The sequence below is a fragment of the Corvus moneduloides genome, chromosome 3 (genome assembly GCF_009650955.1).
Source record: "Corvus moneduloides isolate bCorMon1 chromosome 3, bCorMon1.pri, whole genome shotgun sequence".
Taxonomy (NCBI): domain Eukaryota; kingdom Metazoa; phylum Chordata; class Aves; order Passeriformes; family Corvidae; genus Corvus; species Corvus moneduloides.
The window spans coordinates 98,934,521-99,006,271 of NC_045478.1; the positions used below are offsets into that span (position 1 = coordinate 98,934,521).

Sequence of the window (71,751 nt, forward strand, 5' to 3'; positions counted from 1 at the left end):
GCAAGAGATCAGCCAGGAATCTAGAAATGACACTTTCTGGCATGCCTGAGCACATGTTCACAGGAATGTGAGCAGCAAGTACTTCCGAGAGTAACTGGCTACACCATCCTCCACCATCTGAGGAGAAGCCAGGTCACATTACAGAGCCTAAGCACCACAAACTATTGTCTTAACGCTGAACTGCCCATATTACCAGCACCTCCAGTCATCTTCATTCAATCATCTCTCCTCCTGCTCAGCCCAACAATTTATCCCAGCTAGATGAAAGCGTATCTCAGTGATTAGGAACAGATCATGACGTAGCTGTCTGCATAAGCCCTTCTGTTGTTTGAATTCTTAGCAGCTGTCTCAGGACCAATGTCTAGCCACTGAATATTTTCTTTCTTCTGCCAGTAAGTGAAACAGATCTGAATTGTCTTCCATTATCAGTGTGCAGCTATGCATAGTAATCAAGTTACTGCTTTGTTTACTGAGAAGCACTAAGGAGATTTAAGTTGGGTCCGTATGTCAGAAGTGCTTTCCAAATTCTTTGTTGCACATCTTCAAGTACAGGCACCAGAAACAGAACGCAGGAATCAAGCAAGAATAACCTCCCTGCTTCCACTAATAGTCAAGGATCACATTCACTGCTGATAGCTCCAACAGCAGCTTTCTGCATATTGCTTTAACCCTTCCTCACTTCTCTTTAGGTATTTTGAGCAATTGTCTGCCATGGAACATGTGGTTTCTGTTGAATTGACAAGTGTATTTCCCAGTGTATTAGGAATAAAAATACACCATGTTAGAAAACAAACAAAACACACCCCCAAGAATAACCTCACTACAAATCTAACAAAACATAAAACACTGTGCTTACATAAAAGGACAATTTACTAAAGGTCCAGGGCCTTTCCTGATCAGCACACACATATAATTAACCTGCAAATGAGCCAGCATGAGAAATCCTTCAGAGTTTTTTAGAAATACAGGTATTTGCACAGCAATCCAACTTCCTATACGAGCTAATTTCCAACAAGTAGTAATTGCAATTTTCCTCCCCCTGCAATCTCCCATACATAACATCCACATTCTCAGGCTTCAATTATTATTTGCTTGGCTTTAAAACTGATACAAGTTCTTGGAGTTCTAGAGGCCTCTCAGATCAGGTGAGCAGACTTGTTTAAAGAAGGAACACTTTTTTCAGCTGTACTAGGGTTAATCTTACCAGCTCACAGACAGTTAAGCTTCAGGCCAGAGCAGGGCTTTCCCTGGATGAGTCTGGGCTTGTTTCTGCTAGGCTTCTCATAAGTTTATCTATGCACTGGGAACATCACATGACTTACGAGAAAAGTTTGTTCCCCAGTGTAGAACAGTGTCTTGTAATTTCTGAGTTGTTTTGGAATGGCACCATCAAAGATTTCCACCAACATATTGGTCAATAACAGAGAAAGAAACACACATTCATTATGCAGGATAAAAGGAACTGTTTGACCTCTTAGTCCTCCTTTTTTTTTTTTTTTGCATTAAAATACAGAGGGTTTTGTGGTAAAGACACTGATCTATGGCTTTAATGAAAAAACCCAGCTGACCACAAGGAGTTCAGATCTTCAATCTGACAGAGAACATACATAACACCAGGTCAATCACCTCTTTCTGGACCATTTAACTAGATGTAGCTACAGGTACATATATGCATGTGTGCACACAGCTGTATGTATAAACACACACACAAAGCTGTAGGCATGGAACCACAAAAGTGGGACAGAAACCACCAATTTCCTCAGTCAGCTTGGAAGGCAGTGGCACTTTGTGTCTCCTGTTCAAAAGCAAAATCATTTAAGGAGTATGCTGCTCAACTTCTCCCCACTTTTGTGTCTTCTGTTTCAACCTTTCATCCCAATTATCTTTTCTAGTTAGGATTACAGCCTGACTAAGATATTATGACATCTAGCATCATCACTTCAATTTTTATTTTTTTTAGAGAGTCTCAAGCCAAAAGGAACTACTATGAGTAACACAGAAAAAAATTCTTCATCCTGCTATGCAAAGGAAGCCTCGGCTTACAGCAATTCATTATCATATTCTCTGCACTTGAAGCAAGCAAAATCTGTAAGCTCCAGTCGGCTCCACAGTGAAATCACCTTGAAGAAATGACAGTATCATGGGAATTTGCTGAGAAAATAACAATAAAAATTTTTGCTCCAGCGAGAGGGATTAAGCCATTTACAAGCTGAAGTCTGTAAGAGCCATCCTTCCTCCTCCTCACTCAAGTGGGTCCTACTTTCCTGCAGAGTGATAAGCAGAGACTTTTTATGAAGAGAAGGTGAAGGTCATGTTATGTGATCTACTGCCTGAAAGTCTGGACACAGAGTTCAGCCTTTTATATCACAAAGGAAGCATGAAAATTATGTATGAAGCAGTGTATTTCCAAAATTATTCTGGATCGATTTCTAGTATTGGCAAAATTCTATTTCAAGTTATCTTGTAAAATTAACAATTAAGATTAGAAAGCTGGTCAAAGACTACACAACATTACAAAGCCTTTGGTATAGAAGACTCCTTTTAAGGAACAAAGCTGTTAACTTGCAAGTTGTCATTCATTTAAATTTCCCTCTTAAAAGAGCAAATAAAAAAACCCCCAACAAAATGAAAGGCTTCAGAAATACAGATGCATGAAAATTTAAAAACAACATGGTAATATTTTCTGTATCATCTGAGAGACAGTGATTATTCCCACCTGTAAAACTCTGCCTCTTGCAAGACTCCCCAGACAGCAGCCCCTCAAGCAGTCTCCTCCCTCTGCAGGACTGGGTATCACAAGTGAGCTGCAGTTTTTTTCCTTTCAGCTGCATGCATTAAGTAGTGCTGATGAATTGTAACAACACACATACACCAGCCAAATACTGGAACTTGCTATTAAAATGTCAGAAAAAAAATCTATGGATATTCCTGCCCATTCCTTCACATTAAAAGATACACACTTGGTATTACACTCATTGCTGTATAACCAGCCGAAGTGAAGTGTTTCCCAACATCCTGTACGCCTAACATTAGAACCTATGTGCTTCAAAAAGCAACAGCATGGAAAGTACCAGTCAGCAAGCTCTTAGTGTCCCCTGCTATCATAGTTTATGAAGTCTGCTGGAACAGGTTTGTAAACAAAGTTAGAGATCAGGTAGAAGTTTATAGTAAGAGCACAACTCCAAATTTGAACAGCTGCCTCGGCTGAATCAAGTTCAAATTTACCCCGGATAATTTAAAAAGCAACAAATTGGCATCTGAGACTTTCTAGGAGAAGGTTATAATAAAAAGTCTTCCAAAAAAATTTAAAAAAAAAAATGTCCAAGAAAAACTGCAATACCAATTGAGCAGGACGGAGTCACTTCTGGGAATCAAAACCGTGAGTAGGCGGTTCTCTGCTGCTGGGATGGAGGCTGTCCTTGCTGCTGCTGGAGACGAACCTGCTGTGAGTATGGGTCCTCAAGAGACTTAACAAAAATAGTTGTTTTAGGCCCAGTTTTCCAGACAATACCATTTGAATCTATCACAGAGGACTCCACAGTGATGTTGTGGGTGCCAAGGATCACAAAGTTTAACAGAAACTGAGTGCTGAAGTAGTCGTTGTGCGGTTCCACCCTCTGCTCCATTTCATTGGTCATGTTGTCGATAGGAATCTGAGAACACAGATGGAAGGTTAAAACACCATTTTATATAAGCCTGCCAAAAATAAGTTTTCAGCTCTCCACTTGAAGGAGAGAGGAGAAAAAAGGAAAAATCTGTCCTCAATTTTTCTAAACCAATACATATGCATGCTTGAGACAGCTTGACAAGCTAACAAGTCATCTTCTACCCGAGGTTCTACTTTTCCACAAAGTAATGTGAGTCAAAGATTACACACTTCCCAGTCCTGTTCTTTCACAAGCCATTGACTTTCTCCTATTCCCCCTCAAAAAAAACACCAAACAACAACAACACAAACAAAAACCCAACCCCCAAACCCACCAAAACAGCCCTTTCACTAAGCATCACATTAGCAGAACCTAAATCTCAGTCATGCAATCTTTGATAAAACTGTTGACTTTAATATGTGCCTCCTCAGATGCTATTTCATGTGGACAGTCTGTCCTAACAATTTCCACAAACAAAAGAACCTTAAAATGACTATAAAAAATTTCAAGAGACTATATGGTAGAGAATAATCTACTCCTGGTTTGTTTTTTTTTCCCTGTGGAGTTCTGTATGATATATAACTAGGCCGAGTTTTCCTCATCTCAAACTGATTCCTAATGACTTGTTCTGAACATCACAAAGCCTCTTTGCTTGGAAGAAGAGCTGTTACAAAAAGGTATTGACATATTGCAGCCTTAAAAATCCCAGATCCCCCTCCACACGTTATGCTTGGCTCTGGCCAGCGCTTGAATGGCAACTGTCAGGAGTGAAAGGATTACAGAACCACACATTCATCTCAACCTGGAAAACCTGAAAATTCTGCTGCCCAGAGTCAAACAAAAGAAAAGAAAAACACAGCAAAAAAACTTAAGACTCCTCCTGGCTCTATTCCATCCATACCTTATAGTCTTGTCCAGATTTGCTCTGCAGCACTGAAGAGACATTTAGACAGACAGACTGGATTTTACGGAAAAGGCCTGGTTTAGATCCGTGCTGAACCACTCCTTCCACCTTGAGGGCCAATTGCTGGTTGTTTTGTACTGCTATAGGTTCTGCTGGGTTCCTTGGAGACGGGGATAGAGCAAGCTGGAACACAAGTAAACAGAGCAAAATGTCATTATAAGCCTCCAGAAAAGCAAACAAAATTCAAGGATGAAACAGGACACCTTCTTATAGAAAAATTTCCAAGGAGAGGGTGGGTAGGAAAAGCAGCAAATGGAAACACAGACATTATCAGAGACTCATTACTATTTTATTTAATAAACATCATCAGCAATAGCAGATAATATCTTTGTATCAGTTTCATTCACTACACTTCTTCAAAAGATGTGGAAAAAGATCTTCCACAGAATAGCCACAGGTATATTAAGCTGAACAAAGAAGCAAAATGCAGTAAGATTGAATATTAAAAAACTTAAGGCTTTCACTTTTCCCAGAAAAAAGAAGCACTTGACTAAAACAAAAAAAACCCATGACCATAGTCATATATAGTTATTCTCAGTCAGTGTGCTGATATATATGACAATTTTCTTCCAAGGCAGTAAATATTGCTTTTTAAAGGAAAAGAAAAAAAAAACGATACAAATCTATAAAAGCTGCCTTCCTAGGACCAGAATTATTTCGCTTTGCAGACTCAGAATCAACAAAAATTCCAGCTACATTTTATCTTTAAGGCTTTGCAATCAAACAACTGAATCCCACTTGCCTACGTCACAGCCTAGTGGCTCTGAACAACCATCCATACATGTTATTCAAGTTATTCCTAACAGATTAACCCAAATGCTATTTGCAGTTATGTATCTTGATTAAAAATACTGAAGCTTTGTGCCTTCAGTAGGGCTTCTCATGAAGTAAAGACTCTGTAAAGAGAAATTTGAGGCCATATTTGAGCGGTACATACCTTAATACTTGTAGACTGCAGCTTTTGGAAAAAGTACCTTTGAAATGAAAGGGGCACCTTCAACAAGGCAATGACAGCATTGCACAGACAAGCTGTATGCTGCAAGAAACAGAGCCAAAACAATTGAGAAAAATTATCATTCATGACACAGGAAAAAGACATGTGTTTGAGGTACTGAAACAGCAGGAATTTCCATTATAAGTCCAAAAATATATTAATACAGTCATAGAATTACAGCCACTAAGATGACAGTGACTACATTCAGCCTCTCTGTTTATGTTCTGCCCCTTATTGAAGGAGGTATTCTGCTCTGGAAAGAACAAGGTGGCCAAGCAGAAGAAAAATACAAATCTTTCCAGTCCTAGTGTTAGAGTCGGCAGAGCAGGATCTGCTTAAAACACTCATACACAAAACCAGCACACACAAACCCTCAAATAAACAACTCCCCTCCAAGCAAACAACACTGGCATCTATCATGACTTAATGCAATGCAGTAATTAAGTTTTAAGCCTTGTCTACTCTTCTTTTCCCTGCTGCACCATGCCTCTGGCTCAGATGAACACAAGCAGTGCCACTGAAGTCCCCAAGCTGCCCTGGTGTGGAGCCAGTCACAACTACGTTTACAAGGTTTACCTTTGCTGTGGTTTACATGACTCATTCCTCTATTCTATTTGGAACTGGTAAAGACTGTTGAATTTAGAAACCAGGCAAATAAATGCCAGCCATGACAAACAAACTATCTTGTTCCCACTAACATGCACTTCAGCTTTATGATGTTCACTAGCAGGAAGAGACAAACCCACCAGCCCTGTAAAGGAGAGCGTTATCAGCTCACTGCTTGCACCTGGCACACTCCACTTCGTGCTCTCCGATGATCTGCTTTGATAAGAGAAATGCTACGCTCACAAAGCACAGTTCACCACCACCAGCTCAGGGACTAAAGCTAGGCTGCTGTGTGGGAGGGGGAGAATCCCTTCACAGCAAGAACGTGAACGAAGACAACGTGCTCCAGTGTTTGACAGTGAGTGTGGTGAGGGGGTCTGGCAGAGACCTGACAGTACCTGTAGTTACCTTATCAGCATCTGCTGTGCTGTTAGCATGGAAATTTTTAAAAGATTACTTTTAATCAGACCAGTAAGGTTACAGATGTTTTAGCAAAACTGTTTTTGAAGTGTTTTTAAACAAGTGTGTCTCTGTAGAGACTGTTTGTGTCAGTAATGTTAAATAACTGAGAATGCTTCCCAGTTTCTTGCCAAGCACAGATAGATGGAGTTGATGGGGTTTTGCCCCCTTTCTCTATACAATATACATTTAAAACTGTTACTTGCCAAGTAAGACACAGGAGCATATTTCCTGTTGAGGGATTCCACTTCCTCTAGTACATGATTAAATACAGACATCATTCTTCTTTCATATTCACTTTCAACATGAGCTGTTCCATTTGAGCTATATTCCTGGAAACTGAAAAAAAAATAACAACAAAAAAACCCAACCTTTTCATTGTGTCTAACTTACTTTTCTCATCATAACCTGGAAGGCACACTACCAGACAGACCCAAAAAGACATTACAACCTGAAATCGATTAAGAAATGTCTTTCAAATTGTTTACTCAAAGTTTTTTACTATTTTTCCACTATAACACTTGCCCTTTATATTTAAATCTTTCTTAACTACCACTCACCCACCACTTTCTGTCCCCACCCTCTCACTTGAAGCAGTGACAGTTCTAACAGACTCAGCATACTTACTTCCCCTGGCTTTTATTTAACCCTGCAGTGTTTATAACAGTTACGAGAAACTCACCACACAAAGCAAGAATGCCAGTCAGAATTGAGACTAAATCTGGAAGTTTATCATCTCCTGCTTTGAAGACAATTCCATCTCCTAGACACCCAGCTTCATACAAATTTGACTAATACACCTTTAAGCAATGCTTAATTCATAACGAGTACTACAGACACTTAGGATGTTCACCTTTATCACCAGCTATAAAATCACAAAAAGATTTTATCCACAGTATTTTCCATTTAATCTCCATTTAAACTCTGGGTGTTTTAAACAGTGATTCAGTTCATCAGTACTTCAAGGTTGTTTTCTAGTGGATTGAAGTCCACTGTTAGAAAAAGAGCCAGAGGTGATGGCTTCACATTAAAAATTTGAACTAGTTTAGTGCATGTACTTTCACAACTTTGAAGGAAGCTAAGATGCACTTACAAGTGCAAGCAACAGGTATGGGATCTAACACACAATGACACAAATTAAAATAAGTGGCTAAAGGAGAGATTAAAAGTTCAAGTCTATATTTAAGACAAGTCTATTATAGTGCTGTCAAGAGCAAAATCAGTATAAAATACAGAACTCAAAAGAGAGTCCCCAGCCTGCCAGGTACAGCACAGCAGCAACAGATCCTCAAGCCTGCCCAGAATATAATTAGAAGGGTCTACTGAGAAACTTTCTAAGCATTCCTTGAATTCCTAGGTTTAAAGCTCCAAGGATTCATTAATACGCAGAAAAGGAGTATGCAGTTAACCATCAAACCTACCTTGCAGATTCTGGATCCAAAATCAGAGCTTCTATTGCATGTGAAATCAACAGGCAGCTCTGCTGTTGTCTGATGTCAACACTAAGGAGTTAAAAGACTTTCAAAGTTGGCACCTAAAGCAAGAAATGTAGTGTATTTAGTGGCACTCTTCCTTGCATCTGAGAAGTAATCCTACAGTCATTACTAATTTAGTAAACAAAGAGCAAGAACTGTGAAAATACCAAGTTATATGCTGCTCCAATTTTTGTGTGTTGTTTATGAAGTAATTCCAAACAATAGTACGGTAATGATTATTTACAAATAGGTTTGAAGCAAATGACAGCTAATTTTTATGTTATTAACTTTCAAAATGACTTTATGGCAGTCTTCACAGAAAAGAGGATTTTTACAAGAAGGAAAGTGGACAAATTGTAAGATTTTTAAAAGGATACAGTTCTACATTCCTTAGAGTTGCTGAGTCTGCATCAAAAGATGACTGATACAGATCTCCGTACCGTGTAGCCAAGTTTCGGAATTCCTCCATGGAGTGTTTCATCTGCAGAGACAATGTTACTAGGCAAAAACACAAAGCAAAGCAAAACAAACAAAACCCCACATATCCAGAAAACCACTACACTGTAGCATACAACACTGAAGGAATAAGGTGGCATATTTGAGAAAAATTCATTAAGTTCTTGCTTCTTCACTCGGATAAAGATTACCAAAGTGACAGACTCTCATCCATGCATTAAACAGCTACTTTTCCTACACCAACAAAACCTCCTTGGGTTAAAAACAAAGCAAACAAAAAAAACTCCATCAACAACCTCCTCCATCAATAAATAAAAATAAAAAATAAATAAAAATAAAAATAACTGATAAAGCAAACTGCTATGTCTTTCAAGGACTACCCACTGGTTGCTTCTGGCAGACCATGTGCATTTAGAAGCAAACCTTCTTGGTGTTCCATACAGTACCAAGGCAGTTGCCAACACTCAGCAAAAGGAGTTGCAGAATGATCCTCAGGTATATGCATGTATTCTTCCTTGGTGTACTCAGAGTGTCTGAGGTGTTTCAAATCAAGGTGTGAAAAGCCTTGCTGCAAGTTTGAGTGAACCAAGTGACTTGCCACATGCATTTCCTTGGAAGCTGTGTGCGTCACTGGAGGAGAAAACACACGTGCACACTCAGCTTCAAAACACAGCCTGCTACAGGCAGGTGTTTTCAGAGCTACAGGTGAAAACCAAGGTCCACTATTCAAAAAAACCCACTTCACAACTACTTTTCATTTCTTTTGTCAAACAAGTTTGCTGAGAAGCAGAATTCATACCAGAGTCACAAACATAACTGCACAAGAGCGGAACGGGAGCACATGCCTGGTTAGAGATGCGTCCACACCTTTGGAGATCATTTCCCGATGTCATAGCAATCGTTGTGGCAATAGCTGGTGGTGGACTTGTTTTTAGGCTGTTGCAGGTACAAATAAGTTGAGAAAAAGCTTGCAGAAGGTCAATCCTGAGTTTCACAAACCCACACTGAAAGCTCAGAGGATTAAGTGGTGTACTAGCAGCCTGAAATACAATAATAGGGATGTTGGCAAACTAGGTCAAAAGCAAAAATGATAAAATTACACTGCAGTGTCGCTGAACAGTCTCATTAGACAACTGAATTCTTAAGTTCAATTCCAAAAGCTGGTATTTTAAAACGACATTTAACAGGTTGCTCAATTTCAATCACACTAAATATAAATGACAGAAGTTACACAATTACTAAGTCATATTCCAAGCATATCACCCTTGTACCAAATGCAACTTAAGCAGTGAAAATGCTATTAGGGCACCTATTTCCTTTTTCCTAGGCCAAGCCATTGGGCTTCAAATGACATTAGCCCAGATAGTCTTTACCGTAAGAAAGTGTACACTGAATTGGATGGGAAACAGAAACACGAGGACTGAAAAAGTGATTCTCTGCATCAGCCAGAAGAGAAAAAATTGGCTGAAGTAACCCACAGCAAGAGGAAGGGGTGATTTTTTTGGAACTGTGACCTGGATGGGAACATTGTGAAAGCACGGAACCTTGCATTTGATGAAGAGACACAGTCTAGTGGTAACTAAGAACAGTAAATAACAGAACTCCAGGAGGGTAGACAAGCTGCTATTGTTCAGAAAATACAGTTCTGTGAAGCTTTGCTCCCTAAGAGCTTATCTGACTGGTAGAAGCATCTGTGACAGCTTAGGACACCCAGGAGGGGGTAAGCTGCAGTACCCAAGGTTTGATACTAGTTAAGCCAAAAATACACTATTTATTTTTCCTAAACTGATGGATTTTGAGAAGAACAAGCCCTCTGCAAAACAAAGCACTGGGACTATCTCTCAGACTCATGCCTATCTTCCCCCGTGCTCCTTATTCCCCACCAGGTCATTTCCCAAAGCAGGAAGTTATAACCTACCCCAAAACCTTACTAAGAACCATTTCTTTCCTGGCAGAAGACCAGAGAACTAGTTTCTCACAGAACATCCCATCATCTGAGAAGTGGCCCACTACTGACTAAAGTGAGGAAACATCAGCCCACTGCAACCAGTTTAAACTACTGAATTAGATTTCAACTGAAAAAATAAGACCATTTCATATTCGAGCCATTAAGCCTCTCTTATCTATCACTTTGCTTTTCCTTCTCCAAGGGCACAAAAAAATCTCTTTTGAATTGGAATTGTTCAGTTTATTCTGCAAGGATGGTTTCAGAAAACCTTCTGTGGAAGAGGGCTACACTGCACTGTAATTGCTCCAGAGAGACTACATGCTTTTAAAGAGTAAAGTACTTATATCAAAAAATCCAGACATTTTTAGTAGCACAAATTGGACTTGATTCTTGTAAATGGAAATACAAGCTCATCTCATTAATACTGCAATTTACCTGATCTGCTGTGGGCAATAAATGAATTATAATTCTTTTTTGAAAGTGACAGAAATATTTCTTTGGCTCAGCCAAGTTCTTCAAATACCACCACTTGCTATCGAGATATTTGGAATTAGTACTACTTAACCAATGGCTGTATTAGTGCTTTGTTCAAGTTCTGTATCTTCTTTAGATTACCAGCAGTGAAAAATAAACCCAGTGCTTCCACTGAGACACATGATCTGTGCCAGAAGGAGCAGGACCCATTCAAAACCTTTGCTAACCCTACAACGAAGTACACAGCAAGACCGATGGGGACTGTGGTCAATACGCTCCCTGACAAGTAAGTCCCTGTTCTCCCACAGGGTAAGGGAGAACCTCTTATCCATAAAGCAGTGGGACTTCTTTCCCTCAAGTGCACTAATTCCAATGAAAGAACACTCTGCAGTGCAAGATAGAGTTTTATGTGTATCAAGGAGGAATTGAGAAATTTTCCGACAAGATCAGGCACTGTCTGAATATTTCATCATTGCTTAATGGGGCTGACTGAATATCTGCAAGACATTTACTGACACTGTGTTTTCCAGCTACAAAGTGGAACAGCTACACAAGGTTCATCACATGCACCACTGCTCTGTGGTACCAGCAGTGCTGAGTCATGCTCTGCACTGTAACAGCAGCAACAGGAAAGCTCGAGTAAGAGAGAAGAGACAGCAAAAGCCTTCAGCAGGAAGGCTGTCACGTGCATTTTATGGCACTTTGCTCCCCTTGGAGAGGCTGAGTTCTATAGACAAGCAGTGAGCGGCTCCTTTTACAGCTGATACACTCAAGCATGGTTGGGAAATTGTTCAGAGTGAGGCAACAAGTCAGCAACAACCAGCAGTAAAACCTGATTTCTTCCTCTCTCACCTACAAAACCTCTACTTACTCCTCTGGCCCTCAATCATCCACAAGGAGGGCACTGCACCCAGAAAAGCACTATGTGCAACATGCAGGAACTGATGTCATCAGAAGAGATGAAGACAGGAATCCTTCAACATAAAAAAAGCCCTGAACTCCAGGGAAAGGGTAATTAAATTACTGGATCACAGAATGACCTATTTAAGCAAGTTATTTTCCTGCCTGTATTAAATATTAACATCTAATTAGATGAGGTCCTCTTCTCAATGTCTTCTCTATGTTAGAGAAATCTTGAAGTGTTGAATTAAAAGTCTTATTCACTCAGCCAACAGTTAAAGACAAACACTTCAGGGCTGATGAGTCTTTCTCACTGAGGACAAAAGTAGCAATTTATGTCATTTCAGCTTATTCTGGAACGTTTTATTAATAAATAATAATATCTGAACTTTATTAAAAACGAATGTCTGAATTGTCATGACCCTAACAGTCCAGTAACTAAAACAACAAAGCAGCTTCACTGAAGAGGCATACAGAAAACTGTATGTAAAGATTTCTTCATGGAAACTAAAATATGAAAGAAAGCATTGTGTGAAGCTGGATCATCTTTTGTTAAGAAGCAACTTTACAGTAGGAACTGAAGGTCCCTATTCATTAATGCCTTTTTTTTTTTCCTTTGTTTACATTCACAGACATCATACAGCTTCTTGCTATTTTTACCACTTTGGAGAAGCAGAAAGCATTTGCATAAAAAGCAGGTACCAGTTGGATTTGATGAAACTGAATTGTCTTTCCTCCTCTTACTAACTTGCTGTTAGGATTCTATGAGATCACAATGTCAAATACAAGGCAACATGAACTCAGAAGGAGGGAGGAAGACAATTGAATCCTTCTCTGTATTTCAAGAAGACAGCAGCCAATTTAGGCCAATTCCCAGGCTTGGCTATTACAATAGTTTTTACTCAGCCAAAGCAAGGAGTGGAAAATTATAAAATGATAACTTTAATTAAACAAGATCTGTCACATTTCCTATGATCTAATCAAGGCAGGAAATGAGGGGTGGAAGGAGAAGAAAAAGCAAAGAGAAATCTAGCTAATCACACTTGGCTGAGCTACAGGATCTTTTCTCTCAAGATGCAGTGTGTTACAACTGAGATGCCTGCAGAGAAGAACCAGAGAGTCTGGCAGATGCCAGACATATTTAAGAACTTTTCAGAGAGTTAAGAGCAGAAACCAAAGAGCCATGATGCAGTACACAGAAACATCACCACGAAAGATGTGTGCTGACCGTCAGTGACGCTATTCCTTTGTGGTAGGATTTTAAGGCTTCGGCAATGCAGGAGAGCGCGGAGCTGTAGTTGTCCTCCTGCAGGCCTGTCAGGCACTGCTCTGCATGGGAGAACTCCTTCAGACTGTTCAGCCAGAAGTAGAAGTGTTCTGAAGCCACCTGAGTCAGCAGGCTTTGATACAGTTCTCTGGCCATGTCGTGGTTGCCCTGTAACGACAAGAATGTTTCTGAAACAGGACACGAAGCAAGGCTGGGATTTTCTACAAAACTTACACAAATAAGAAAACAAGAACATCTCCAGGACTACTCCCAGCTTCAAAAAAGAAACAATGAAACTTTTACCAATCATCTGATCATGGCAATCTTAACAATACATAAAAGCACAAATGCTTATTTTATGGAAATGCCAGCCTGTATAAAGCGCAGTATTTATTTACACAAGCCAATTCAATAAGATGAGAAACAAACATGGAAGTTTACCTCATCATCTCATATTAGGGTTTCTGTGTAATTCTAACCCCAAATGTGAAGCTACTGAAGGGAAAAGGGCAACAGTATCTTTTTCTTCCTTTCTTCACATTGAAGAAAGAGAAGCATACATCAGGATGACCTGTATCACATTCTGAAGAACAGTCAGACAATACAGATTAGGTGTGTGTTCAAGAAAGTGCCAGCACATCACTTACTTCCTTCTCAAATACTTCAAAAACACAAATGAAAAAACATTTTGATGGGATGAGTGTCCTAAATGATACATATCTGAATGAGCATTCCAGGGAATTAAGAGGGAAAGTGATTTTTATTTTTTTCCCCATTCACTTCCTCCTCCCAAGTCCTACGATCTTCCTTATTCCCTTACCCAATTCAAAGAAATCCCTAACATCCCTTCAATCACAGCAAACCATTTTTCTCCAGGTATTTTCACTTACCATCCTGGAAGCCTGCCTGGCTATCCTGTAGGCTGTCCATCCATTGGAGGCATTCTCAAGCTGCTGTTTAATAACAGTTTTGATTTCTGTGGACAAAGCTTTCTGACTGGAAACAAATATCACTGTGGCAAGAGAAACCTAGTAGAGAGTGGAGGAGTGAGGAAGAAAGTTATATTTCAGTAACTAAAGAAAAGAAAAAAAACCCAAGCCAATTCTGTTTTATTTTGGACTCAAAACTACATAGAAAATTACATATTTATGTTTTAACTGCAAAACTTCTCAGTCATATCTTTTAAGTAGTTACAGCAATCCAAGTACTTCTTGCAGATAAAAGTAATTTTCATTCAAAGAATCTCTACTCTGCCTTTTAGCTGAGATATTTCAAATGCTCCAAATAAATTAAGAGAAAGCTTGTAATTTCTTTTTAAAATTCAAATTCTTCTCCAAATAGATGTGATGAAAGCATTTTTCTCTTACAGTATATTAAGTCATTTGCTTCAGAGCACCCTATATAAATAGAGCTAGCTGCCATTTGGCCTTCAACCACTACTTTAGAGATACCCCAATAATTTCAATAGCCAGGCTTGCCTAAGCAGTGCCATCTGCTGGAAAATCTAATGGAATACACTGCATAGTTCAGGCTCCATCTAGGAGCTATCTCTATACTGAACACTGACATATGGAGGTCTAAAGTTAAAACAAAACTGACAATAGTGGCTACAGACAGGCACATCAACCTGGACATAACAAATGCCTTAGCTGCCTTTCAAAATACAATCCATCCACAGCTTTTCATACAGACTTTATCCATCAAGGGAGGTCTTACCAAGAGTTCCTGTTTTTTATCTGTGGCAGATTGTCCAATTAATTTATAGAGGTCCATTAGGTCTCCTAGGATCCCATCTGCCAAGACAGGCAGCTGCATGGCAATGGCTGCTAAGCAGTGGCACATGAGGATCCTGGCATCGTCCTGGGCACTGTGCAGCTGTGTCAGCAGGGATTCCACCACGGACTGGCTCAGGTGAGGGCGGCACTTCACCAGCTTCACCATGCAAGTCAGCGTGATCTGCAACTCACACAGTCAACAGGTACAATCAATACCATGTCTTCAAAACCAAAAAAGCCAGGCACACTTACTTATCTGCAAGTATGACTGCAGAAATACAGATCTGCTATTTCCACAGCCATGTTCTCTACAAAAAGGTGAGATTTTTCTAAGAGCCCAAGCCTTTATCCCCGAGCTCCCTGAACAAAGACACACCACAAATTCAAGAAACAACAGTAGTCTCTCACATCACCAGCCTTTACAGGTAAATAACTAGAAAAATTACTGGTAGTTTCTGAAGTAAGAAAATAAGAATAATTATTTATAGAAGTGTTGTGACCATGTACACTGCATCTCCATCTCCAAAAAGCAAGTTCTCTCCAAGATTCTCTTTGTCCTCCAGAGATACTGCCATCCAATGTTAATGTTTTATTACAGCTGTTCCTCTGAGAGGAATGCTCCCTGCCCCCCACAACAATTCACTTACTCTAGAGCTGAGAGGAGTTGTACTATAGCTATGCTCAGTTTCTCTACTGCTCTGAACTCTGGTTATGGACAAACTAGAAAAATCTTCTTTTCCCTCCAGTCTGTTATGCTTCCACCAAAAAGGATGTGGTGCACACCAGCCTCTCTGTTGTACAAGCTGTTGTTATAACTTCCAGCTGTGAAGGGGAAGACAACAGTAATGTCACCTTTAAGGTAGCCTGGGCTCCTGGGCTGTCATCTTGACTACAAAGAACAAGAAGAGCTTCTAAGCCAAAAACTGCATCTTGCTCCAAAGGCAGAAGATCTACAAAAAGAGTTAAAAAGAGTTTAAAAGGGTTAGTTTGTTCTCTGACCATAGCTGGTGTAATGCTTGCACTGCTGTTGCAGCCATGTCAATTAAGAATCTTCCTAACGTGTCTGCTTTACCTTACTTTGATGAGAAACAATTCTGCCATTCCATGTCTTGGGTAACTATTCAGCAGTCACAGTGACGTGTAAAGCATGCATAAATCTTGGGACTAAAGACTTCTAAATGGCCTGTTATTATTTTGCAACAGACTCTGTGCAAAGGGCTTTCAAGGATTGACCAACACTTCAGCAGTCTTACAGCAGAGGTAAAACAAGCATTTATTTAGCACCACTTCTACCCTACCCAGTAATTTTCTCTAAATTAGACAAAGATGGAATCTTCCCAAACATTCATAAAATCAGACAGAGTATTTCCTACTAGATTATAGTCCCCACTCTCCCTAACCAGCATGAGGGATCAGACAGATTTACAGACAGGTTCACAGTCAGGACGAGTTAATACATGTTAAGTGCATAAGCCTGACTGTAAACAGAGCCTCTTCATTGCCCTTGCTTTCCCTTACCTTTCTCCTGGCAAGAGGCTGATATATTGGTCAGGATTCTCACTCCATGAGCTGCAATGCCACGGTTATTGTGGTAACAGCACTCCTGTGCTAGTTTTACCAAATCAAATCTTGCAGTTGTAGCTGCTGCTCCTAAATAAAAGCAAGGCAAATGGAACATAAAACTGCACGGTTCATAAATATACCACAGATCTTTAAGTACCTTTCTGCAAAACAATTATATTGATTTAGGGTTCTTTCTTCTGTTTAAACAATAGGATGAAAATAGCTTTCTCTCCTCAGGCAAAACCAGACTCTCATTCTTGAACACTACACAAGTTAGACACATGAGAAAGAACATTTGGATCTAAAGGTTGATGTTTCAGGTTGATTTCTCAGAGAAATATTGCCTTAAGAAATATTATGTCTGAATAAAAAAAGCTGGTGAGTGTATTAATTATTAAGCCATGCCAGAATGACTGAAGAGGATGTACTATTTTTTTCCCCCATTTCTGCAGCCCATGTATTTGAGCTCATAATACTCATTAGGGCAGTCTGGCTTTCAAGAAGAAAAAAGAAAACAGTGTGATCATAATTTTGAGAACAAGATACCTTGAATCACTTTTAAAGTCTACTCTTCTTCTCCAATTTCTCCAGTACATTGTCACAAAGCAGAAAGGTTCATCTGGTACTGCTGCAGGTCATGCTCACAAGGGTGGCAGGGTAACATGCCAGCCCACTCTCACACCATGAAGCCTCCCTGCTACTCAAAACTTATGCAAAACCATGGTTTTAAAACACCTTAAGCAGAATGCAGGTCAGCCATTTGAGAGGCAATACATTTCTTCACAAAATGAAGAAAACTTAAAGACCCAAAGGCAAAAACCATTTTCATATACCACAGTACCCACAAAACAAAACCTGAGACCATGATTATCCATGACTATACAGTGTCCCATTTGAAGTTTACATATGATGAACACAGTGTGACTCTCGGTGTTCTGAAGTTCAAAAATACTTCTAGAAAATCCTACAAAGTGTTTAGATGAAACTGATCATCAGTAGAAAACCAACCTATTAAAATGCCAAAGGTAACCATCTAAGCCAGTTTTCTTACCTGGAGTACTGCTGAAGTACTGTTTAATGGCAATGGTCCCTGATAATGTGGAAAGAACAGATAACATGCCCATTTTCAAGCTGTCATAAGGAGTGTTAAGAGCAGATTCACAGAGTGCCTAAAAATCAGCAGGAAAAAAGGTACAGAGGTAAGAAGTCCCATGAGCTATCTGTATGAAAAATTTAGCTGCACTTCTCTGAAAAGTTTTGAGAGTCAAGGTTTTCCCACAGAAAATACTGTACTAAAATCAAAAGTCAAGTCCTGAAGCAGCTGGTTTAGAGGACTGAACATGCAGCTTGCAGAAAAGTGACAGTGGGTCTTATACACTAGAAAACATCAATTACAAGTCATTTGTTGATTAAACATCAGTGGCAAAAGTATTATCAGGTCTCATTGATCCAATACTATAAAAGACTTTACGACAGTTTGAGGCCTACTGATTATTTTTCCTTGTAACAATCTGCAAGGTTTTATAAAAATATACACCTTAGAAGAGCTAAGTTTCAAGTGTCATTTCCTGTAGAAGTATTGGTGTCCAACAGGACTTTTAAGGTTCTTGATAAATACATTAAGGTGTATTTTATATTTTAACTCATTTGTAGTAGAGCTCCTGCCATACTTTTGTGCCTTTTGCCAGAACCCATCACAGGCCTTATGACATCTAGGTTTGAATAAGTCTTAAAATGCACATTGTTCTCAATTCCTTATGCCAACACTGCAAACAATTTAGTCATTCACTGATTCTGGATGCTTTTTTAGCCAACAGGAGGGATGGCAATATGAGACACAAATAGAAAATATAAGTATATTCTGCTTTAGAGTGTGCCAAAACTGAGTGACAAAGACCCTGAATAAAGAAAAACAACACAATTAGTTCCATAGAACATAAAAAACCCCCATGGTGTTCTTATCAGGCATACATATTGTGTAAGGGTTAAATTCTAAATACATCTGTGGTTTGTACCAATTAGTATTTTGCTAATCCACTGAATAGTGTGGCATCAACAGACAGAGAAAGATCCAATGACTGGGGTAGAAATTGAGTCTTGATGTCTCCCAAGACACTGATGCTTTACTCAGTGCTATTAGATCAGCTCTCAGGGCATATCTGAAACAGTAACTGTGAAGACTGCCAGGAGCACAGAGGAATTAGCAGGATGGACTGCTAATTCCATTGCACAGGCAGCAACAGCTTCTGAAGCTGATGTCTAGAAATCAGTGAAGCCTCCACAATGCAAAGACCAAACTTCCCAACTGACCTACACAGGACAGACTTAAAATGCTGAAGAAACGAACCAATGTTTGTTGGTAAAAAGGTACAAGAGGCACATCTTGCCATGGGAAAGGCAGAGTCTGTTCCAGTCCCTGCTGTATAAACATTACTATGGAGAACAATTTCCCAATTCAAAAGGATGACTTTTTATTTCAGAAGTCAGAAAAACTCTTATTATTTCTGCATGCCATTCAGAAAGCAGTAACGACCTTCCGACAATTAGTTTTGTATTAATCTAGTCACTGGTTTAGTTCTGACATCAGTAGAACTTTTTCCTATGCATTTCAACCATCAGGACACCCACTTTACCTCAAGACACTACCTGATGGTGAAAGCCATGTTATCAATGTCTCTCACTCGTATTGAGATAACTACTAACCAGATATAATGGGATAGAGTAGCATTTTCTCTGCAAAAAATCCATAGAGCAATCCATAAAGCAATCCCTTAAAATTCCTAAAAGGAAATACATTTCTGGAGTTAACCCATTATGAAGAATAAAGCACTTCACTAACACAAAAACCTCTGCACACTCCAAATCATCATCTCCAAGAACTGGGGACAAAGCAGAACATGCTTTACTTCTCAGATGATTGTTAACCAAACCCAGCATAGTTTTTCCTCCCAGCTGCCTTATGCTCCAACAGCATAGAACAAAAGTAGCTTCCAAGAGTAACAAAAGCAAAGAAAAAATGACCCAGGAAAAAGTAGAGCTGTAACCCTGTGCCATTAAGTTCTTGAAATATTTACTTTCTCATTAATCTAAACTGAAGTTATTTTCCATAGTCATTTCTACTGGAAAAAGAGAAAGGAGAAAAAAAAAAGTTCATCTGCAACTGTGACTGAAAGAAGGCAGCAGTAATACCTACACTATAACACTAGTTTCCCCAAATAGCACAGGCGCACTATAAACACTCTCTTCTTCATACAACAGCAGCCACAAAGCTACTATTGAAGATAAGCCATGAATTCTAAGAAATGAAATCAAAATTCCATTTGACCTTTCAAGTACACCTCGCTGGATGATATGTTTTGACAAATCCTAGAGGCTCTGTTTTGCTCCAGAGCTTTGGTTTGTCCTCAGTGTGGTAAGATCAGTGTAAACATTCATGCCTGTTATCTGAGATGAGTTTGTCAGATGGAAAAGCTACTTCCTCACTGTACAAAGGCCTACTACATGGCACATGCCTTCCCTCAGTCATAATAATTCAACTTTAACCCTTGAGTGTCAACTTATCCACTTGAAGACATTCTATGAATTGCTCATTAATACTTGGCAACTCTGCTTGGCAGAGTAACCTAACTTAAGGATATGGGGATGAATGTTATTCCTTTCTTTATCTCCCAAATAATTCTTCTGGAAAGAATTCTACAATTCACTGGGAAGTTTCATAATAAACTTTAGCTTAAAAAACATATAGACCTGAATATTTTCTCTGCTCCATGTATGTGGTGTCTTGTTGGCCAATAACTTCAAATCCTGGATTGCAAGCCTCTTCACAGCCTTCCTGGGGTCATTTTTCAAGTACTGCAACAGAAGTTGGATCTGCAACAAAATAAATTCATTGTTTAAGAGAGATGCTGCTAGAAAGAAGTCTCTTCAAAAGCACTCGGGAAGAAATGCTGAGCACACTGAGCCAAAACTAACTTGAAAAAGCATGAACACACCAGCCCTGGTTTTAGTCTCCACTCCCACCCTGGTTACATCAGTTTTAAGCAGTATTGGCTGTTGTGCTGCAGAAGTAGAGCCTAAATCTCCATGCTTACTGCCATTAAAAAAAAATGAAAGCAGCATATTAAGTGTTCTCATGTTGTTTCAGTAGTCTTAGATTCAGTACCATCAAAAGCATCATCCGAAATACAGAAGTGAGCCACAGCAGAGAGTTTCAGACAGATCAATGCTATTATCTAACAGTCACAGACACCAGCCTTCCACAGCTGTACAGGGCTGAAAGAAAGCAAATTGATTTTCGTGACTCCTTTACAAGAATTAGTTGGATGAGTCTCAAGTATCACTGTGCTCAGACCTGCTCTATAAATCACATCCACAAAGCTCATTATCAGAGCATAGAAGCATTGTATTTTTCTATCACTGCTTTCTCATTACTTGGTTTATAGTCCTGAATTTAAGCAACCAATTGAAATTCCTCAATGTTCCCCAAAAAATACATTTTAAATGCATTCCGTGCTATTGAAATATTCATTTACTTGCATGAAAGAAAGGCAAAAGGCACACCCACAACCCAAGACAATATACAGAAGTGCAAAGTGAAGCCTGGCTTCTACAGGCAAGTTGAAGTGTTTTCAGAAAAAGTCAGGGTGTTTATTTTCCTGCATGCGATCTATCCTAATTGATTTGAATCCCAGCTGATTTAGAGAAAGATAAGTTATGATCTGTAAAAAAGGCTTAGTGGGTTTGATGGGGTCACCTGAAAATGGAACCAGAAAAGGCAAAAACTATGAAAGCAGCAGCAATTTTCAAGGTACTCTTCCTCAATGGTTGGGAGCAACCAATCCAGCACAGCCATCACATTTCTTTTTATCAGCAGCCAGAATCTGAGTGTTTCTTAAATGAACTTTGTACTTCAAGTGGAAGGCATGCCTGAGGAAGAATTACCTGCTTGGGAATGTCAACCAAAGAAGAAGCAGCAAGCAGAGTAAAGGTGTGCAGGGTGACAATGACCATCTTGGTGGAGGGGTAGGATGTCACCAGCTGCTGCAGCAGCTGCCGGGAGCTGGAGGCCAAGCTTGCGTCGTGGTGCATGTGCTGCAGAATAGGGATCAACTTCAGCTTCAAGTCCACAGGTGTGGCCAAACCTACAACAAGGAAAGAAACACAGGCAGAGTTAGTCCTTGGGCTGGCTTTTTTTGGCAGTTCTGAGGCACAGAGTATGTCTGGATTGCTACTGCTGCTGAAAGCAGATGGTGCAAACACCTGCAGTAGCTTCCAGTAACCCATTTACTAGCTAGGTGTGAAATGACAGCACTACCAAGCACTTTCATGGCTGGTTGAGAAAGCTGCTCCTTGCTTCACTGCAGGTAACACACAAATTAACTCATCTGAAGCAACCTGTGAGAGTCTATGCAAGTTTATTCATCACACTAGAGATGGGCTTTTATTCTGTACCAAACAGGTGCTTCGAAAACTTAATTTTTAAGAGGATTTAAGATAACCAGAGAGATTATTGATCAGCTAATTTAAAAACTGGAATCATCTGAGGGCAACAGCATTCTGATATCTAATATGTAAATATGAATAATAAAGAATTTTCAGAGAAATTAAAGCTTTTCCTCTTTATCATTCAACATACACATGTACCTTGAATCATCTCGCTGATTTTATTACATATTCCAACAGCAAAATCCCTGTGGAGAAAAGAAAGTACCAGGTGAAATGAAAAACAAAAAATTAAGTAATTAAAAATTTAAGAAAAAATTCAACTGACCTACCAAACACTGTGTTTTAATGATTAAAAGTTACACAAAAGAGTGCCTGCCAAAACCTGTCCTTTTCAGAACCCCTGCACACAGGCATGATCAAATGATAAAATGAAAGCTTTCAAAAACTGACAAGCTGCACTACATTTTGCTCCCCAATATGCCATCCATAAAATAATTCATAATAAAAGCTGCTATTCCATTTTTCATTCTCATATTTATGAGCTTTCCATTTTAGAAAAAAAAAATCTGCTGAACTTGTATTCAGATTTCCTTACAATATTGTTACTGCACATAATGAAGTGTTTTGCTATAAAGGACAGCACAACAGAAGACAGTAAGGTTTGTGAATGGCAGTGTTAATGGAGTTTCCATTTTCTGTAATAAGAAAAAGTGAAAAAAAATAGATCTTACTTAGATTGTGCAGAAAAGTTGGCAGCAGCAAATATAGCAGCTTCAACTTCCACATTATCATGGGAATCCAAACTCTGACGAATACTGTGATGTGCATTCTTCCTTTCTGGAATGATAGATGCCATGCTGCCCAACATCCTACAGAAATCAATCCCAGGAAAGTCAGGAAGAAAAATGATCATGAAGAAATGATGGAACCAGATAAAAATGTAAAAAAACTGGTTAAAGTATTTATATTTTATCTAAGTATGTGCTCTTTCATGTTGGCTACAGAAATACACAAATGCTAAAAGTAAGCATATAATTAAATGTAACAGATTTCATCATGTGGGTTGTATCAGTGGTTTGATAAAAATTACATTTTGATAGCTTTTAGCTTGAAATTGACACAGTGAGAAACTTACCAAACACTCTTTTAAAATTAAGAGTGCACTATGGAATGATTTGTTTCCAACATCTTTCCCTGATGTAACATAAGGTTACTAGTTAAAATAGTGCAACACCTTTTGTGTAACTGCTAAAAAAGTAGCAGATCAACTTTGCCAAAAATATCTCCAAGATACCTTTCAGGCATATTTAGCATAATCCAATTAAAAGAAGAATGAATGCAGGATTTATACTGATGGTAATTTTAGCAAGAGTTCTGTGCAAATATTTACACACGGTTATCTACCGATAAAATTCCACAGACAAAATTTTGTTTTACCAGATTGTAGGAACCCAGAGTGCCGAGAATATTTCTCTGCCTGTTTTTAAGGTTTCTTACCCCCCTGAACAACACTGTTTTAACCTCCAACCTTGGAAAAAATTACCAATGATCAGACAAGAACTAGAAAATACAGTGGTGTGAATTAGGTGATAGACTACTATGCAAGATTGTCACAGGGTGAAAAATTTAGAGGTTTTGGGCTTCTCTTTGTAGTAAATAGATAAGAGTAAAAAATATCAAAATGGAGGATTGTTGTTGTTCTCTAAACCTTCTTCTCCTTCTTCTACTACTCCATGTTCTGCAGTAAAAGTAGTTTGGAATGACTGGACAGAGAATTCCGCAGTTCCTAGTCATGTTACTGAATAATTGGTAGGAAAGTGAAAATAGTATTCATTTTTAGTAACCATTACTTAAATTATCTTCAAAAGGCTGTGTAAGTATTGATAATTAGAAAATTCACTCCTGCTTTCTGTGCTCTATGCTGTACCTGGGTCACGCTAGTGGCTCTGTTCCTCTGATAAGACTTAATAAACAACTGTCCAGCAGCACTGAAACTCCAGGAAAAGTCTCGGTTTATCTTTGAAACTCCTTGCAAGGACTTTTAGAAAATTCTCTCCCATCAGGAGGGATTTGATTTATGGCATGGTTCAGTGTCACCAGATCTTTCTTTCAACATGTTCTTCTTTATTGACACTATTCAAGAAGGACAAAACCAAATCAACAGAAGATTTTACACTAAAATTGCTGAACCAACAGCTATTTTAAGATTTTATTTGATGTATCCTGTGAATTTATTAGTAATTTAAGTATTTTTGCAAACTGAGAGGATTCCTGGGACTTAAGCAGATAACCCTCAATTGCACAACTGCAATCTGAAGTGGAACTACAAGAAAACATGCAGACATATTGTATTTACAGATTTCTGAGATACCAGGGCATGAAAGTATAATCTCAAATGAAATGTCAAAAGAAAAAAGAAATGGACATATGAGCTAATCAATCAAATGCCTGTTAATGCCTCCCATTTCCCAAGAGTGAAATCAGTAACAGTTCTAGATGGAGATAAGAAAAGAATATAAAGGGAGAAAGGAAAGTGCTCTCTTCACATTTGATTTCACCTGCACAGGGTCTGGAAGATGCAGTTAAGAGGATCATGTTGGATAGCGTTAAAGACACACCAGAGACAAACCAGCAGGACAGGGATGTTAAAGACAGATTAATTTTATTTGTTTTCCCACTTGATTCCCAGAAGTTCAAAGCAATCAGTAATATAACAGCACTTCCTTAGAAGTTACTGATCAGAGTCCAACAAGCAGTAAACTTCTAGGACAATACTGAATGAAAAAGTAACAAGGTTTGTGTAAATTTTGGTTACAAGTTAACAAAAACTACTTTGCCACAAAAGGAAGCACTTTCACTTAGTCTAAACACATCATAGGCAACATGTGATATATTGCATATAGCTACTGTGTGGATTATGCATGCAACAGATTCAGTGTTCTTCTCTTGAGCACACAAAATTTCAACACCGCAAATTCTGTTTTGCCGGATCCATCCACAAAATTCTCACCATCATAAAAGGTTAATACCCTTATTCTTGTTAGCACTGATCCTTATCATTCACCCCTTTTAAAGACATTGTTTTGCTTTTAACTCTATGAGCAATGTATAAAAAGCCTCCTTTATTTCATAGAGTCATAGAATGGCCTGGGTTGGAAAAGACCTTAAAGACCATGCAGTTGCAACCCCTCTGCCATGGGCAGGGACACCCTCCACTAGATCAGGTTGCTCAGAGCCCCATCCAACCTGGCTTTGAACACTTTCATGGATGAGGCCTCCATAACTTCTCTGAGTTATCTGTTCCAGTGCTTCATCATACTCATAATAAAGAATTTCTTCCCAATATCTAATCTAAACCTACTCTCCTTCAGTTTGAAGCCATTCCCCCTTGTCCTGTCACTGCATGCTCTTGTAATAAGTCCCTCTCTATCATTCTTGTAGGGTCCCTTCGGGTACTGGAAGGCTGAAGGTCACCCCAAAGCCTTCTCTTCTCCAGGCTGAACAATCCCCATTCTCTCAGCCTTTCCTCATAGGAGAGGTGCTCCATCCCTCTAACCATCTTTGTGGCCTCCTCTGGACTCCTTCCAACAGCCCCATGTACTTCCTGTGCTGAGAACCCCAGAGCTGGACACAGCACTGCAGGAGGGCTCTCACCAGAGAAGGCAGAATCCCCTTCCTTGGCCTAGAGCATCCTTTTGATGTAGCCCAGAACCCGTTTGGCTTTCTGGGCTGCCAGTGCACATTGCTGGGTCATGTCCAGCTTTACATCTACCAGCACCCCCAAGTCCTCAGCAGGGCTGCTTTTGATCTGTTCATCCTCCAGCCTGGATTGATACCAGGGGTTGCCCTGGCCCATATTGTACTTGTCTTTTTATTTCAGAGGAGCACTTTGATAGTTACCAACAGATCTGAAGGAAATCAGGATGGCTCATGCCATACATACCGGAGTGTAATAGCCCGAGCAACCGGATCATTGCTATGGATTACTGAGAAAACTCTCTTGACAAATTCATCCACATTTAGGATCTTCTCTAAGTGTTTCTCACTCTGCTGGGTAACTTTCAGTACACACAGCCTCAGGAAGTTGTTACTGTTAGAAAATACACACATTTCTTTGTCAGGCTATTCTGTAATGAAAATTCAAGCACTTCAAATACTAAATTAGTTAAATATAACTTTTGAGGGCAAATTAAAACAAGGAAATATCTATGCTTTAGAAACATTTGAGTACACTGATACAGTAAAAAAGACACTGTTAATATACTATTGCTTTATTTTCTAGTTCAGGTAGTGTCAAACTAAAGCCCAGTTCCAGGGAAATGAACCTGTTGACACCAGTGAGGAGGAGTGTAAGCAAATGCCTGTTTTGTGCACACACAGGGATCCAAATCTACTAGAAAAACACATCCAAGACCAAGACAGAGAAGTCTAATTATCACTGTCAAGTGTTGAGCAAATTTATTTTCCTTCCTGAAGACAACGGTGAAGATTCCACTACATCAACAAAAACTTTTGTAAGCTTTTACAAAGCAGCTTTGATTCCACTATATACATCACTTAGACAGTAGGCACTTGGAAAGCTCTACTTCGAGCTTTGTTAGAGATTAAATTTGCACGTATGATCATTCATCCATTTATGAATTATGATTTGAACGTGCTTAGGGAGCAAAACTTAGTCAGGGAGTGAACTTAGTCAGGGAAAGAATCCTCAAATCAGGACAGAAGGAAAGGAACTGTCGGTATCACTCACAGCCACTTAAACCCACTAAAGAATTGGAAAACAAGTTTAAATCAAGCACAACCTCAACAGACTGGGTACTGCAGCGGTGTTATCAGGCAAGCACGACATCCCAGACTCCGATGCAGCGACACTCCAAAGCACAGGGCGTTCCTACGGCTCAGACCGGAATGGACAGGACCTGCCCAACAGTACTCACCCCACTCTGAAAACATCGGCTAGCTTTAGGAACGCCGAGTTGATGAGAATAGGGAACGGGTATTTCTGGAAGAGCCTGGGAAAGCGAACGACGGCTTCGCACTGCTCCCCGAGTTTGCCAGACCTGAGGCCTAAAGGAGACAGCAGGAATTACAGCAGGTACCTCCAGCCCCGGGTCCTTCCTCCGCCCCCCGCCGTGGATAAAGCGGCACCAAGCAAAGCTCCCACCCCGGCCCCGCTGCCCGGGCCGGCGACAGCCCCGAGCCCGCGCGGGCTCACCTTTGTCCAGCTCCATGAGGGCGGAGTTGGCGTCCAGCTCCTGCTCGCCATAGCCCGCGTCGGCCAGGAAGGACTTGGCGCTGGCCGCCATTGCAGCCGCTCGCCGCCGGCCCCGCGCACGCGCAGCCGCGCAGCCGCGCTCCCGCCTCCGCCGCGCCGGTCCCGCGCAGGCGCGCGCCTGACCCCGCCCGCCCGCCGCCACCGCGGGAACCGGCGGCGGGTGCGGCCTGGAGGCCCCGCCCCCCGCCCCCTCGCCGCCCAATCACAGGAGGCGGGCGCGGCGCGGCGCGCTCGCCGCTGGCCAATGGGGGCGCGCGGCGCGCTTGGCGGGCCGGTGGTTTGGCGGGAGCTGGCGCGGCGCGCGCCGGCCGTGTTCCCGTGGCCATGCTGTGCCGCGCGCTGCTCCGCCGCGCCGCCGCCGCGCCCGCCCGTGAGTACCGCGCCTTCCCGCGAGTACCGCGCCTTCCCGCGAGTACCGCGCCTTCCCGCACACCCTCCCGGGCCCGGCCGTGCCCGGCCGCCTCGCCGCTCCTGGCCCCCGAGCCTGTGGCGTCTGGTGCGCTCACTGTCCGTCTGTCCCATTGTAGGTCCGTCCTCAGCGCTTCCCCTGCAGCATCTCTTGGAGAACTACCAGTGCAGCCAAGAAGATGACCACCTGTCTTACGGAGAAACGGGAATGCCGGTCCCTCCTTTCGGCTGCACCTTTTCTACAGGTAAAGTCACCTTCTGAAAGCCCTTTTGGGGGGCAGGGTATGGGCTCTGCTGTCAGCAGAGTTCCTTGTTTTAAAGTGAGCTGATAACAGTGCACTTGCTCCTGCACGTGATAAACATTGGCTTGTGGTGCTCCTAGATATACTGTTGGAAAGTATTCCCTCATAGAAGCAACTGCAAAGCATTTATTTTAATGTGTCTTTGTTTCGTCTGTGTCTGTTTCAAGGTATGTCCTCTTGGTGACAGCGTGAGGCTACATAGATGAAAGACTGGGCTTTGTTCAAAATACGGGAAAACTATAACAGGGTGGAGAACATTAGGTGGAAATCAGAGGTGGATGGATGTCACCAGGCAGTTAAACACAGCGTTTCCCCATGATGGGGGTAGGAGTAAGCAGTGAAGCTCCCGGATCTTCAGGGCAAAACTCTTTCATTCGTTGTACTCTAGTTTTGGCATGAGATTTTACTTTTCTCCAAGGTGGCTTCCTGCTTTTCCAACTTAGGTCGTGGAAAATGCTGGAAGCTGTAGATGATATTTACTATAGATAGAGAAAACGGTAACTAGAGGACTATTATAGCTGGTCAGAGAGGCTCAAAAGTTGCTCCTGGAGCCATTTGATTGCTCATGTATGGTCGTTCCTGAGTGGAACATCCAGAAAAAATGCTTGCCAGTATTTCTGTATTTTAACATTTAGGTTGCCGTGTAAATGCTGTTTATTCCACAGCCATATAGTTGCTGTATTCCCTATTTAAAGCATCTGTGGCCTTTCACAAAGAGCATGGGCATGATTATGTATTAGCTACATAATATAATACATTTCAATTTATTTCAGCCCCAAATTTGGAGCACGTACTGGCAGTTGCAAATGAAGAAGGGTTTGTTAGACTGTATGATACTGAAGCACAGACCACCAGCAAGCTCGTTTTTAAAGGTAAATGTTGTATAGAAGGTGATCTTCATTTGATGTGACAAGTATGGGATTCGCTGGAATCAAAGAGAGCTTTTTACAAGTTCTTAAAACATAAATTACAATTTCAGTACTTAAATCCTTCCATATACTTAGCTGAGTCTTCTTTACAAAGCAGCAGCATGCATGTGCTCTTCAAACAGCAGTAGTAGATGAATTGTTCTGTGTTGGTTTTCATCCTAAGGCAAACTGTTGACAAGATTTCTGATTTCAGTGTCTGATGTCGTTCAGTCTTCTGCAAAATATCATTCTGCGATGCACTGAACTAATCTTGGCTTTTGTTTTCTTGTTAGAATGGCGGGCTCACTCAAATGCTGTATTTGACCTTGCCTGGGTGCCAGGGGAACACAGGATTGTAAGCAGTCTTTTGCCATCTAACTTTATTTTTAATGATTTAGCAACTGTGTACAGAAAATGACTAAAACTTTTTATTTTTCCCTCTGAAGGTCACTGCTTCAGGAGACCAGACAGCCAAGGTGTGGGATGTGAGAGCTGGCGAGCTTCTTGGCATATGCAAAGGTCACCAGTGTAGCCTCAAGTCAGTTGCTTTTTCTAGATTTGAGAAAGGTAAATGTTGATATTCCCTGTTGTCTGTTTTTTTCCTCCTTCTTTCCCCTTGGCAATGTACTTTAAGGGCTCAAAAAGGGCTTTGGAAACTGACAGGTAGAAATAGCACAGGCTGACTGAGCAGTGTCCCAGCCAGTAAAGCAAAACTGTCTTTGTTGGAACTTGATGGTGTCCTGATCCTAAAATCTGCACATTTCTGATCTGGGGCAAAGATAAGATAGGATATCTACTTCCATACCTAAGTGTGTGAATATGCTTTTCATGGGCTGGTTTCTCTAGTGGGAGTGAGAAAAGAATAGCAGGAGTAAGGAAGCTAGTCAAAAAGCATGGCAAAACAATAGCCTGAGTTTTGTATTTCCAGGACTGGTATCCCAAGTGTTGGGACAGAAGGGCCAGAGGTACATAGATGGCATTGTACTGCATTCAGTTAATTAAATTAATGCTTTTGGAAACTAATAACACTCTTTTTCTCTCAGCTGTCTTCTGTACTGGAGGCAGAGATGGAAACATCATGGTTTGGGATACCAGGTGCAACAAGAAAGGTAAATAAACTTTCAGATATGTACCAAAAAAGCTTGGTGTCTCACATGAAAGTCCCGCTCAGATGGACTTGTTGGACTGACACTTTTGATTACAATATAGGCAGCAGAGGAGTCTCAGATAACTGTACTGCTTTAGTACTGTGAAAGGATGGAATGGGTATCTCTGCTATGCATAATACATTTTTCCACTTTACAGCAGTCCCAGATTTGCATCATGATACACAGGCTGGTTTGATAATTCCCTGTGTGTTGGCAAGGAGATGAGGGGGTACAGAGTGCATCCCTGTTAGGGCAGCACAAAAGCAGATGAGATGGGAGAGATTGCTTAGGTCAGAGCCATCCAGAGGGGTGAAGAAAAGCTGGGAAGGTTCCTGCCAGAGTAGGAAGGAAGGCAGAAAGTGTAGAAAAAAAGGAGTTTGTGAGTGCTGGCAGCAATGAATATATTGTGGGAACACCTGCTATAAATACGGTGTGAGCTCATTCTGCTCCTCTTTCTGTTTTCTGGAGCTTTTCCTTCTCCAGCCCCTTCCCCTTATGCCTTTTCCCAGTTCCCTGCCCTACCACATCAGTTTCTTTGCCTGAACATGTCTTGCTCTTCCATCTGTCCCAGATTTCCTGGCTTTTCCAAACAGGCAAGTGGAGGAAAAGAGTGACTCCACATAACTGAACTGGAAGGTGTAGGAAAAAAAAAAGTAGAAAAGTGCATCAATCTAGTAAAGGAGCACATTTCATAAAATAACAGACAAAAGGCTAGACAGAAAATTATAAAATAGAGTGGAAAAGCACTGGAAACCTTCCAGTGAGCACAGTTCTGCTTGGGATGAGATGGGTTGAATGCTCCGGAGCAAGATGTAAGATGTGAAAAACAGACCAAGGGGTGATGATTGCCAAAGGTAGCCTGCCTAGATCAGTTTTGCCTTTGTTGTCCATGCTGCACTGATCTCTGTAATTTTTTGCACCATGTTCTTTTCACTGGTTTTGTATTTAAGTAACAATTTTTTCTTTTCAGAATACAGTAATGACTTTAAAGGTTAGCCTCAGCCACCTTTTAGGACCAATTCCAAGCTGATGTCTGTTTTATTAAAGTGATAAAAAATTGCGGGTAAACTACTAACTGAGATGTCTTTGATTTCTTTCAGATGGCTTCTACAGACAGGTGAATCAAATCAGTGGAGCACACAACGTGGCTGACAAGCAGACTCCTTCCAAACAGAAGAAGAAGAGGCAGAACCTGAGAGGACTTGCTCCCTTGGTGGTAGGTATCTGGGGAACAAACAAAATGTGTCTTCTGAGTACAGTGTTGTTCACAGAATTCTTCCTAAGTAAATATAGTGAGAAATATGTGGCTTGTATGTGGTAAATGCTTCCATTTATCTTTGCAGAGATAGGTTTTTTTGTCATGGTCATTTGCTGTGGCTAATTTTAGACATTGTTTAGTTGCCTAACAACCCATGCATCATAAAAGCCAACTTTGGGCAAGTGCTATGTGAAAATACATTTTTTTTTTGTTTGTTTTTTGTTTTTTTTTTTTTCCAGAGAGGAAAGGAGTGGCCAGCATTCCATTTTTGAGGGGGAAGATATGAGATATCCTGTCTTTTTTTACCCCCCTAATTTGACCAAACAAATTACTGCCTTACTGGAGTAAGACTTGATCATTTTTAATATATTAAACCTTGTGATGAATGCAGCTCTCTTATCTGTGACTTGAAAGGTGTAATCTCAAACTGCTGCCCAAACACTTATCTCTCAGTGGCAATTTCACTGGTGGGAGTGTTCAAAAGATTGTTGTGTCCTAAGTGACATCTGGTGTTTCTAGGTTCTCCTGCCCGGCTAGAAGGAGGTTTTCCCTGCATTCACATGGCCTTGAACTAAGCAGCAAGATCTTGCTGACCTTAAAAGAAAATAAAGTGCTTTTTTCTTTTCTTTTTAAGGATTTCCAGCAGAGTGTAACTGTGGTGCTGCTTCAGGACGAGCATACTCTGATCTCTGCAGGAGCTGTTGATGGGTAAGGAGGGAGGATGCCTGCTTTCCTGCCTATTCTGTGTGCTCAGTGGCGTAAAAAGATACAGACGTTTTTTCTCTAAGATCAATCAGTGGCCAACAAGGCTAGAGTTACTGCTAGGTGGAATCAACAGCTACGCTGTCAGCTTACATTGGCTTTACTTCCTTGCTGGAGATTGCAGCACTGGACAAATTGTGCATATGTGGTAAACGCTCATTTTACTGTCTTAGCTATGGGGCAGAATGAGAGCAATTCTTATCTCTCTCTCTGTTCTCGTGGACCTATGAGACCACACACAGACAGACTATTGTTAGACAGCCTTTTTGGATGTGGGTGGGTGGTCAGGGCCTGGATATGTGTAGGTGTGCTTGAGAAAATGTTGCTTTGAGTTACAAAAGATTCATTCTCTTAGGTGGCAGATCTCTTGCAGCATCTTGGAGCTCAAGCAAACTGTCTTATTGATTAGCATGGAAACGACACTCTTGGACTCAATTCTTTAGCAGCTTCCATGTGGTCAGAGCCTTTCTGAGGCAGATAAGATTGACTCTCCTGCCTATGGTTCGTGACAGAGACTTGCTCCCAAAGAGCAAGGGAAAAACTGGAAGACTTGATTTTTAAAACTGCAAACTAAAACTACTTGTCCTAAGTATAAAGGCATCCTTATATTTCCTTTTACTAGTTGAAGGAAGTTGGCTTGTAGGCTCTTGTTCTGTCTTGTGTTAGTTACAGAAGGCAGTGCTGCCTCCTCACTCAAGGCCAGCAGAGGAATTGTTCTGCTTTCAACACAGCTCTGCTCTGCTTCTCAGTTGTTGTCTCTTTAGCACTGAACACTCCTCAGTCATGAGCAACCTGACTTCCTGTGCTCCTAAAAGGCTTTATCAGCATGGCAAGGGAAATTTGGAAGCTGAACACACTCGTGCTTTTCTGTTGCAGTGTGATCAAAGTGTGGGACTTGCGCAGGAACTACGCCGCCTTCCGTCAGGACCCGCTGCCCATCAGGTCTTTCTGCTACCCTGGAACCAGCACTCGCAAGCTTGGTAGGGCACTGGACATGGATTTGTTAGAGTGCAGAGTGAATTTAAGAAGTACTGCAAGTGACATTTCTTATCCTTATAGGCAATTGTTGATCACACTGGAAAACTCTGCAGGGTATTTTGATAGCCAATACCAAATTTTCAAGTTGAAGAGCAAACATCCCCAACTTTTGTATCACTGCACCAATGACGAAAACTAGCTAAAGTTTCAGCAGTCCATTTTCTTAAACAGAGATGAGGAACAGTAGAGCTCTTGATGAGGAATTTAGCTAGTCATTTTGATACATGAGTAAAATTCAGATTGAACTTCCTTTGCATTATAGCTTGCAAAGACAACAGACTGGACGGGGGTTTTGTATTTTCGCCTCTTGAAGCTGTTATCAAAAACAGTACCACACTTGTTCGTGTTTCTCTGTCTTCTTTGTGCCTTTAATGCCTTACAATGCTCTGATACAACACAGTAATTCCTGATGACTTGTCTAATCAATGTGGTAATGGTCAGCATCAGTCCCAGGAATACGAGGGAAATCCTTGAGCAGGCATTTGTGAAATAATTTGCCTGCAGGGAAAGATTTTTCTTGAACCTGAATCACTAGAAAATCAGAGGATGGTTTATTCTACAAAAGCATGGGGGTTTCTCTTTATTTTTGACCTCCACTTCTACTATTGGTTGTTCCTGTTATCTGTTTGAAACGATCAAATAAATCACTTGCCTGCTCTGAAGGTGCAATTCCTTTCTAAATACCACCCTGAATCCTCATGAGAAAATGTGGGTGTTATTCTAGAAACATTTCTTATTCAGCAAGTGCTCTGTCAAACATAGAAACTTTACCATGAAAATCTCATAGATGTTACAGACCCTTTCCAAATTTCCTTCTCTGGGCATTTCTTTGAGAATGTCTCTTTTCCAATTTTTTTTTCCTTATGAAGAACTTCTCTCTTTGTCTGTAGGATATTCTAGCCTGGTTTTGGATTCCACTGGTGCTAATCTCTTTGCTAACTGCACTGATGATAGTATCTACATGTTCAATATGACAAGTTTAAGGACCACTCCAGGTAAGCATGATATCTGTGGAACTAGCTCCAAAAAACCAGATGTTACAGAGTGTAGAAAGGCAAGTTTGTCCCTCTGACATAGAGAGACAGGGACCAAGTTCTACACTTAAGAGGAGGCCTATTCAATGCTCTTATCTCTAAAGCTATGCAGGAGAGATCCATATTTTGTGTTAAGCCATCTACATGAAATTGATAGCACAAAAACTTTTATGAGTGCAGGTACTGGTTCACCCAGACAGACTGATGGTAGTTTGCACATTAGCTCTCGTTATCCAGTGAGGAATGGCTGATATCCAGCCTGAAGCCAGTTTGAATCTTTTCCTTACTGGCAGTCACTGATTTGTCAGACTTCTAGCTATGAATCCATTAAAATGATCACCTGATAACTTCAGATATTTTAAGGTGTCTTTTAAATTTAACTTCTACCACAGTTTCTGGGAGAAAGGATCCCCAGCATATTGAGAAGTTTCAGCCTTTCGGATTCCTTCAACTCTGTGTCTGCGACCTTTACATACAAAAGATGGCCCAGAGCCTTTGGTGCACGAAGCTGCTTTGTCATAGGCCAGTGGCCACTTCCCAGAAAGTGGCAAAACTTGTTAGATGCATTCCAGCCAGACACATAATTTATTTTCCATTGCCTTTTCTCAGTGTCTCAGTTAACTGAAGTTAAATGAACAATGTGTCCTACTGTCTGCTCTTCAGGAAGGCAGTCTGGTGGGTGGGAATGCTTCCAGAGTGGAAGAGTGCTGCAAGTAGTAAATATTAATAGCTTGGTTGTTGAGGCTAACCCCGTGTGTCACCGCCGGCTGCTCTGTGGGAGTGGGCTGCCCGGCCTGTCCTCTCATAGGAGCAGGCTCTCGCCAGCGCAGCCCTCGGCCTCCTCATGGAGCTCTTGCCTCACGTGTGCAGCCGAGGCGAGCAGTCTCCATGGCTCCAGCTGCGTGGAACTCGTGTGCTGCGGCTCCTTGGAGCGCTCCCGCAGAGGGCAGCGCCTGCCCGCCCTTGTGCCGCTCTCACTGCGCCCTCACCGCGGCTGCAGCCGCTCTTATCCAGCGCTGAGGCAGCTTTAGTTCGTCAGGAAATCCTCCTGGAACAGCACTGGCTGCCTGGTTTGGGAAGGGATTCGCTGTCTGGTGGCCACTGCACTGGGAGAGCTGTGGGCAAAAAAATTCAAAGGGTGTTTTGGGGTCTCACAACTCTTCAAAAGCCACTGAAGGCAGCCACGTGTCCTGTGGGCTGTGGATTGTTTCCTTTTCGAGAGCCATTACTAAAACAGGGCTGGAGGAGAGGGTGCCAGCCCAGCCTGGGGCTACACTGGGCAACTTGTCCTTTGTGCCCCACGAGAGGACAGGACATGGTGCAGCCAAGCCCTCCAGATCCACACTCTGCTCTCATGCCAGCTGAAGGCCCTTGTGGTTAGCGGGAATGTCAGCCATTTGGGGTGATGGTTTCAAGGCTTTAGCAAACACTACCGAGGCTTTAAATACAGGAGAGCATGACTGACAAAATGCAAGTTTTGTTGATGAAATAAAGCTGCTGGCAGCTGGAACAAGGAGCAGCCAGTGCCTTTGTTGCCACCTGGGTGGAAGAAGGCCCTTGCTGTGGGACTGCCCTTGTTGATGTAGTGGCACTGGTGGTGGCACTGAGGGAGGAAGAGACAAGGAACCTGAACCAGAGTAGGGGGGCAGCCCAGGTGATGGCTGAGCCTGCCTATGTTATGGGTCAAGCTAGAGCTTTAATGAAAGTGCCGTTGCTTTCTTTGGGAAGCCTGAAGGGCTCCAGTTGAATAATAAAAACTTCCTGCTGCCAGAGCCCCAGAGCAAGGGAGCAGTGCAACCACTTTCTCCAAAGGATATGTGGCTAGGCAGGAAAAGCCTGTAAGATCAGCCCTCCTTGCACAACTGACTGCAGGGCTGTGCATTGAGTGGGGCTTTTATTTATCTTTTTATTTTGTTTTCTCTTCACAGTGGCTGTTTTCAGCGGACACCAGAATTCAACCTTTTACATTAAATCCAGCACCAGCCCAGATGACCAGTTCCTGGTCAGTGGCTCGAGTGACTGCAATGCATACGTCTGGAAGGTGAGGCAATGGGGGGAGACCCAAGCATGCAGCTTGGAGCTGCTTTTGCCTTTCATGTTCACATAGAACCCTCCTTGCTTCCCAGTCCTGCCCCAAGCAGTATGGGGTTACCTCCTGGCATGTTGTGCCTAGAGCGTGTATGTTGCTGTCAAGGCTTTATGTAATTGTTTAATGTAAAACAGAGCTAACCTCCTGCCATTGGTACGTCTCTCATCGCTGCTGCTTGTTGCAAGTGCTGTTCTTAATCTGGTTTTAATGGGCATTAAAATCCTCTTTCAGTCCTGTTGATTCAGGCAGCTATGACAAGTAGACAGTTCTCAGTTCATATTTAGCAGTGGAGCACATTAGCAGAAACCTGAAAGTTTAATTGTTTTAAAGGGCACTCTTTCCCTCCACCTCTCCCTTTTCCAGCTCCTGCCTCAGCCATAGCTTTTTCTCATGCCTAATTTACAGTAGTTAAAGCCTTTGTATTACAGCAAGGGCTCAGGCAGAGCCTTCAGCAAAATTCCAAAGCGCTGTCTGACAGCTGAGAGGCTTCGTCACTTAACATTTTGCAGTGATGTGTAGGAATTGCAAATGTCACCAAGGTAATAGCAGGCACCTCAGAATAAGGCATGCTTTGAGGTCTGTTCTCTGTGTTCCCCAAATGGGAACAGAGTAGAGTTACGGAAGTAGAATAGACAGAAACCACAGGTGACTGCCTTTTTCAGGTTTGGGATAATTTTTAGGGAATGTTGACTTGTGTATCCATTTCACAACGAATTTGAAAGTAAAATGCAGACCTCTCAGAGGAGAGGGTCAGCCTGCTGAGGTTGTGGTTTGAGCATGTAGCCTCTTTAATTTGGAGAACACTTGTAAGCAGCTGGGTTGCTCACTCAGTAGAGGCAGGAGTGTGGTAGCGTGACTACTGTGCCAAGTGGTGTAATTTTAACCTTCCTTGTGTTCCATGCAAGTTCAGCAAAAATGGCTGTGTGAACTTGAGTTGCACACTCTGCGTTCATGTTTTTTGGTACTTTCTTGGAACACAGGCTGGAACTCAGTTGAGAGTATTCGAGGATGTCATTATATCTCAAAATTTAAGCATTTAGGTACATTTAAAATGTATTAATGTACAGAAGGCTTGTGTTGCTATCGCATATGAGTGACAGATCATATTGCATATTTATAAAATAAATCATCAGACAATTACTTTTATTTTAATCCCATGGTCATATTAGAAAGTGGGACTTCCAATGAATTTGTCTCTTCCAAGATCTGTCATATTCAGAGGCTTCTTAGTTTAAATGTTGGCAGATTTGACTCTGAAACATATATATCTTTTCATGGCATGAAGACTTACTATACTGTGAAAAAAAAAGTGGTTAGATGTTGCGTGAGCAGTTAACAGGTAACATTCTAAAGACCTTAATGAAGAGCTCTTTCTGTAGCTAGAGAGGAATGAAAGGCAGAGGAAGACCTTTTCCATTTAGATGATTTCTTTGAGAAACTTTAGCATCAGTGCTAAGTTTGTGTTTGGGTGAGGAACACTGTGGATAGAAATTATTGCTGACAAGGATGCTGTTTGAGTCTGTTTTCATATGTAAGTCACTTCCAGGCAATGAATGCTTCCTTTATTGTGTTGGGTTTGGTTTTTTTTTTAAATTAGAAGTTTATTAATTAATGAAATCTCACTCTTGAACAACTGTTAAGATTATAAAAACTGAAGGGCAGAGAGGTTTTTCTCCACGAAGATGGCACCTGGGGTGCCTTCCTGGTAATTAAAAATTACTGTTTTTAGACATGTACTTCCATTGTTCTTTCAATCCTTTGATGTGGATCACTCCCAGGAAACCATATCAAGTTATGCTTTGGTCTGTCCCAGCCCTGGAATGTACGTGCTTCTGTGCCATAGGGTGCACAAAACCATGGACACCATTCTATGCTGCCTCTTGAAGATGGATGTAACAGCTGTGAGGAGAGCAACTAAAAAAAGTCTCATTTCCTAGGTTTCTCTTTTTAACCTTTCCACAATAGGCCTCACTTCCCCAACAATATCCTGCCAATTCAGGCACAAAAAGCAGCCTGTGCCGTGGCTGATCCTGACTTAACATGCACAGACTGGCCAACAGTCTTTTGCCAAACACAGTGGACACAGCCATAACTCTGCACTCTTCTTCCCTTCACAGTAATGTGAATTGGGTGTAGTTGATTTAATTTACACTGCTATAGTGTAAAACCACCATGTCCTAGAAAGAGTAATTCCCTTCTGCTGCTTTCCTTCCAGCAATCAGTGGCTACTGAACCACTGTTGTGTCTGTTATGAGTGTGTAATAGCAAGACTGCTGTTAATTGTAAGTCAAGGTGTTCTCTGCACCAAGATCTGTTGTTTATTCCCTAAATAGGGATTTAGTTTCCATGGCATTGCATGTTTTGGCAGTGAAGGGAATGCTCTGACCAAAGCATTTAGTGGATATTTAGTCAAGTGCTTGCCTCTATCATGCCATGGGAAAAAAAAAGCGTCCTGTTAAGATGAACCTGTTTGTATCAGAACAACTTAAGTTCTGAAGCTGGATATTCAGCTGCAGTTTTGCAGACTGTTGTAGATGATGTTCCACAAGAGAAAAATACGTGTAAATCAGAAGCCTTTCTTCCATCTTTGAAACCTATATGTAATGTCTACTCCTTTTCCCACATAGAGTAAAGGATCTGTTCATTCCTTTAGTCATTTATGCAAATCCCCTTGATAATGTCACATCAATGATGGTGACTCACAGCTCCAGAAAGGATTGCCTGCTGAAAGCAAGCAAAGCTTGGACAGAATCTGTGTGTGTGTGTGTTTTCTTCTTTGGGCCACTTAATTCTGGCTTCAGCTCTGTCTGTCACTTACAAGAGCTGGAGTCGAAGATAAGTAGCAATACTGTAGAACAGGAGAAAAATGTTTATGAAGAGTGTGAGAGAAATGGAGATCAGTTGAATGAATGTGGGTGATTTAGAGAGCTTTTTTATGGACTCTTAAGAGGGTGTCTGGTCCAACTGATTGGCTGGAGGAGGAACAGGCACTTGGCAGTTGCACAAATGCCAGTCCTGAAGCCAGTGAAGGTTCATCTATGGGATTTTGTTGGCAATGGTTTTGGTTTTTTAATAAAACCATTGACCTTTGATTGGGACATTGGTAAAATGGCAGCAGAAACTATTTGCCTAACCTGATGCAAAATATGACCCTCCCAACATTTAAGCATCCTACCTGGAACAGGTAGAGGTACTTTAAATGCTTGTGTCATGTTTTGGGCTGACAACTCAGGAGTCAGAATTCCCGTGTGTAGCAGGAATTGAACAAGTTTCCACGAACTTCTGCTTAGGGCTTCCTCAGTTGTTGCCCCATGATGACAGGCTGAGAGCATTTGATTTATGCATTTCATACAAGAAAGATGGGAAGTATGCTTCCCAGGTGGGCTATGGGGTCTTTTCTTAGAGATGTATATTAGCCTGTGTGCCTTCTGACTGTTTGCTTGTTTTTCTGTGGAATTTTTAAGGTTTCTGAGCCCAGCCTTCCTCCACGGATACTCCTTGGTCACTCTCAAGAAGTTACCTCCATTGCTTGGTGTCCTTCAGACTTCACTAAGGTTTGTTTTCTGTCTTTACTGTGAAACAATAGATGTGATGTGACAACATTTGCTTTTCAAAATGGCAGCAGCATTTGTTGTTTTGGGAGGAAAGTTTTAGCCAATTACTTCTAAAAATGTTCATTTAGGGGACAGTAATCCGACTGTGTCGTATGAGCACAATGTATCAGAACCTTTTTATTACTTTCAGATGATTTAGGCTGAGAAGTCCTAAGAAATTGCAAATCAGCAAAGACTTCTCCTGATAAGATCGTGATACTACCTATAAGAGACAAAAAAGTGAAATAATTTAATTAGGGCTTTCATAAACCAAAGGCTTGTTTTGTTGTTCCATACTCACATCTTCCTTTCCCCTGACCATTGATACACCTGCTAGTCTTGTACAGAGTGGCAAGAAGTTTTGAACGCCTTTTAAAAACCATATGGACCCTTTTCAAAAAACATTGTGACCTCTTTTCAAAATCTGAGCTGTTTTTACGACAAAAAGAGCCTCCAGTGATATTGGGTCAGTAATTATGCACCAGGTATCACTATAAGGAAAACAACTGAAGTAGGAAGTTTGTTCAAATGTTTGGCCTAGCTCAAAACTAGAAATAACCCTGAAAAATCCTGAACAATGTCCTAAGAGTTTCTTCCACCCCACAATATTAAAGAGGTCAGCTGCTTTTCCTGGCTTGCAAGGCGGCACCAGGGCTTCAGAAAAGCATTACAGTGTAGGAGGTTGGAAGTCCTGCAGGCAAACATGAGGAATTGTTCTAGTTTCATAAGAGGCACAATATGAGAACTGGCATTTCAGATGAAACCTGTGATCTAGAGGTAGTCCAGGATCCTGATCGTGATGTGTTGGAAATGCAGACCAATTCAGCCTTTCAAACTGTTACTGACACAGGGAAGAAATATTCAGCCATTGTTCAGATGCCAAAGTATGAAGAAAAATGGAAAATGTGGTGCTAAGACATGTCAGGAAGCTGCTTGGTGTGATTTGAGAGGCAAGGTTGCTTTCTGTAGGGACAACATTGGTGTGAAAAAGGTCAGAGTAGAGACACTTTCCCATTCAGATTGCTGTGAACTTTCACCCCAGCATTTCCTTTTTCTTTCTACTGATTCCCTGTTGAGTCACCAGCTAATCTGCCTGAACAGAGCCGTAAAATGTGGGCTAGATGGGTGCTGCTCCTTCGGTTGGTATTCCAGAGATCCTTTTGGAGCACGTGATGCTGTGGCAGGGCTCTAGACCAGTGTTCCTGGCAGAGCTGGGTTCTCTGCCAGATACTGCTGACATCTGACTCTGAAGAGATAGCACCGCTCATGCCACAGCCTTCCAATGTCACCTTCTCGGTGTGTTGCAAATGTTTGTCCCCAAGCAGAAGATGTCCTCAGCAGCAGAGGCAGATCAAGATGCAGGTGCAAAAAGGAGCATGGCTGCTTTTGTCTACCAAGGGATTGAAGTCTCAAAATGGGCCATGACCCTTGCTGAGCAGACTAGTGTCTCTTAACACAGCCATGTGACACAAATGGTTGGTGGTGACTGAGATTTCTATAGCAGAAAGACATGGATGCAGCAGCCTTGCCTGCTTTAAAGCAAATACTGCTGCCTGGTACAGTAATGAAACAGAGTTAGGTTCCTTTCATTGTTTAGTGGTCAGTCTTGTACCCCTTCAGCCAAGCTTCACCATCATTCATATTGGCATGCTGTGTTGGGTGTAGCTGCTCCAGTTCACTCACCCAGTGATCCGTAGGATGTGCCCTGGTTACTCTAACACACAAATTTATACTTAGATTGCCACATGCTCTGATGACAACACTGTGAGGATTTGGCGCTTACGACGTTGTCCTGAGGAGGAGAAATCAGTACCCAGAAAAGCCAACTTGGTGGGCTGGGTCACTCAGAAGAAACCAGAAGAACATGGAGCAGGTGAGGCCCCTGAGCTATTTTGCTCTGCAACATGGCTGCTGAATTTTGTCTTTTCTCTGTACCAGCGAAAGCCTTTGGCTTGTCTTATTAACCTTCTGGGGTTTTTCTCATATTGGGCAATAACTTATATAGCCAGACAAGCACTTCTACTTGTAAATACGTCTGCCATCAACAGGACAGGCTGGCTGAAATAGCTTACAAGTATTGGCAAAGTCTGTATGGCCAGACTGCAAAGCAAATATTCATTGACACAGCTTGTTGGGCAGCCAGATCTTCAGCGGGGTTCATCAGGGTTTGATAATTGAACAGCCAAAGGAGATGTCACCGTAGCAAAAATGCACACTTTTTCTTTCTTTATATCAAATAAGAACTGAGAGCAATAAGATCATATGCTTTTTCCAGTTTGCTGGAAAGGGCTGGCAACACATACACAGCCTTGGAACTCTGAACTGTTTGTTTCTGCCCATAGTTGAATCATGGACAAATTTCTCAGGTGCAGTTATCAGTATTGTGTCTCCTTCTTTGTCTTTAGTCAGTGGTACTGACCATATACAGCCAAATGCTCTGTAGTGAAAGTACTTTGAAAAAACATGTAGACAATTGTGATGATTATGATGTCCCAGAATTATTCATGTGTTAAGTCTAGTGAACAAATGCTGTACCTTTCTACAAAGCCTGGGCACTCAGACAAGCTGAGCAGCATGCTCTGAGCTAGCAAGCAGATGTGGGCTCTGTAGAGAAGGTAGTCACTAAGCAGGTAGTACCCTAGACCAGAACAAAGGAACCCCAATCATAATACTACTTTTAATTTGTCTGAAAACTGCATTTTGTTGCAGTAGAGTAGGTGAAAGAAGAACTGCCCCCCCCCCCCCCAAGTGAAGTAAGATGAGCTTCTCTGCAGAATAGCTCTGGAACTAAGAATACAATAGCTTCCCAGCAGCTGCTGCTGTGACTTCCTGCATTCCACCTATCTTTTCAAGCCACCCTCCAAATGAATTTCATCTTGGCTAACGCAAATAAAGGCTGAAGGTCTCCAAATCCCACTAATGGGATAGCATTACCTCTAACCTTTCGCCAGTGAGTAACAAGTCTAGCAGGAAGTTTGCAGGACAATAGGAGGGAGAGTGCCAGGTCCACTCCATAGCTGGTAATTGTTTTGCGTGTGCACACGCTCTTCCTCAGAGAGGGCTCAAAAATCCCTTACGTGTTTCAGAAAAACAGAAGTAGGCATAGGTCTAGACCAGAAACGTGAAATCTAAAGTATCTTATACACTAAAACTTTACAAGTCAGGTTTGGCAATGATACCAGAAAAAGTACTTATTTCTCCTTGCTCTTGCTGTATTAAAGCAACACAGGAGGGAAGAGGAAGTACACAGACATTGCAAACACAACAGCAGGCTTCCTGCTGACCTTGGCTCTTGAGCACAAAACACGTGCTGCTAGAATATAGGAGTTATCTGCAGAGACTGATTCAGAGCTGGCAAACAGAGTACTATTTCAGACCTGCTGGGATGAACCTAGTAGTTCCCCACCCATTTTTATGGAACAAATTGTGAGATTGAGGTATTGATTGTTGACCTATATCATCAAGTGTAGCAAGCAGAGTTTCCTTTGGCAATTACTTTTGTGGTTTCTTTAAGTTGTACTACTTTCACTGTGGTTTTGTATAACCAAATTTCTGGAGCAGGCCTGTGTGTGGACAATTTGTGATTCTTAAATCTGGAGAATGATAATACCATTCTGCAAGATTTGTGGCAGAGAAGGTAGGAAACATCCAAAATAACCTGCTTTGGTGTGATGCAGGTTGACTGCAGGTATTTGCAGTATTGTATTACATGCAATGACAGCATAAATGGAAACAGCTTTAATCTGGCTTAGTAGAAGCCTGAATAATACATGAAGCCTTAGAAAAAAAAGCCTGATCTTCTATTCTTTATCTCAAATTTGTGTTTGCTTCTTGTCATGACACTCATCCAGTTCCCAGGATAACTTTTTTTCCATTGTCCAGTGTGTCCACAGTACAACTTTCAGACTGGTTTGGGATTCAGAGTGTTCATACCCAACTAGTCATGCAATATTTCTGCTGAATGAATTTGTAATGGTCATTATGGATCAAGAATTGCTGAGGTTGCTACTTTCTTCTCCCTCTAGGAGCTCAGATTTTCGAGTGCAACTAATTTCCCAGCTGAGTTATTAGTGTCTTGTATGTGCTCATTAAACTAAAGATTATGAGAAGAAATCTTGGCAGTTACATTCTCATAGTCCACATTGAAGTAAGTTGTTATGGACTAGCATATTTTATCAGGAAAGGAGCCTTTAACTCTGTTTTGTGTGTTGAAGTTATTTGTAGTGGGATCCTTTAATATGGGGTCCTATTCAATTTTGTTCTGATGCAGCAGTACGTGTATTTTGGATACTAGATAGATAATACAGTGAAAGGAAGGATCAGAAGAGGCTTAGTATGGTACATAACCAGGCATATAGGTGCTCACTCAATATGTTGTTTGTGAGACAGCCCAGCATAGTGAAGAAGATGGCAGGTTATTCACACTAGACTTCTCACTGTTCTAATGAAGTGCTAGTGCTGAGAGCGGGGAGTTTGGATTAAAGCCCTGGTATACACCAAATGTTTAGTGCTCTCGTGCACAGGGTAACTTAAGGCACTACCTTATTTAATTGCATCAGCCTGAGTTAGGTGAATGAGAAAACAGGCATCTTGCAAACCCACTAATGTTCTCTGTTAGAGGGGGCTGGAAATTAAAAAAAAAATTAAAAATAAAAGAACCCTGTCTAATATTGCTGCAGACCAAGATCTTTGCTATGTATGATTCCCACAGTTGTTAGTGAGGTCCTTAGGCCCATACTTATGACTGCTGTTTCCTGGGTGTTCAGAACTTCTCTTTTACAAGCAGAGGCATTTATATCTTGGCTGGTAAGCTCAAAAGCCACTGTGAAATACCTGTTTGAGAATCATTTGTTTTAAAGGAATAACTTACTACAATGACAGATTTTATTTCCTTTGGAATATAAGTCCTTGTTCAGGAGGGGAAGAATTTCTCAAACTTCCCTGGGTGTGTTAAATAACTACTGTCTCAATTCTGATACAGCATTGCAGAAAGTCCTCCAGCAAAAAAGATGAGAGAATGAAAATATGTCTTTCACTGTTCTCACACTTTAAAAAAATCTTTAAAATATGCACCTAGTAATACCTGACTAGGAGCATGATTCACATGGTGGGGCATCACAGTGTAAGGCTTCCTTGGAACTGTAATTAGCTGTGGGACCTGCTTACAGTACCTTTGTCCCTCAGCTCGGTTATGCAGCTGTTAAAGATGCAGGGCAGGTGGAGATCAGCCTTTTTCCCAGGAAGCTCTCTGGACTGAACCAATGCAAAGCTCCAGCAAGGCTGGATAAACTTGGAAGATTCCGGATTTGTTTTGTCTGTTTGTTTTGGCTGTAGCTCATGTAAGAGAGCTGAAGGGATAGATGGCAGACATTACTCCAATGTACTGTATTATACTTTATCAGTGTGATACAGGATTTTATGAAGGACTTGTACTAGTTTAACTAAAATCAGAGGGATTTATACAACTTCTTAGTTCAAAAGGGTAGGTCTGAGGCACATGGTCAGCACTGATTCCTCTCCTGGTTGGAAGGGGTGTTTTTAAAAGGACTGTCCTTAGTCTGCTGTTCTGTGTTCCTCATCAGACTACTTATTTCTCCCCTCTTAGGGCGACCAGCCAGCCCACAGAACACTCCTGCCAAGGCCTTGACAGCGGGCAGCATGTGCATTTCCTCGCCACGGCCCGCTGCCTGTGCTCCCACTTACTCTGGAGACCTTCCGCTGCCAACCAACACTCCGACGGTCGCTGTCAAAACCCCGACCACCACAGCCTCCACCCCAGCCAAGCCCCCTGGAGCCAGCCCGTGTGCCTCTCCCAAACTGATCCCTTCCTCCAAAATGTCCATCAAACATTGGGTTACAAGGACTCCGTGCTCTTCTCCTCCAGAAGTGGAGAAAAAGGCTCCTTCTCCTAGAAAAGCCCTGGCAGAAGTCCCCCAGGGTCTCCTGGAAGCTGCTTGCCCTCCCAAAGTCCCACACTCACAGTTTGAAAAGCGTGCCAAGAGAAGGCTTGACTGCAGCAAGGAGGGTGATGCGGGGCAGAAGTGTCTGCAGGCCTGTAGCTGTGTCACTGAGCTGAACCATGCAGCTAAGAAATCCAAGCTGAATTTATGTCACTTGGTTCCAGACCAAAAAGCTTCTGATGAAGACTCTCTCAGCCTGGCTGACTTGGCTAACGACCATGAAAGCTCCAGCCACAGCCCAAAAGAGCCTTCCCTTTCTGGAAGCCATATTAATCCATCAGGCATTCAAACTTCCCCCCAGCTTTTCAGATCTCCACATGGGAAAGACACTGAGGTAGTAGATAAAGAGAACAGTTCTCCTGAAAGAAAAAATTGGTTGTCTGCTCTGGGAGAGAAGCTACGGACTGGCAGAGCTGGCAGCCAGAGCACATCAAACAGCCCCCTGTCATCCTGCAGTCCTGGTGCCAAAAGACAGGAGTCTGTGGCAGTGGCCACTTCGCCAAAAACTGTAAGTAGGGCAGCCAACAACATTGTCATGAAAGAAGTTATCCTTAGCTGCCTCTCTCCCCTTGTTTGTTCTCTCCTGCTCAGACACAAAGAACTACCTGATCCCTTAGACTATGGACAAAAGGGATGATTTCTGGCCTAATAAGCCAGATACATTAATGCTTTTATCTACTAATCCCCTCCACCCAGGAACAGAATTTTTATGATGTGTCCTTCATTTTCAAGGGACTTAAGGCATGCAGGAGCTCAGAGGTCTTTGCGGCTCCCAGCTGGATGTTTGAAGGATGTAGCCGTCATCTTAAATACAGCTGTACTCTGAGAGGCACAATAATGCCAACAGCTTTCCTGGCAGATCTCCTGTTTATGTGTTCACCATCACATCTGCCTGTTTATGTTACTGGAAAGCTACTTAAGCACTGGAAGAAAGAGCTAAATTCTCTGCCAGCTCAGGTAGCAAAAGAATTTGTTACCCACGTTAAAACTGTGGGGCGTTAAATAATGCCTTCAGTGGAAAACTGGCAGAAAACAAGAGCTGTGCAGGAGTCAGAGGGCAGGCTACCTACATCATGCTACTTTTGGTGTACAGGAAGCCTGGCACAGAGCTCATCCTAGGATCTGAAATGAAAGTTAAGCTTATAAAGCAGCTGAAAACGTTGGCCTGAGGGTTTAACTAGGAAATTACAATTACATTTTTTAAAACAAACCAAACTTGTCTCTGAAACTGGACTCCCAGTGTCTTTGACTGAGTCTTATTTCAGTAAATGTTAGGTAAATTTTCAATCATCAAATTTTAGTTGTACTCTCAATTGAATATCGGATGCAAGAAGTTGTTGCCATCATAGAGGCTTCTTTCATTTACCTGTTTTCATCGCTTCCAACACTTCTATCAGATATGACGTGGGCAAGCCATCACTCCTTAAGTTATTCATAGCAGCTGTACTTTTCATGTCATGACTGTACCAAGAAATCGTGGCTATAGGAAACCTACAGCTACTTGTGACTACTTGTGCTTCATGCTGTACGTGTTTAAACACCAGAGAGATTTGCCCTGGAGAGAGATTACTATAGAACAATTATCTTTTCTGCCCAGTATGCTCTGGTTCAGATTTTGGGATGCTCCTGTGTTGTTCTCATAGCCTGAGGAGATGCCAGGAATACCCAACAGCATTCCTTGATTTTACTGTATCTTGGAAATCTGCAGCTCTCTTACCTGCTGTAGGGAAGCTGAAACTGCAGCTGGAGTGCATTTCTCGTGGCAGTGGGACAACCCGAGGATTTAGACAGCATCTCCTGTAGGTACTAAGCCTCCTATCTGTGAGACAGATAGTTATAAAGAGCCTTTCATTTACTCTCTTAGTTGGGAAGCCGAGCAAACTGGAACGATGATGGAGGGGAGACTTTGAGACTCCTGCAGCATATGAACTGTTAACCTAGAAGTGTTTCATGTTGGTTTTGGTTTTATTTCTTGCTAGGCTTCAGCCACTTCCGTTTCCATGAGGAAGATCTGCACATACTTCCACAGGAAGCCACAGAGTGACTGAAGCAGCGTGCAGTGGTTGCACCTGAGGGGTGTTGACACCAAGGTATCAGGACCAGACCTAACAATGCCAACAACGATGCACCAGGATTACACAATTTGTTGTCAGAACTTCACAGACTTGAGGTTTTAGTCTTCCTGTTTTTAAAGTTGTTAACAGTTGAAGTCAGCTGAGTGTGTAAAATATACACAATACTTACTCATGGTCTCTTTCTGACTTAGGGTATGTATTTTCTTATAAACAAGGTGGTTTTTACGTGGCAACTGTTCTAGTCCAAAGACAGCAACAGCTCTGCTGTGTATTGTTGACAGGCACATATAGCTTGTTAGTGTATGTTACTAATCTGCTGTTCAAATCTGCCTCTACTTAAGAGTAGTGTGTAAATCATTACACTCTCCTGAATGTGTGTACAGAAACTTACTGGAGGAACAGCTGAGCCTCTTCATGCCAAATGGCATTTCTGCAGTTACTCCTCTAGCAGTGCAATGACTGCCTGCTTCCAGCAGGGAAGTTAGCAATGTGTTAATTAAATATAAAAAGCTTTTAAATACCCCATGTCCATCTGATGGTGACTATGATGTAAGAAGAGACAAAGTATAATCAAGTACGTAATGCCTGTACTCCCCTTGCCATCCCCTTTCTTCTCCGCTCTGGAAACTACTGTGTTTATCTACTTAGCTGCCTCTTGAACCATCAGCACTACAGCTCTTGAGACCAAAAGTTTACCACTTCTATGAAATAAAATACTGGCGAGGTGTGTTAGAAGAATTACTTTGGTCTATCCTAAATAGGCATCCCCTAGCAGCCCATTGCCAGTCAGCCCTTACAGGTTCAGCCTGTAGCAAAGGCATTAGTAACTGCTTATAACATACCTGCATAACACTTTTATAATACAGTAGTTACAAAATGATACCTTATAAACTGGGAGAGAGGCAACTGACATTTTAGAAAGCACTTGAGAGCGTTTACGTATTAATTTTAAACGCTTTGCCATTGTTAGTCATCCCTGGTGCTGATAGAACATGGTCACTGAAATGAGATCACTGTCCTGCTAGCTAATGACACTAATTTCTCAGCCAAGCTTTCCCCAGGATCTTCTAGTAGAAGTAGGATCTTCTGTTAGAAGAGCCTCATCTTAGGTTGGAGCATTTACTCTGTTTTCTGGTGTAATAGTTCCTGTGAACTTCAAAACCAAACCCTCTGAATCCCTAGTAAGTTTCTCTACTGCAGAAGAATTGAGGTATTTGAAGGGGATAGGATCCCACTAACTTATGTTTTCTATCCTAAATTTTAACACCTACTTCAGAGTAACATTGGAAAGCAAGGTAGCCGAAAGGGATTAGAAGGAAACATGCTGGTCTGTATTTTATGTGGTAGATTGTATTTTGCAAGGAAATAAATTACTTGAGATAAAATGGCTTTTGTGAAAGGTCTGTTACAGCTACAAAGCAAAAGTAGATGTGTAGTGTGCTTTTTAAAAAAAGAGTAGTTACTATCATGTTGCATCTTTTAGCAGAAGCACTCGGGTACGAATAGGGGCCAGAGCAGCTTTCTCTTGTTTACTGAATTACAGGCCATCATCCTATGAAAGGCAATGTAGTGCTTCAGGCATATTTTTATAATTCTTCTTAAAAAAAATTGTTTTTTAAAAAGTGATTATCTGAATAGATCTAGTACCTTAGGCAAAACAGGAATATAAAAAAACCTGCTTGCTTAATTTTAACCTACTTCTGGATATTGAAGTAGATGGAAGTAGTAGAAACATAACCTAAAATAAGTAGGTTTGGGATTTAATTCAGTCTTAATAATTATAGTGGCTGTGTGGGGTACAACCTGCCTTGCCTACAACCAGATTTTCATGCAGGATTCTTCCATGCAGTTTGTAAAAAACATTGCAGAATAAAGAAATCTGAACCCTATTGAAATACATGAGAGTCATCAGACACTTCAACAATAGGATTTCATCTTTCTCCACTCTTCCACAATATTTTCCTCCTCCAGAAATGTTCTGCAGCCAAACCATTATCTCCTATATCTTGTAAATGACTACCTAGAGATGATATACACTTATGGGTTACCACTTGGATGAATAATATTCTGTGGCCATGTGAGATTTTCTTCTTTCAGATGGTACTTGTTTAGTGGAACAACTTGCTTTATGGACCACCAGGCATTAATTTTTTCATCTGAAGCTCATATCAACCTGGTTCAGAGTCTAGGAGAACTAAATAAAACGTATTTTTTTATGTCCAACTGCCTTGACCTTACTGTGATAAAATCAAAATTGCAAAAGCACAGAAAAATTGCTGATACAAATCCTATGTCGGGGTTCAGAGTACCCAGTACTGCCTTTACCTGAGAAGCTTGATAAAATAAGCATCCAGAGAGCTTCTTTGTATTGTTTTTGGCCAGCAAGCTATACCTCTGAATTTTCTTTCCTATACCTCTGAATTTTCTTTCTTTCTAAAGGATTTACAGAAACTCTGACCTTCATGTTTTACAATCAAATTAAGCCTTTTAAGGTATTATTCCCAAATCCTACATATGTATGTAAATCCCACCTTAAGTATCTTACAGGTTTTTCCATGCAGATGATAGTGCTTCCTGATGTCTTGTCTCTGTCCTCGGTGTTCACCCTCTAACTGCCAAGTGGGATTTGGAACTGACCACAGCAGTTTCTGATGGTGCTGCATCCAAGAGCTGTTGCTGCTGCTCTGTTGGAAGTTGTGCCTCTCCCTGCTCAGCTCTGAGCAGCCAACCAGTATGGATTAAGGGCAGCTTGACAGCGACTGGGGCTAACCCTGCTCGGCAAAACTGAGCAGGCACTCCCAGGATCTGTACACATGCATGGTCAGCAAGCCTGGGCAAGCATTTCTGCTGGGAACAGCACTCACTTCACAGTCCCTTGGGGAAGCTAACCACCAAGAAAACCTAAAATTTAATTGCCTCAGTTCCCTGCCTCAGCAGATAGTTGTAGACCAAAACCGTGGAGGGGACTGATGTGAGCGTGTGGGGACAACATTGCCACCAAGGGGACTGTGCTGTCTAACTACCTCTTGATGTGTAGAGCTGGCCACTTCTTGCTGGTCAGGGAGTGCTTGAGTCTTCCTCTGGCATGGTTGTTTCTGCAGCCACTGAACATGGCTGAAATCTCCAGTATGGTGAGTGTCCACACCACCTTGTAAACTGAGGTGACAGAAGAATGCACTACTGTGGCATTGAAAAATGTTCTAGTTGCTCTCTGTATGTGGTATATAATTTCTTAAGTTCTGTTTAGAAATAGATGCTTTTCAGCCAGGGATTTGCCAAAAGCATTTGGTAGCTGGGTATTCAAGGGTTTGTGTGTGGCTCTTTTAAAGAAGCTCCTCAAGGTCAAATATTAAGAGTTTTTCATCACCAATATTTATTTGCCAGTAAATGGGAAATGGTGTTCATCTTCAGGTCCACTAAAATCAAATTTCATTCTTTACCTCCTGAAGCTGACCTAAACAGTTTTCCAAGTGGAAATTACTACCCTCTGTCTCTACACAGAACACAGAACCCAATGGTTCATGTTTTTCCCTCTCTCTGATTTATGTATGGCCCAGTGTACAATAAATAAAATACATCCTGCTACTATACAGCATCCATGTGTTGTCCTTCAAAGAACAGCTTAACCCAAAACAAACTGCTCTTCATCTGCACTGCGCAAAATGCCAAATACAATGCAAAGCATGGATGAGGGGAAAGCAAATATGAAAAAGTCCATATGTAATTTAAAATTACTTAAACATTTCATGTCAATTGTTTTATAGAATAATGCGGAGTTGATACGAGGATAGCATGAACCCAGAAGGGAAAAAGCAAAATTATACTCGATGATAACCTTTCAATTTTAAGCCTCAGTCTGAATTACATATTTTTTTAATCAGAATAACCAACTTTCCATCTTAATTTGTGCATTATGGAAAAATTCCAGGGACTAGAAGTACAGCAGAAAGACACATTGCTCCAGTCTTGTGCAGCTAGACAAAGACTCAAAGATCAGAAAGCGTTATGTCTAATGAAGTCTGAATACCCCATCTTAATTTTTCAATATGGTATTTTTAACTCTGCTGAAGCTACAGCAGTTCTTATTTTTGAAGTTGTCCAGCCTTGATTTAAACACTTTGCATGATCACAGGTCCATTACAGTTGCACATAAATTATTCTAGAGTTGAGCTACTGGGAAAAGACTGATTGTTGGGATTTGTTTAGCTTTGTCTTTTGCCTGTTAGCTCAGGTTACTCACTTTCTGGTCTGGATTGAAGATATTTATACTACATTAGATCTTTTATCAAATTTGTAGAAAGCTCAAACATGAGACAACCAACTCTTGTTCTCCTCTTTCATGAGCTAAAGAGATTCTACATACAAAACCCAGAACAGCCAAGGAAGAGCTTCATTCCTTCACATTAAAGAGCCACAGTGGTAGCTCCACTTAGATTAACACCAAAGCCACTCTTTACTTCACTCAGGTTTGTGGTTTACTTCTCTTGTCTGAAGAATGACTGAATCCTTTGGCAAAGTATCTTCAACCACCCACTTCTGTGCCATCCCTGGATTTTTTCATTTGGGTCATAAATTATGTAAGTCCCTGGTTGCTTCATAAGTGTGCTCTCATGTTGTATTGTGTGTGTGGCAGAGGAGGAGATGGACATAAACCCAAGCAGCAAAGACAGGGCTGACCTAGTAGAGCTGATCATTCTTACATTGACTTGCTTATAACTGTGGCAAACCCGTTTGATTAGGGGTTTTATCCGTCTAATTGTATCATTATGATAAAAATATCAGTTTATTCTCCTATTTGTGTTCTTGCAAAAGGTGTTAAGTACCCAAAAACCAGACTAATAATAGTCCATGCGACTGTAAAGCCAGCTCCAGCAATAGCAAGGTAGGCTGTGTTGACAGGAGTTTAGCAGATATTGTCAGAATGTATTACTGAATTATTCAGTGTCACTGTTATTTTTGTTCTGCTGATTTTTGTGGATTCACTGACAGAGGAAGTGACAGTTTGTATACTGAGATCAAGAGATCCCTTGGATTCTTGAAAACGACCTGTGACTGACATAACTGCAATGAGTTCTTATTTGCTTGAATGGACAGATTTCCTGCAGGTAGTTGACAGCAGGGCGATTATGTGAAAATTGGAAGTGTTACATCATAAGGAATTGGCTGTTTGTACACATCCAGTTGTTTGAAGAAGCAGGACTGGAGGAGTGATAAAGAGAAAGCTGATGTTTGCACAAGTTAGTAAGGGGAAAACAATCACAAGTCTAAAAGAGCAAAGTACATTGCGTAAGACAGACAACTGGGGAGAAACTAATCTTCATCCAGTTGTTACATGCTTAGACGAAGGAGTAGGGCTTGGGAGGCCCATGCTGCACTTTTGTATCAGACTCACATCTATATACTCTTATTTTTTCCTCTGTGCAATGGGACAGTTGTCCATGCTTGCCAATTCATTCTGATTAAGAGAGGGTGTGAATTTGAAGGCTGTGCCTGGTCCTTCTCTTTGTGGACACTCTTCCTCCACCTGTTCTAATTTAACTTAATCGACTCCTGAAAAGCAGTCAGTTTTGACAGAGTACTGAGATTAATCAGAATAGGGTTTTCTTGTTTCAGAATAAGCCTGGTTTTGCACTGGGTTGTTCAGAAACAGCTATTCTGAAAAAACGTCTATTCAAACAGCCCTACAGTAACACCACCATATAGGCGAATCTTCAAGAAAGTCATGTGAGACTGCTAGGGGAGTGGTATAACATAAAAGCAAGGATACTCGAGCGTGAAGACAGCAGGAAAGATTTCTCCATGAAAATTAATTTCTTAATTTCCTTAACTTGGCACCCCCAGCTGTATCAGTGTGAAAGAGGGACACAGAGAAGGGCTCTGGCGTTGGGCCACACAACCTGTGGTTTGGCTGTTGATGTGCTTCTGCCCATCCAAGGCTGAAGGGACCACTGCTGCTGCCCCTGCTTCCTGGTGGCAGAGCCCCCCTCACCTTTCTGCCGAGTGAGAAAGAATTCCATTCGCTTATGGATTTGTACAAAGCTGTGCTGCTCTGCTTTCCCACCACATACAGGCCCATGGAATGGGGAGTATTCCCTTAGTGGCCGCATTCCCGGCCCCAGAGCATCTCTGAGGCTGTGCCTGCATCCCTGCACCTCCACCCCTCCGAGCACAGCCCTGCATCACCGCCTCCCACCACCTTCTGTCTCCGCTGCTGCCCCAGAGGGCCCACAGTGGGTCCCCTACTGTGCTCACACAGCTGAAGTGCTGAAAAGCACGTTCTGGCTGTGCCTTTATCTGCTTGCTGTGCACCCAGCAGGGACACCACCTTGGGCCACCCTTACCACAGGGCGTGCGTGCAGCCTTCCCTTTCATTTTCTCCCTGGGAGGCGGGGAAGAGTGAGTTTTAAACATAATGCTGCGAGTTCAATGCTGCTAAGCTGAGCCTGTCTGATTGCAGATGCAGCTGGAGCTCCTGGCTTAGTCCTGGCACAAGCAAGTTAAGGACAAAAGGTCTTCGTTCCTCTTATGCAAAGAGACAATTTCTGTGGCAGCTGAGGGCAGCATTAGTATTCATGCCTTGGCTGGTCTGGCAGCAAGGCGGCTAACTTGATATTAACTGTGGCACAATGACTGGGGTTTATGGGCTGTTTCTTAATATATATCACAGGTAGCCAACCAAATGCCTCTTTATCCTAATCTCCTTGGGGTACCTGCTCTCCTACCTGCTCCAGCAATGGCATTGGGTTTTTTTCTTGCAATGGTAGTGGTTTTTTAAGAGCCACGGGCAGGTTCCCTACTTGGCTCATTTGTTGTTGTGTTGTAATTTTGGATTGGTTTATTTCCCAGCTGACCAAAGTTCCTCTTAAACTCAAGTCATCTGTGTTTACAAATATTTTATTGTGTAATATACTAAAGCTTTTTCCCAGCATTTGAACTGGGCCATAGATTTGCTGCTGAGACATTTCCACATTGTATGCATTAGAAACGTGTTACCCTGAATGACTAAAGGAAATTATTTCTGCTCCAGGAAGCAAAATGATGCTCAGTGAAAGAGAGAAGAGGGTTTGGAAACAAGAGTTTCCCCTTTGCTCGGGCCCACTGAAATGCTCTCTCCCCTTCCCCCTCATTGTGTATCTCACCACAGCTCAAGGGTGTGCCAGAACATGTTCCCACAACCTTTCAACCCATTCAGCACAGCCTGCAACTCTCCTGGCTATTTTTGTGTACGCCACTCGATGATTAAGTGCCCAGGACTGTGATAATACATCCTTTCACCACTGGCAACCAACAAAATGCAGTCTCAGCTGCTCACAGACAGCTTTTCCAGTTCTTCTTCCTTAAAAAAAATGGATTATCGATAGATTAGCCTTCTGATCATAAGGGTATAAATTTGGAGATGTGTTGTTCCTGGCAAGGACTTCAGCTCTTAGTAATCAAGGATTATTCTTGTTGACAATAGGGGTTCTGCATTTAACTGAAGCCCCTTGCAGGCTGCCTTTGCCTGCTATAAACAAAGTGTCTCATCTGCAGCTGAAGATTAACCACGTCTGGGTCGAAACAGGGCAGCTATTTAATTTTACAAAGCTGTAGCACACAGTGGTTTCCTGATCACCTCTGGTTGTATAGTGGTTTTTTAGCTTTGCTTCAGCTTCTCAGTCTATTTACCAAACAAGATATAACCCTGCTGATGATTTATCCTTGGTAGAAAAGCCCCTTCCCTCTCTGACATCTGACAGTGTTTCCATTGCTCAGCCACACTCAGGTGCTGTGAGCCCCCACTCCCACAGCAAGATTAATTCAATCTCATATCGACCAGGTGAAAGGGTCACCATCAATTCACTGTGGTTCATCGTTCTTGTCAACACCAGGACAGAGTCTTGTGGTCTGGGTTGGGGTGCAGTGATACCACCCCACTAAACCTTTTCAATTGCTCCTGCAATATCACCCAAGGGACCAAGGCACAACACATCCATTGCAGCTGACTGACAGCTTGCTGGCAGCTCACAACCCAAATCACCCCTGCTTCACATTATACCCCGGTGAACTAATAAAAATAAAACAACAAAATGGGAGCTCTACCATTGAACAAAGTAGGGGAGCATCAGCCACTGCAGTGTGGGCAGGACATGATGGAATCAGAAATTAGAGCTTTTGGTTCCCACCTTCCCACTCATCTTCAGGAGTGCCTGAATCCTTGAGGAGCCTTCATTGCCTGAGCTTCCAGGCAGGCTTGCAGCAATGTTTGAAAGCAGGAGTTTCTCTTCCAAGGACCTGTGGCACCAGCAAACATTTCAATTAAAGCTTGACTCACTAAACAGAGCAGGGGTTAAATGTAGGGAACCACACTGAGGGTCTGGCTCTGCCCATACCTGCAGAGACAGGTGATTTTTGATGCCAAAATCACCTGCTAGAATCAGGGTTAGGCAGAAGAGGAAAGCACTCCCCTGATGGGTTAGCTCTGACTCTGCAAGACATATCCTCCCAGTCCCACCTGGCAGCCAGAGGAAAGTCTCCATCCAGAAGCAGAAAAGGAGGCTGTTTTGGGACCTGCCAGTCACAGCTTAGAGGAGTTATGCAGGCAAAGAGCCAGACTCCCACAGATATAAATCAATCAGGCTCCACTGACATCACAGCTCTGCTCATTCACACTAAGGGAAGGTGTTGCTCACTGTATTTCAGGTGTTAGATTCTAATTTATACTCACTCTCTATCCCACTACAAGGTAAATCACATTCATTGGCAGGCTCTTGGCTGAAAAGGGTGGTGCATTATACCTCTGGTTTCATTCTAAAAAGTAAAAGCAAAACCTTAACTTAGCCCTTCCAAACTATGGTATGAAAATGCATGCCAAAACTGTGATGTAAAAATATTTGGAATGTTAAAAATAGATTGGCATTTGAATAGCTGTTGAAAGGGGAAGCAGTCCCAGCTAAACCTGGCATGACCAAAGCTGTTTATTTTCCATACACTTACTTCCAAGCAGGTTCAGCACACGGAGAGATCATTTCCTCATAGGGTCTCTGTATCCCAGGTACCACTGGTGGCAGTTCCCAGTGTAACTGTAGCTGGTTTCCCACTGCTGTCACCTGCCTTCCTGGCCCAGCATCCAGTCCGGACATTGTCGTCATCAAACTGGAAACTTTTCCACCACAGGAAACTATGAAGGTTGAGTTAATGCGAACAAAAATCTTACCTAGGGAAAGACTAGCATCTTCCAATTTTAGCCTCCAAAACTCTTTTATGCTATTTTAAAGGCAGAACTTACCGATTTATCAAATCATTGGACAGATCAATGCATGAAAACATTGGCTGCTTTCTCGGTGCCCTGTGCTGACGCGCTTGCACATTGCTCATTTTCCACACTGAAGTCATGCTGTGCTAAACCAAACATTCATAGGTAAGTCTCTGCAGCATCTTATTCATGGCAAAATAATGATACCTTAGAAGCATATTTTTCCAGCTCAACTCTTAAGTACCAATGTATTTTTATACAATCAATATTCATCTTTAAATATGAGAGACCTACAGCGCTTCTTATGAATCTTCTGAAGAGCCAGAGCGTGGGGTAAGCAGAAGGGCCATACTATGGAGAGGGGAACTGACACCAAGAGGAAAGATAAAGTCAGTGTTTTGTGGAGCCAATGGATAGACAGAAGAGCAGTAGATAAATAATCACATATTATTCTTGTCCAATTTAAGATTCAAACCATCATTAGCAAGAAAGTGATGCCAGTAGAATTATGAATGTCTTCTGTGATATTTTTCATGACCATATTTGTGTGTGTTTCTAAATAAAATCTCCTCTGCAGCAGACTGCAACCATCAGCTTCACACTTTTTCAAGGCAAGAATCTCCACCTTTGTTCTTTCTTGCCAGTATGCCTCACTTAAATTGAGCCTGGGTTTTTGATGACTGCCTGAGCTGGTTTCTCTGTGTGTTAGAAGAATCGTTTCAAAAGGCTTACTTGTTCTAAAGTGCACCAGAGGAATGTGGGGAAGTGCACTGGTGAGGGAAAAGACAAACAGAGCAAATAAAAAGAGCAGTTTAATCTTGCTCAGCTGTATCTCAGCTGCAATTCCACTTTCTCTGGGCAGCTTTGACACAATCACGATGCAAGCGGATGATGAGGAAGTGAAATTTGCAGTAGTGCCCAGCCCCACCTTGAAACAAGACACAGAGAAAGGAAAGGCTTGCTCACCGAGCCATAATACACAACAAAATTTTGCTCTACCATGGCTGCAATTTGTTGGTAGTCTCTTGCATTTCCATATCTCTAGTGTATAGCAGGAAGCTATCATCTGCATTATCACAAATAAAGTTTTTTGCTTAGCAAGCCTGCAGATGAGTCATTAGATCCACCAGCACAAGCTCTGTGTGCTGCTTCATGCCAGGCACACCCTGAGGAGCCAGGGCAGCAGAGTGGCCACACACCTGTGGATGCCCACAGGACAAGAGGCTGGAGTTGAACCCTGCTCTTGCCAGCAGCAAGTCCTCTGAAGGCTGTTTGACATTTTTCTCTTTGTTTCTCCTCCTTTGTAAAGCTATTCCTCTCTATTTCATCTGATGCTGTTGGCATCTCCCACTGCAAAGTGCTTTAAAATCATTGCACAGAAGGACATCTACGGAGATGCACTTTACAGCTCCAGGGTGACTGGTGGAATGAGGAGAAAGCATACTGCCCCCCCAAATCTAAAGAGCTAATGTAATTACAGGCTTTCTGGCTCACAGCTGGGGAAGCAGAAAAGATGCTTCATAATGAACACTCCTTCCTTCTGGCATCTCAGTGTGGGTGAGGGGAGGGGAAACCCAGGAAAGGATCACTACAGTAGGGCTGTGAAATAATATTTAAACCAACATCTTAAAGCAATAAAAAGGAGTTTGCTTCACAGGATGATTTCTTTATGGTTAACATTTTGTTATACTGGTTCAGGTTTGCTGAAACCCTCCAGAAAAAAGTTATATGGTCCAAATGAACAAGTTCTTAATCAGTAAAAAACTCTCTCACTCTTTGCATGTTCTTGCAGTGCTGCAACGAGCCACCAAAAAAAGCAGGCTTGGGCCAGGGAATCCCTCCCCACAGCCCTCACCCACAGCAAATCCTGTCCTGGTGTTCCCAGGAGGCTGCCTGGCTCCAGCAGGGTCCCTGGGGCTGCCAAGCAGCAGTGTCAGCACCACAGTGCCTGCACCTTGGGCTTGGCTTTTAGTCTCGCTGCTATTCAGCAGAAGCTGCACTTGAACCAAAGCAGGTTTCCTTCCTCCATTGCGGTGACTGGGAAAAACATGGGTCTATTTCAGATAAAGCCCCAAGAGGTGAATGATTTGAGGTGCGTCACGGCTGATTAACAAAAATCCTTAAGTATGAATAAGCCTCCCCTTTGAGCTACTTTGAAATAACCTTTAGCACAAATGTCTCTCCAGGCTCAGGACAGCTGAATGCAAAGCAGATGAATCCCAAGAGCTCAAACAGCTTTCCCCTGCTCTCTTATACTTCCTCTGTATCTTTTTGCCATGATGCATTTGCATTTAAAAGTAACAAACGGAGAGAAATTACACCTTGTGGGAAGTTTAGCTCTGTTCACATGATCTGCCTTCTTTTTTTAGCAGGATGCTTCCTGTATGCTCAGGGAGGTCAGTCACTGTTTCTGGTAAAGCACATTCCCAGAAGAGAAGGGAATAGAGAACAGAAGGGAGTGCAGGATGGGCAGTTTCTGTATAAGCAGCTAAGTAGCCCCTGACAGTACAGGGGACTCAAAGGGAAGAATTTTTTTTCATGCAGAAATCCCCCTCCCTTCAGGCCTCCTGAGGCTCTGGCAGAGTGAGCACAGCATCTCTTGTTGCAAACTCGTGCCTCAGAGATGCAGCTGCTGAGTTCAAGCGTGAGGGTGAAAGGAAGGTCGCAACCACCTTGTCCTGCTGCCTTCAACTGCAGAGAGAGGCGCTTGGGCCAGCTCTCCTATCCCCTTTCTGGAGGCAAAGCTTGGGGTACTGCCCTCCTGCACCCAGAGGCACCCAGGGAGAGGGAAGAGAAACCCTGGGGAGCAGCAATGCCCAGAGTCCTGCACAACCCCGTGTTCCTTTTGGGTTCAGCAGCCTTTTGTGACATCCCCAGATTCAGGTGGGAGAGCAGAGCACATCCCTCCTCCCTCCATCCCCCAGCACCACTGTGGGTCATATGGCTCCTCGGTGTCCAGGACCTGGCTGAGGAGACCTCCTGCCCAGGGTGCTGGCAGAGGCCATGGTCATTCTTTCCATGGGATAAATATGGTAACAGAGTTTGCACAAGGTCAGAGCTGGGAATAAATTCCATTGCTCAAATAGGAGAGAGCTAAGTTTCATTCACTTGCCCCTGTTCCAGCTCTGTGTCAACGCTGTTTGTTAAGGGTGACCTATTACAGGTGACCTACAGGCTGCCCTGGAAACCAAATTCACTTTTTATCTTTCCTCCAAGCTCACAAAAGCCCCTCGGTACAGGCAGTGACCGAGCATGCTGGACGTGTTTGCTCCCAGCCAGGCTGGTGCTGCTTGCCCAGGCTGGTGCTGCTTGCCCAGGCTGCTCCTTCGGGCAGCACCGAGGACACACAGTGCAAGGCCAGGCACGGCACGCTTGGGAGCTACAGGATCCCTGCCTGTGCCCTGTGCCATGGACACAAATGAGGCGGCAGAGTGCTGACCTTGGCCACCTTTACAGCATCCAGAGGTCACCCACTTGCCGCTGGCACGGCTCTCCCAGGCCACGCCAAGCTGCCCGCCCGGCATCTTCACACGGCCATTGGGCAGCCCCAGGGGCACATACCCTATTCCCAAAAGGCTCATCTGGGCCCAAGTGGGAAAATCCCTTTCATGCACCTGGATGTCGCAAACAGGCCCAATCACTTGCCAAAAACTAGCGGTTGGAGGCTGTGCTAATAGGTGCACAAAGAGACAGAATTATGCATTACAGATGGTTAAAACATGTATACATGTCTGGCACTTCAACAGCCCTGAGCACTTGCCCTTGCAACTTACAAGAATGAGTAAAAGGACATTAAATATTTTGTGTGTGGTGTACATTAAATATGGCAATTGTATATTGAAGATCATTAATCTCTCTCTGCTACCTATTTTTCCCAGATGACATAGAAAATACTTATTTTGGAATACCTGAAATATGCAGGTGTTGTCCAGGTTAATAAATTCTGGGCAAATCAACTGTCCATATGCATAACAACTGTTTGGTGAATATGAGAGAGGAAAAAATTCTCATCTGAACACAGTGGATGGCTTTTACAAGGTTCTGAGTAGCAGGTTGCCTAACAAATGCACATTTTATTTGAATGATGGATCTGCCTCACATCTGCGCACCAGTGTTTGAGATCTGCTCAGATTCACTCTGCAGCTGAGGTTAAATTAGTCTTTATACTCATTTATCTCTGGATGAACAGCCAAGAGTGTCATTTCAGGTAATGATGTTTGGACTAAGGGGAATACACTGTGGAATAATCAAACAGCATTCTGAGCTGTCGGACAATAGATCATGTAGGATGGTGCGAATTCTAAATATCAAAGCTGTACCAAGTGAAGATGCTTCATCCTCATGCTGCTTTGGATACTCAAGGAAACCATTCTTTGTTTTTGCTATCAAGAAGGTGGACTAAGTGAAACTTAGGTCACTCCTTCCTAAACAATTCCTGGTCATTAATTCAATTTTGAGAACTTAGAAAAAAATATCTTTTTACGCTTTGATACATGGATGGAGAGGTAGAATGTGTTTTTAGGATGGCAGGTGATACAATTTACATGAGGAAACTCTAACACTGAAAACTGATCACTGAAATCTGATAGCTCACCACTGTACAAACAGAGAGCTACTGTAGTCTCAATGTGCAGAAGTTTTACGCTCTTCAGAAAAACAAAGCAAGTTACAGTCATTTCCAGATCTCCTACCACACAGTACTAAATTTTTAATTGTCATCCATAAATGCACCACAACCAAAGATAATTCCTGCCCTAAGGAATTATCATATCTAGTTGACTGATGAAAGTATAACCTATTACAGGTAAACCACCATATTTTAGAAGTATCCAATTAAACTTGAAAACATACCTGCAGAATCTGCTGATACCTTGTATTTATACAGATACAGCTTCTCCAACTGATTTAGGAGAGAATACGTATGCCCATATATGCTTGCTGACAGGTTTGCACTGTGTTCCTTCAATCTTTCTCTCAGGGCCCTTGGGCCAATCTGAAATCTGTACGCTGTTTATTTTCATTTTAGGCTTCCTCAGTGACCACATCATTTGTCCACTGACAGCACACTTGAGAGCCTCTATCGCTCGAGTTGTTTCTACTTAGAGGCTATTTGAGATCCTTTCAGGTGCCAGGGTGATAAGCATCACACAGGTCTGAAAAGCAGCCTAGCAGGGCTCACATCTGATGAAGGTGCTACGAGGGGAGAGCCTAAGGCTATCTTGGGAGAGCATAAACAAAGTTATGTCCACAAGGAGTAAACAGATCCATCTCTTGGCAGGGATGAAGGGTGGGAATTACGTCTGAATTAACTTTCTCTGCTTGCACTGCGAAAGATTTAATGTGTTTGTTGAATGAATTTAAAGAGACATTCAGATGTTTACAGAGATCTTCCTTCTGTTTTCTATTCTAAATACATTCTCCTTTGAAATACTGAGTCTTAAGCCAAATGCTTAAGTCTTTACTAAGAATTTTGCCTAAGTAGTAAAATTAATAATGATTTCAGGTTTTGCCCATGGATAAAAACACATCTTCTTCCTGTGAGAAAAACAATCCATCAATATGAAGTATCTAAATTGTCACTGACTCAATAAATCATTTCATAAATCCCTGACCACTGATCTTTCAAATGCTTTGTAGTTTGAAATGGATACACAGCATGGTTTAGAAAGTCCTGAATTCTGCACTTCTTCCAACACAAGTATTCAAACCTCTCACATGACTAATACTTGTTTTTAAGACAAAGCCTTGAGAAGGAGTGAAATTAGCTGGCCCATAGCATAATGGTTCTCTCCTGGGCAGGTGTGCTGAGGAAGCAAAGGGCACTTCTGACACATCTGTCCAGAGGCAGCAGCAGTCTGGCTCTCCTCTCTGGTTGGTAGCACCAAAATATTCCTGTTGCATCACTGTCATCAATAAATCATCCTCTCCCTCATGGTATATTAGGGGATATTACTGTGTTTGCATAAAGCATAATCAGTGCTGCTGACTCCAACAATTCCCAGTTTGGTGTAGCAGAGGATATCCTTACAGCCACCAGCTCCTGGCCCACACATATTACAGAAAGTTAAATACCAGTAAAACAGAGCAATACCCTGCAACTTCTGTCCATGACTGCTCTCAGTAAATTATCTTCTCTCCTGTTATATTTCAGAAACTCTCTTCGTGGAGAGTTTTGTCTCCTCCTGGATACTGTACAGTATCCAAGTGAAAAGCAGAGGAGATTTCAGCAGGAAAAAATCTAAATCCCAGGTAATCTGCTGAATTTGATTACGTTACTGAAGGTGATACTCCTTTCCCAAGTTGCTTTAGCATCTCCTCACTGTGCCAAAATTTCTTCTCCTGGGTGGGTGAGGTAGAACACCTAAATATTTTTTTAGAGGATATGGAGTGAAATGCATCCTCAAGATGCACAGTAAGAGAGGAGTTCAAGAATCCTCTGGATAGCTTTGTGTTCATCACCCCAATTTTGCATCATCTGGCCAGGGGTGTGTGTGCTCTTTCAGGAACAGCTATGAACTGATGGGAGATACAAACAGGACAACACACTGGTACTGGCCAAGTCAAGCAATATACTTCCCTCATCCAGATACTTGGACAGGTGTTATCAAGCAAAAGAATAGAACATTTCAAGTCTAAAATCTACTAATTTTTCCACATAATTGAAAGAAAAGACAGATTAGAGCGTATTTCCTTAAACTAGGCTTGGATCAGTAAACCTGGCTAATTCTGACAGATGAATTTTTAAAGCTCAGTACCTCCCATCTGTGAATTAGCCCATTATCCCAGGGCAAAGTATCTATATCTTGCAAGTGATATAATTTTAGTAACTGGGCATTTTTCTGACCACGACAACAAACCTGATTTTTAAACAAAACAAAAAGCATATTTTTTTCAAATGCATTGGAGGAAAAAAAAAGGTGGGTAGCTGTATGTGTAAAATCCTGCTCCCACTCCCTGTATTTTGTAAAGGAACAAAGCTCTTATCTGCTATGTTTAAATTCCACAAACCCAACAACAATGGACTACTCATCCTTGTGATGTCTAAATTTCCTGTGTGGCTCAAACCCCTCCTTAGTGAGATATCCTTTGTCACAGACCAGCCACTTTTGAAGCTGCAAGAAATCCCTGTAAGATGGTGGGACACTTTTTTACATCACTGCTGAAATATGCTCTAACCTCCATCCCAAGGCAAGCTGAGAGAGGCACGTGTGGGCTGGCTACACCTTCCCTTGTGAGGTGCCGCACTTCGCACCATCTTTTGCAACCATGAGGGTCCCTGCAGCGAACTGAAGCCTAATTCTGCTGCCTCAGGCAAAAAACCTGATAAGGTCTTTAAAAAGAAGGACCAAAAAGAGTGTGCATTATTTTTACTCCTGTGCTGGTGACCACAGCTTTACGCAAGAGTGTGAGGAAGGAAGTGAAGAAAGTGGGTTGTTGTGCTGTCTCACTCACATCAACAACTTTCCGGAGCTCCTCAAGCTGGTGAGAAGGGGATCTAAATGTGATGTGAGAGGTAAAAAAAGCTCTGGGTGTATCAAGGATATCGAGGGCAGTATTAATCACATCTCAGGGTATTTCTTTGTCTTTCCAGTTCAGACCCTATATGCAAACATCAGACATACCAACAAATGAAAATGTTACATATCAGTGCCGTGACCGAGCTTCCAAAGGGGATGAAGCTGGATAGGACTTTGCCGAGTAGCTGCCCAGAGTTATGTTTGTTTTATGAGCCAGCTTTAGCTGCACACAACTTTCACTGGTGTAAGACCTACCTACTGCACACCACAGCTAAATTAATTGCTTGTCCTTATCAGCTACATAGTTTGCAGTTCCGTTTCTCCTGACCTCAGACACATTTATTGTCAGAGGGGAGTTGATGCACAAATGGCATTTTCTTCAGCACCTAAGGATCCTTAAAATAAATACCAAGGTAAAATCCCTTTTCCCCTTCTAACCATGTATGACTCTTGATTTTAAGACCAGGAAAAGGCATCAGTGTCTTCCTTGAAAGGAAGGCAGTCTGTTGATTTTTCTACCAAAAATTTCTAACGATACCTGTTTTCCACGGTAAGGGAATACCTCTCTCTTCAGCCTTTACACACACTCTTATGGCTCTGAAATAGGTGTCCCTTCAACAGACCCTGTGCAGCTAGAGCCCAGCTGTGGGCAAGTGCCTCCCTGTCCACAAAGAGATTTAATTTCATCCTAAAAACTAATCAGGCACTAGCCTACAACTAAACATCTAATCCTCCATCTTCAAAAGTTTTCACTTTGTGCTGCAATCCCCACTTTTCCTCACTGCCAACAGTGCTAGTCCCAGGATGATGCCTGCCACCCTCCTGGTGGTCCCAATGAGGAAGAAAGAAATGGAACAAGGATTGTGAGGGTCCCCCCAGCACTGGTTGCATTTCGGCTGTTCTCATTTTAAGTTCAAAGCCTTCTACATGGCAGCTGAATGGGAGGCTTTCCAAAATCTACAGGAGGCTGGGAAGGAATCCAGCATCACAAAGAGTATCCTGACAGAAACAGAAGAACTGGCAAATAAGCATATGTGAAATGTACCCCTTTTTGTCACAACCAGAGGCACTGTTTTCCCAACAAACACCCTATCCATCTGCTGAAGAACAGCCACTACCTGTCTCTGTGGATATGATCCTTGCTGCCCAGCCAAAGGGAGGTTTAAGCAAGCAATCCCCCTACCTTATACATTGCCCTCTTCTTACCCCGTTATCTTTTCAGTGTTGCTACTCTTTTGTAACAGATGATATTTTTCTGAGATCGTAGACCTACAAAATGATGGCAATGTCATGCAAATGGGTTCATTTGCAGAGATAAAAATTCATCATGAGCATAGTTTTACAGGACTGGGCCTTACATTTCTCCTTGAACACTTTGCAACAATTTCTCTCCTGCCAAATCCCTTTCTGTCTAGATCCTGCTCTTACATTCAGACTCCATTTCCTGTGGCTTTGGTTTGGCTGGAGTTTATACTCTCTTTTTCTTCTTAATCCCTCAACTTTCTTTTGCTGCATTTTATTTTTGCTCCTCAAGCTCCTTATAGTGTTTCTGTAATCACACTTCTGCACAGCTTCTGAAAAGGCAACACTGCAGGTCTGTCTCAGAGCATTAGTTTGCAAGCATTGGACGAGGCAGAGAAAAACCCTCTGTGTCTAAATCCTGCCGTTTAAACTACTATAACGGATGATGTTTGCAGAAAGTCCTTTAAATACACTTTTTTTAGGGTATCTCAAATGTCATACACGCTGCAGGCACAGACTTTTTAAGTCAAGGATTTGCACCGACATCGGCGTCTCCTCAATTTTCTTCACAAAGCAGTGAGCCCAGCTCTTTCCTGGTATGTCCTTTCCGTTCTCCAGCGGCTGCAATAACACCAGTGGTAATTCAGAGGAGTGAGCAAGAGGCTCCTGCTTTGTGTATATCAGTGAAAAGCCCAAGGACAGAGCATGCCAGTGCTTCTGGCAGTGCAGCACATGATAATTAGACAGCCCTGGTTACACATCCGTTGGTGCAGGAATGGCATACTTTCCTGGTGAGCTGGCAGGGGCAGGTAATAAAGCTTGCATGCTTACACGTCCATTATGAGCAGGCTTATTAAGAGCCTCTCCTCCCACAGGAATGCTGTAGTATACATGGAAATGAGTCTGTGGTCACCCAGCATTTCGCAGGTATCCAGCTGCGCACTCAGCAGACACAGAGCACGCAAAGCTGTGCCAGCCTCCCAGGCAGAATCCAAATATTCCTGCTTAGAGAAGCAAGATCCTTTTAGTTGGAGCAAAGACAAGGCCCATTAGCGTTTAGCGCTGCTTGAACCACAGAAAAAAAAGCCATTTCTCATTCTCTTCAAAGAAAGATGGTTGCACGTATGCCTCCAGGCCCCCAAGGATATTTTGTCTCCATCTAAAATCCTCCAGATTACTTCACACGTTTCTTAGCCAATACCTCATTGATTACTGTTGCTATAACTCCTCCTAAACAGATAAATATTTCAAGTGCTTCAGAGAAATGTCCCCTCTCTTCACTGACGTGTGTCAAAATGTTTCTCATACCTTCTGAATCTGGCTAATCTTTCCCAAGGGCTGAGGTATGACAGCCCTTCTCTGTTCTTCTCCCTGGTGTTTAGAATGGTGCTTCTGCCTTTTGCAAAGGATGAGGGAGGTCAAAATCTTCCCCCATACATTTTATTGAAGCTACAGTATTTGAGACAGGTTATTACTAATTACTAGTATTACTAATTGTTTTAGAACATATTTTTACTGCCTTACAATATTTCTGAACTTTATTGTGAAAGCTACTACTCCCCTCTTACTACTCCCTTCAGGCATACTTCCTTTGAAGCAGCAGGTACAGGGTAAATGCTTCAAAACTCAGGAGCTGCCAGGGTTTAGAATGCATGTGATGATGATTAGTATTTCCTTCAGGAACTTCATGTTTCTGAGATATTCTTAACATTGGACTCTTGCATCTCTCAGACACTCAAAACTCCCAGGGGATCTAGGGAAGTTGCAGTCCAGCCAAGTCCACTTATTCCCACAGTTCGCTTTCCACACCTCATTAAAAAAGTGATTCAGGATTTCTCTTCAAAGCTTCAGCAGCCCTGCTCATTGAAAAAGAAACCTTTCAGAAACAAACCAGTATATGCTGTTAAGTGCATACAGCACTCTCAGTGGGATTATATGGCAATATGGAAATATTTTTGGGTGAAACACCAAAACAGAAAAACATTTTAAAAAAGCAATGAAATACAAATGAAGCCAGCAGCTCCACCTGACTTCAAGCAACATTCCAAGGTCTTCAAGGATTCATCTATGCTTACCAGTTCTGCTACTTTAATTATGCTAACACAGAGCAGCATAATGCCTTTCTGGCACAGTAGCAAGTATACTGGTACAGTTTAGTCCAGTTACACACATTGAAGCAGGGTATACTGGCATACTTTTTTATACCTTCGTATGCAGAGTGCAGATTTTACTGCCTAAATGTGTATATATATATATATATATATATAAATCTCGAAAGAAAAATCATATGCTTGTTAATAAAACCTCTGTGTCAATTAGGTATAAGCCCCAACTAAATTCACCTTTACTTGAACTTGCTTATTCCTCTATCAGTTCTTCTGGGGTTTTCTTTGGAGATCTCTTTGTGACAACCCCTCTTTGTGGATGCTAAAAGGCAGGAGCAGAGGAATTTTCCTGTGAAACTTTTCTTTCTCATGAGAGAGCAGTTAGAGAAATCCAGCTTCTCTCAGCTTCTCTCTGAAAGCTTTCATTCTCATGCAAACTGGATGGACAACAGTTTGAGAGAATGTAAACCATTTCTACACCTGCAGGTTGTTGTGAGAACAGTGGAATTGTTTTTAGTCTTGTGAGAATAATATTTGGAAATGGATGTCTTACTGCTCAGTCTATCACCTTGAGAGGTGCTGGGTGAATAGGCCAATCATATAATTTCTTTATTGCAAACCACACTATAAAAGATGGGCTATTCATTAAATGGTTCAGCTCTGCTTCGGCCATATCATCTGACCTGGACTTATGTCGTGATTTCGCTGTTCTCTGGGGATAACAGTGACACCCCTTTGCCCTCCCTGTTGTACTTCTCTGTGTGCTGCTGCAGCTGCCAAACCTCTCTCCAGGTTTGATTCCAGGCTTATCTCCTCCCAGTCCTCTTGCCACATTTTCAGATCAAACCTACGTGTATGATCATCTAAATTCCATTTTTCCTGACAACCTTCACTTCCTCTTCTTTCCTGTCAGCTGGGTTAACAAACCAGCTGGAGCAGAAGGCCAGCATGAGCCTGGTTAGTCCAGCAGGACAGGTGGATGTTAAGCAATACTGTTACCTGACTATTCCTGCATTTTCATATAGAAAGGTAGGGAACTAATACAATTTGAGAGAGGTTGTTTTCTTCTTACCATCAGACTGCCTCACCAGCCTATTTTCCATTGCAAAGAAGTTTACCTAAGTGCAGATCTTGTTTTTCCTCATGTAAGTTCTCTCTGAGGCTCTTGCACATTCAGGTTTATCAGACATTTGAATCGGCAATTAACAGCCACCCCACAAATCTGGGTAAGGTACCTACATGTGTAGGTCTTTCTTCCCTACTTCTCTAGTAGCAGCGACATAATTAGTACTGACAGCAGGAGATCACTACTGGAATAACTCCTCCATGCCTCCCAAAGGGAGTCAGCATCCCATCAAGCCCCTGTGCACACATCAACTTGTCCTTCTCTGAGGCAGTCACGAGCTGGAGGCAAAAAGGGACAGAATCTTCCGTCTGAAGCAAAGACAGCCACCAGCTCTGGACACGTCTCCATGCCACAGCTGGAACTGGCAGTTTGATGAGAAGTCTGAGAGCCCAGTCTCATCTATTACAAATTAGTATGGAGAACTGTCTGTTTATGTTAACTACAGCCTGACTGTCCAGGAAGAAATCCTGCAACTCTTTGGACTTGTAAACTTACGGATGATGTCTCTGCTGGTCGTGTCAGCTGCAGAAGCAGTTCTGTTTTCAAAAGGGAAGCATGGGAAGGACACAGGAGAGCTGCCTGCACTGCACTAATGTCCTCCTTGCAGATGGGGTAGGTACCAGGCTGCTGTAAAACATCACTCAAGGAACTAACCTGCAACTCCAGACATGAAAGTTCACTTTCACCTGAACACTTTCAAGCTTTTTTTCTCTAGCAGCTGGGGAAGCAAAGGACTGCACAGTACTGAGTATGGTGGGGGTTTGATCCCTGGTTACTTCATGTCAGTCATTTAAACAGCCTAGGGACAAAACAAGGAAAGAACCTAACTGATGTGACTATTAAAGAAAAAAAGCCAAGGTTGAAAATGTGATTTCCTTCATATATACTCCACTTGAGTGAGGACACACTGCAAAACACAGTTCTAGGAGTAGGAAACAGAAGCCCCGCATTGGCTCAAACATCAGCCTGAATCCTGCGATGACCCAGATCACAAAGATTAAAAGCAACACAATCCCTGAACTAAAGAAGTAGGTAAGTGGATAGCGCTTAATGACTGTGTGAATCTTGGGTTATGGTTTGTGTGCATTTTGCAGTAAAGAGGAACTCTTTGGCTAACTGATGAATTTTTTTCCCCCCTTTTTCTCAGCCTCTCTGGAACCAGCACTCACACTCTCAGAGTGTCTTGATCCTGCCAACAATTCTGAGAGGGATGCTGAATGTCAGAAATGCAGTAATACAGAAATGGCTTAACTTTCTCCAATCAGTGGCTATTTTTTTATTTATTTACACTCTAAGCTGTTTAACTGGGGCAGGGACAACTTATTTTTATGGATTTGCATACAGGATTCAAATCGCAGCTCTTGTATTTTGCTGGGAGAACCCATAGGTGCTTCCACAAAAGAAGTAAAGTGAAAAATCCAACATGGAGATTGCCCTACAGTGCAGTGAGAAAGTCTAATGATTACTGAAAAGGGCAGTAATCCATGGATAAGTGACATCTAGTACAGCTCTGTGGCAGTGACAGAGACAGCAAATAAAGCACTAACAGCTCTTGTTAGCAAAGGAACAATTACAGCACCAGCAGCTGGGGGTGAGTGTGAAATCTCTGTAGAAAAGCCTGTGCCTCCACCACACTGCTTTGCCAGCGAAAGCAAAGGAGACCTTGAGCTCCCCAACTGCTGCACAAAGAAGGAAGATGACACAAGCAAATCAGACATTGTCGTGAGTCACTTTAAACTGCAGATAGCCCTGAAATATACCACACTTGTTGAACCTATGCCTAGGCAAGCGGCAGCAGTTAGGGCTCGTGGCAGTGGTGTTTGAGGTATTCAGACACCAGAACAGTGGCTGCCACAGGTGAGCTCAGGCTCAATAAATGTTTCATAGAGAGCAGCCACTGTGAAACTCTTGATCCATTTTCATGTGAGTGGGACAAGACTGCAAGGGATGTCATGCAGTGAGAGAGACTGCTTGTCAAAACTAGAGACCATAAAGGACAAGAAAAATGTTGGTTTTTTTGTTTGGTTTTTTTTTCACAATTTTGTTTAGGAAGAGACAAATCACAGAAAACAATGTATCACAGCAGGGCCATCTAACTCACAGGAGGCAGGATGGCAGTTTTGGAACATTTCTGTGGACCAGCTCTGACACCTCCAACCCCACGAGCACAGCAGGTGGCAGGGCTCAGGGTCCACCCAGGCACAGGGCCACTGGAAGGCCTTGGGCAATGGCTTTGTAGTTGGATATCCCTGTATTACTGTCTGCATCTCTTCTAAATCTCCTTACGGACTAATTACTTGGGAGATCCCTCTAACCACTGCAGGAAAGTACCTCATCCCAGGCATTAACATGGCTGCCAGCCCTGTACATACTGCTGTTTTGTAATCAGAGGAGTGAAGACTGCAATTAGTTGCTCATCTTTCAAGCCTTTATTTTGAAGAAGGTAACACTCCCAGTTACAACCAAAATGATTAAGACACCAGAAACTGCAGAGCTGATGAGTAAATAATAACCATATGACTCATTTCCTAACTCAGAGATGCCTGGAAACTGAAATTAGCGAGCCACAGAGCAAAAGGCTTCATCCTTGAGGGGTTTCATCTTGTCTTTTTATTGTACATAAAAAGGGAAAATTATGCAGTGCCTGGGCCTTGCAACAGTGTCTTGCCAAGACAGTCTGTGGAGGAACCTGCACTTTATTATACT

General features: G+C 42.1%; 2 protein-coding genes across 2 annotated transcripts; one reads left to right on the top strand and one right to left on the bottom strand.

The window, feature by feature from the left end:
- Window positions 1-852: 852 nt before the first annotated feature.
- Window positions 853-27,313, bottom strand: INTS7 (integrator complex subunit 7). The gene is made up of 20 exons (XM_032102940.1): window positions 27,189-27,313; window positions 26,911-27,040; window positions 25,917-26,063; window positions 22,705-22,842; window positions 22,172-22,218; window positions 21,470-21,669; window positions 20,276-20,398; window positions 17,580-17,697; window positions 16,484-16,615; window positions 15,818-15,915; window positions 14,907-15,146; window positions 14,081-14,218; window positions 13,152-13,358; window positions 9,447-9,641; window positions 8,523-8,626; window positions 8,092-8,160; window positions 6,877-7,009; window positions 5,549-5,647; window positions 4,549-4,734; window positions 853-3,653 (listed from the first exon to the last, which is right to left on the bottom strand). Exons 1-20 carry the CDS (start codon window positions 27,277-27,279, stop codon window positions 3,372-3,374), a joined length of 2,877 nt encoding a protein of 958 aa, XP_031958831.1. The 5' UTR covers window positions 27,280-27,313; the 3' UTR covers window positions 853-3,371.
- A 242-nt stretch (window positions 27,314-27,555) lies between these two features.
- On the top strand, window positions 27,556-51,418 carry DTL (denticleless E3 ubiquitin protein ligase homolog). Its single transcript, XM_032102941.1, has 15 exons — window positions 27,556-27,618; window positions 27,776-27,901; window positions 28,732-28,830; window positions 29,160-29,221; window positions 29,313-29,433; window positions 29,910-29,975; window positions 31,115-31,230; window positions 31,907-31,980; window positions 32,911-33,014; window positions 33,963-34,067; window positions 36,035-36,147; window positions 39,660-39,749; window positions 41,526-41,661; window positions 45,394-46,256; window positions 47,728-51,418. Exons 1-15 carry the CDS (start codon window positions 27,573-27,575, stop codon window positions 47,794-47,796), a joined length of 2,190 nt encoding a protein of 729 aa, XP_031958832.1. The 5' UTR covers window positions 27,556-27,572; the 3' UTR covers window positions 47,797-51,418.
- The last annotated feature ends 20,333 nt before the right edge of the window (window positions 51,419-71,751 follow it).

Bases quoted from the DNA above. Each gene is read 5' to 3' on its own strand.
- INTS7 (XM_032102940.1), bottom strand. From the start codon at position 27,279: ATGGCGGCCAGCGCCAAGTCCTTCCTGGCCGACGCGGGCTATGGCGAG. The intron at 26,064-26,910 runs GTGAGTACTGTT...ATTTTCTAACAG, and splicing joins GCCGATGTTTTCAGAGTGGG to TAACAACTTCCTGAGGCTGT. The intron at 9,642-13,151 runs GTCAGCACACAT...ATTGTATTTCAG, and splicing joins AAGGAATAGCGTCACTGACG to GCTGCTAGTACACCACTTAA.
- DTL (XM_032102941.1), top strand. From the start codon at position 27,573: ATGCTGTGCCGCGCGCTGCTCCGCCGCGCCGCCGCCGCGCCCGCCC. The intron at 28,831-29,159 runs GTAAATGTTGTA...TTTTCTTGTTAG, and splicing joins CAGCAAGCTCGTTTTTAAAG to AATGGCGGGCTCACTCAAAT. The intron at 33,015-33,962 runs GTAGGGCACTGG...CTTTGTCTGTAG, and splicing joins AACCAGCACTCGCAAGCTTG to GATATTCTAGCCTGGTTTTG.